Source organism: Parasteatoda tepidariorum, chromosome 10 (assembly GCF_982258835.1).
Source record: "Parasteatoda tepidariorum strain Cologne lab strain chromosome 10, Ptep-v5.0, whole genome shotgun sequence".
NCBI classification, from domain to species: domain Eukaryota; kingdom Metazoa; phylum Arthropoda; class Arachnida; order Araneae; family Theridiidae; genus Parasteatoda; species Parasteatoda tepidariorum.
Window position 1 is genome coordinate 83,581,051 of NC_141764.1, and position 72,089 is coordinate 83,653,139.

At 28.3% G+C, this 72,089-nt stretch overlaps 3 protein-coding genes across 8 annotated transcripts in view; all 3 read left to right on the forward strand.

The window, feature by feature from the left end:
- Nucleotides 1–265, forward strand: part of LOC107442920 (thioredoxin domain-containing protein 9) — a 5,751-nt gene extending 5,486 nt beyond the window's left edge. The window contains exon 2 of the mRNA XM_043040968.3: nt 1–265. This exon is cut by the window's left edge and continues 574 nt beyond it. Coding sequence (XP_042896902.2) covers nt 1–84 — 84 coding nt within the window. The 3' untranslated portion in view covers nt 85–265.
- The window catches only part of Cisd2 (CDGSH iron sulfur domain 2), a 12,440-nt gene extending 5,482 nt beyond the window's left edge, over nt 1–6,958 (forward strand). Inside the window, exons 1-3 of one of the 3 annotated variants that reach the window (XM_016056608.4) lie at nt 2,934–3,192; nt 5,540–5,745; nt 6,701–6,958. In XM_016056608.4, the coding sequence (XP_015912094.1) occupies nt 3,189–3,192; nt 5,540–5,745; nt 6,701–6,790 (300 nt within the window). In that variant the 5' untranslated portion in view covers nt 2,934–3,188 and the 3' untranslated portion in view covers nt 6,791–6,958. Of the gene's footprint in view, nt 1–2,933; nt 3,491–5,539; nt 5,746–6,700 lie in introns of those variants that run through there. The other 2 variants (XM_016056609.5, XM_087153230.1) reach the window with 2 other exon arrangements.
- A 6,212-nt stretch (nt 6,959–13,170) lies between these two features.
- Nucleotides 13,171–58,006, forward strand: Dlg5 (MAGUK family member discs large 5). Of its 4 annotated transcripts, none has more exons than XM_087153231.1 (26): nt 13,171–13,816; nt 16,591–16,739; nt 17,912–17,996; nt 18,088–18,236; nt 20,244–20,408; nt 21,867–22,190; nt 23,389–23,631; nt 24,534–24,858; nt 26,009–26,225; nt 28,062–28,197; nt 30,766–30,887; nt 31,797–31,899; nt 31,986–32,162; nt 33,797–33,983; nt 36,199–38,092; nt 39,176–39,341; nt 41,912–42,014; nt 42,919–43,093; nt 44,865–45,063; nt 45,938–46,040; nt 46,916–47,129; nt 48,890–49,134; nt 51,141–51,370; nt 53,007–53,116; nt 53,205–53,314; nt 56,165–58,006. In XM_087153231.1, the coding sequence occupies exons 1-26, from the start codon at nt 13,531–13,533 to the stop codon at nt 56,266–56,268; spliced, it is 6,321 nt and encodes a 2,106-aa protein (XP_087009357.1). In that variant the 5' UTR covers nt 13,171–13,530; the 3' UTR covers nt 56,269–58,006. The 4 variants fall into 4 exon arrangements, with proteins under 4 accessions (XP_087009357.1, XP_087009358.1, XP_087009360.1 ...); XM_087153232.1 differs by having other exon boundaries at nt 30,781–30,887; XM_087153234.1 differs by lacking the exon at nt 13,171–13,816 and adding an exon at nt 13,951–13,981.
- The last annotated feature ends 14,083 nt before the right edge of the window (nt 58,007–72,089 follow it).

The window sequence follows — 72,089 nt, forward strand, 5'->3', positions numbered from 1 at the left end:
AGTAAAAAGCCTAAGAGTATATTCATGGGAAAGAAGAAAACAATACGTGGTGGTTGTAATGAAAGTGATACAGATAGTGACTAGTATATTAAGGCTTGGAAACTGGATTTATTTAATGCTATGCATTCTATTGATTACAGCAAAAAAAATATTACTTACTATATGCTGTAAATATTTGGGTGAAACATGCTTATTTATAGCCACTGCAAAATTTACATTTAGCTTGTCATTTTGTTATAACCTAAAATAAAGTAAATCTTGTTCATTGTTTGATTGATTATTATTTGATATTTCTTTATCAGATATTTCAAGGGATTTGCCCTTTTTTTATATATATATATATATATACAGGACTTTTATCATTGCAGTTTTTAAAAGAGCATCGTAATAATGTTCTAGAAGTATTCTCAAAAAAGTCAACACATAGTGAATCATTTTTTACATAAGATGAAAAAAAATTCTAGGTATTTGTTAATAGCTTCAGTTTTCAGTCAGTTACACTGAAATAAATTAAGCAGGACAAAGTTATTGTTTTTTTTATTAGCATTGCATGCATGAACTATGAAGTTATTATAATTGTTAGAACAAAAATTCTTAAAAAAAAAAAAAAAAAAAAAAAAACCTTATTTGTTCTGAGTGCGAGAATATTTTGAGAAATTTTGATTAAATATTACAGCATTCTATTGAGAAGCTTTCTATAATTCATTAAAAAATTTCAGTTAGCATAAATAGCGTTATACTGTCAGTTAAGAACAATTCTAACTGTATTTAAGTCCTATTACTAATATAATCTAGCCATAAATTATTATTAATTCTAAAAGTTGAACAGCTGACACTTCTGGTTTGCAGAATTTACTGAGTCAATCTGGAGCACAATCAGAGTCCACTATTATTAAAATTTGGCGAAATCTAACATGTATATTGCATCATCTAAATCTATGGGTATATGAAAATTATGTACAAAACATGTTAAAAAATTACGTCAGTTTAGATTACATTTTTTTATGAAATTATACTTTTAAAATCCCCTTGCAACCTCTAATCAAGTAATAAGTGTTTTTTTTTTTAGGATTTTAAAATTTTCAGTTTTTTTTTTTCCAAAATTTCTGTTATTGAAGAAACTTGAAATTTTTTATAGTCTTCAATTTTCTTTAGCTCATGTCTGCAAATTGGCTGACAAGTTTTAGTAAGGGACTGATACAGATAGTAATTTACTAAGTTAATGACTTAATATGGTATTTGTGTTTTTCCTCTGACCTATTTTTAAATTTGAGAAAAAAATAATTCACAAATGCTGTGACAACCTTTAGCGCTGCTTTGTGGAGAACTCCTCCAGACTAAAAGTCTTGGACTGTCTGCTGCTATGGTTACAAGCGAGGGCACATTTCTAATGGGGTTGGAATGAAGGTGTCGGTTGTTTTACTCTCGCTGATGAGGACGAAACTATTCACCCCATACCCCAAGTGACTTTTCTTCGTAATCATGGTACCCGCCACAATGTGAGACTGATGTCGGGAGGAGTTCTCCTGAAAGCTGCACCCGGCACCGCGTTCTGATAGCAGGTGGTCTCCTTAGAGCATAAATAAAATTAAGTCAATTTATACTGAAATAAACATTTTCTTTTTAATATAAGTATGGTTTTCTTTTTCAATTGCAATGTAGAAATTTTTAATGCAAAAATTACTTATCTCTATCCAAAGAGAAAACGCGCATATGTGAGTCTTCTCTATTTGATGTTCAAACCATTAAAAAGAAAGTTTTATTACATTATATTAACTTGCATAGATAGGATGTTCTGTGAGTAAAAGTAAATAAAGTCGACTAAACACGAAAAATTAGTATTTTATCACTCGGTATATATTTTTAAATCATTTGGGCAATATTCCAACACAGCATGTTTTAAAGTTAAAAACACGATTTAAGAACTACTGTAAAAAATTGTTACTATTCTGTGATATCGGTCAAATTATTTAGAGTTTTTCGAAACTGTTGTTGTTAATTTACGTCGCACTAGAGCTGCACAATGGGCTATTGGCGACGGTCTGGGAAACATCCCGGAGGATGATCCGAAAACATGGCATCACAATTTTGATCCTCTGTGGAGGGGGTGGCACCCCCGCTTCGGTAGCCCGACGACCTGCGCGCGAAGTCGAGTGCTTTACGGTAGCACAGTTTAACGAGGACCAATACCGCACACCCTCGGTCCCTACGCAGACTGATCCAAGTGGTCATCCACCTGCACACTGACAGTAGCCAGTGATGCTTGACTTCGGTGATCTGCTGAGAACCCGAAACGGTTTCAATAATAGTTTTTAAATAGGACAAAAGTAGAAAAATGAAAGGAGCTTGAAACAAACTTAAATACTTCTAAACCGAAATTACAATACACTTCATATTTTGACAAACAGGCTTTGCCTGTGTGGCATTAGAAACAACAGCACAAACAAGCAAATTGGTAACAATGCCTTTTTTTCTTTTATTCAGAATAAAAAGGTTTTTTTACTTTTCATAAATCAGAAAAATACAAAAATTTATTGTAAACCATATTCATGCCTCAATGTCTTAAAAAATAATTTACCGTAACAGTTACTTTGTGAATGTTTATAAAAATTTTGTACGATATTTTTTTTTATACTACAATATTTAGCTGTATCTATTAAATTTAAAAAATTTATTAGATGAAATTTCAATTTAGTGAGTAATAATAATTTTAATATCGTATAACGGGGGGAAATCATAAATGTAAGCATTTCCTCTTCAAAGAATCATATAATTTGCATCGAATACTTTCAGGTTTTCGTATTTATTAAAATGACTTTTCTTTGTTGAAACAAGTTAATAGAACCTCGATAAATGCTGCTAGATGAGGGTACTGCTCAGACACATGACGTCATACTAAATTCTTCTATTGAGAATTTGATTTTTTAGGAGCATTTTCTTTGCAGATAATTTTCGCATGGGCTAGCAGGGGTAACTTCTCCTACACGCATCTAGGGCAATCACTTGCAGTGTAAACGCTCCATTAGTCCGTACAAAAATAAGCATTCGGAAGCATATAATTATTATCTAGTTTTTATTTTTATCTTGTCGGAACATAAACAAAAGAAATATTCAGAACGATTTAATAAATCAAGTTCCAAAGTAATAATATAAAATACGTTTTTCTAGAGTACTGAGCTGTTATCACTATGTGTAAGTGAAAATTGCTTTGTATTTCGTATGAAATTATCGTAACTGTCTTCTCAGATTTATCTTCATCTTAACTTAATATTTTTTATCGAATGTTATCGGGATTATTGTAATTCTAGTGCTTGCTTCTCGTTATTACATAACTAACCGGTTAAAGGATACAAAAAATAAAAACGTCGTTAATTAAGATTAAAGTTCTTGAAAATTTATTGTCTCTACGTTTTAAGTTCTACGCCTAGATTTTTTATATTTCGTACTGTTTTCTTGACTAGAGCTTTATATATTTCTGTTTTTACTACAAGTAAGTACATCTTGCTTATATAAAATTAATTTTTCTGATGTTTAATTTTAATAAAAAGAATTGCTTTTAAAAAATATTTAATTGAAATAAATTTTTTAGTAGCAATATAATTTTTATCTACTTTATATCTGCTAATTTTGATATAAGCATGTTAGATTGAGATTTTACAATAATTGTTTCTAGATGTTTGGGGTCTCACACATTTTAAATTTATGATGATTTTACTGGAGATTAACTCTGTTAATTCTATTACCAGAATGATTCCTAATAATTGTTTTCTTTTTAAATGCTGTTTAAGCTCAAGTAGGCTTCATGTGTGTTTCTGTATAATAGTTCTATAATCTTTATCATTCATATTATATGCTTTTCAACTTTTAATAATCAGTTACATAGGTTCCCAATGTGGGCGCTATTGCCCCTCAGGGTACGTTAAAAAGTATTTAGATATTCTAAGGGATGTGTAAAAACTTGCATACAAAAAATCTTTTAAAAATAAAGTACTTAATATTTACTTATAGTAATAAGGCAGTAATTACTTATAATAATTAATATTTTGTTTGGATTGAAAAAACCAGTGCATATTTATTTCTGCATAAGTAATGTATTATTATAGCAGTGTATTGATTACTCAGCAATTTATTGAGAAAAAGTACCAACCAGTTTTGTAGTGAAAATGGCAATTTGCTTATTGTTCTACTTAAACATTTTTTACAAATTGAAAATATGAGGTGACTTTTCTTTCGGAATTTTTAACAAACAATTTTGATAATTTTTCTTATTGACCATGAACGTAATGTACCAATAATTAAGGATTGTTAAAGATAATAATAATAATACTTCAGAAAGTTATTTTATGCTCAACTTAGAAGTTTGCAGTGATAGAACCAAGTAATTCCATAAATAAATTTTTAAAAAAACTAAATATTGAATTATTGGTTTGTTGAAAAATTCAATAAGTTAATGGCATGATTAGAAGTGTACCATATTGAAAATAGTGAATGTAAAAAGAAGATTTAAATCTTCCCTTTAAAAAATTTCTTAAAGGGGCATTGAAAAAAGTTTATCTTGAAAAGTGGGCGGTGAGTCTTAAAGGGTTAAAAATCAGGGTTGGCAAGTTTTTGACACATGACGGTTTTTACCGGTTTACACCATGGTTTTTACCGTCATGTCAAAAACCCCTCTGTCAAAACTGTCAAAAACCCATAGTTTTGTTAAAACTGTATTTTAATTTGAGTTCAACTGCTTATGATTTAAAATTAATTCATTTTTGGGCAATAAAATTAGAAAAAAAGTTGTTAAAAGATATTTAAGAACAGATTTTTGCATTTTCCCAACATGATTATATCAAATACTATTTGAAGTAAAATATTAGGATACTAAGCAAAATTTTCAGCATTTCCAAGCATCATTTTGTTTGGCATAATACATTACTGAAGAATGTCTAGTCATTCCTGACTTAGAATTTGTTAGTAGTTACAAGTTTTGAAAGTTTTGTTTAGCTTATTTCTAATATTTAAGAAATGCCAAATTTTAAATTCTTCTTTTTAGTTCTTGAATTTATTAATAGTTTCAAGTTTTTTTTTTGTTTACTTCTAACAACTAAGATGTGCAAAATTTTGAATCCTTTGCAAATCAAGCTATAATGATAAAAGTTAAGTATCACTATTTTCAATAAGTATGTTACAATATTTCGGTATGAATGTATATCCTTCTATAAGAATACATGTATATAGTTGCAAAATCAATAGCAATCATTTACAACATTCATTTATAAAGGCAATTAAGTGAAAATAACATATTGTCCACTACATGCCATAAATTAAAGAAAACAGTAGGTTTTTGACGGTTTTTACCGCTGTCATGTCAAAAACCAGTTTTTGATGGCAAAAACCCAACCCTGTTAAGAATCTATGTTATAGATTATAAATACTGCTGAATTAAAGAATTTTATATTCATATATTTTATTTAAAAGTTAATAAGTGAAGACCGACTATGAAACTATTTTACCTAGTTCCTCATCCCCTTCTAACCTCATAATTTTTTTTCAGTGAATGAAAATGTGCAACAAGTTTTGCCATGGGCTGTTAGTGCTGCAGCTTTAGGTTATGCAGTTTATGCTACAATTGCGATTATGAAAAGAAAAGGGAGAGTTAATGATAAAATTGATATGGATTGCAACAAAGTTGTTCATTCTGTTGACATTGAAGATATTGGAAATAAGAAAGTATTCTGTCGCTGTTGGAAGTCTAGCAAAGTATGTTGCTATTTTCCTTACATTATTTGTTGACTCCCTTGTTTTTTTTTTATTAATCAAAATGTTTCATCTGTTTGATTTCTTAAATTTTTAATATTATGAAATAAGTTATTTTTGTGTGGATTGTTTATTTTGTGAACATTTTGGCCTGCCATATTTAATTTATCATTTTTTACAAGTTGTTTACATTCAATTTATTTAATTTCTACATAACAATATCGAATATCGATTAATATAGAATTTTAATATTTAGCTTATCTCCTTTAATCTGCATATTATATAAATGATATAATATGCAGTTAATATAATATAATATGCTGGTTAAGTGTAAACAAAAATAAGATTTTAAAACTGGAACCGGATCAGCAGCACTTCTAGTGTTTTCTTCCGCTTATGTTTATGAGACGATTGTGAACAGCCTTGATATACAAACCAAAGAAGTTTCTCTATTAAGACTAGATTTAAATTTACACTTTATCATTAATCAGATTTTTTGTATTTAATAAATTATAAAAGATTGCAAACCTAAAATCAATTCATGGAAAATAATATTACCATAAAAAAGAGTGTAAGGATTATCAAGTTATAATTATTACTTTCGTTTTTTTTTTTTTTTTTGCTTTCAGCTTAAGTTAAGTGGAGTTATAAATTGATTGGTAGAAAGCATGTCATATTTAAAACAATACAAGCAATATATAATGGTATGATTTTTTAGGTTAGAGATAAAAATAAATTGGAAGTAATTCAGTCATTGTTATAAAGAATTTTGGCCACTAGTACTACCTGTTCTTGATTTATGCAGTTCACCCATTTACTTATTTTTAATGATTCTGAAAATCTACAGGATCTTCATTACTGAAGATCCTGTATAAATTTAATGTTACAAATAAATGTATATTTGTATCTTCCGTACCATTGCTGATGAAATTTATCTTGCATTTTTTCTTTTTTTTAGTTTCCTTATTGTGACGGCAGTCATACTAAACATAATGAAGACACCGGAGACAATCTAGGTCCTCTTATTGTGAAGCAGAGAGAATCCTAATGTCTTTGCTTCTTTTTTTTTTTTTCAATGTTAGTACAATAATTAAATTTTTCACATTTTATTGGTGCTTAAAATTAAGATCTGCACTTATATGTGGTATACATGCCTGTTAATGTTCTGTTGTCAAAAAAAGATTTTTTGTTAGAACAATAAATTTTTGAGCATTTATTTCTATTGTTTTCTATTTACTTTTATCTCACTGTTGTCATGGAGCAATAATGTTAACAAAAATAATTAATAATAATAACTTTTAATGATATTTCTGTTTAGATAACTAGGTGCACTTTAACTAATAACTTATTTCGACTAAATTAACTTATTCAAGTTATTTGTCTTTTCAAATTCGCTATTCAATTCAAATCATAATCATCACATATTTTTCTTTTTTGTTTTCATAAATTTAAACAATGCATTATAAAATTGCTTTTCTATCATTGAAATAACTCAATATCAATATTCTATTTTAGTCTACACCAAATTAAAAAGAACTATGCATAAAAAAATTTATGCAATGTTTTAGCCTATCAATATATAGTATTAAAAAATACTGTAGCAATGAATTAAAATTATGATTTTGGAAAATCAATTATTGTCCAGTATTAAATTCAAAGGAGAAAAAAAATTTACTGTAGCTTTTTTATTAATTAATCACAGTTCATACATTTATTACAATTTAAAATATCTTTAAAATTATGATATATTTTATACCCTAGTAAACTTCATATACCCTAGGAAAATCAAATTATCTTTTTTTAACATTTTATAAAAGAAGGAATTGTTCTAAAATTTAACATCATTTCATTAACTTCAAATAAGTTATGAGAGCCTATAAATAATTAATTTAATTTTAGTAATCAATTTAAGGTAAATTTCCCTCTTCTGACAGAAATGGGTTCATACTTTAATTAAGTTAAAATGAGAATAAAAGCACAAATACCATCACTTAAATAGATATGATAGTTTAGTACTATAATGAAGCACATTCTTCAGTGTTGAAACAGAGAATTCTTTTCATATTGTTTTAGCTCCATTCATATGCAGCACAAAATTGAACTTTGGTTAGGAATTTATACTTGCTCGATGCAGTTTTCTTATTTATTAAGTTAATCATTAATATTTTTTGTTTTCTTTAATTCATTGAGAGGAATTTTAAGATTCTTCAGTGTTTTTAAAGTTATTATAACTTCGAAAATGAAACATTTCAGTTACTTAGTTAAGAAATTCATCTGATTCTCTCTAGGTTAACATAAAAAAATTTCCTTTTTTTCTAAAAAACCTTTATGTACAGTTCGCCAAAAAAGAAAGAAAGAAAAACACCCGAAATAATTTTGATCAAATAATCGGATCTTCACGTTTTAGGACTCAATCTTAATTAATCGAGGGGGTGACCTCAAATAACTAATTAATTAGTGCAGACGATATTTTAAATTACAAAATCAGACACAAAAACGTACTTCCGCTGAATAAACATACCTTTTTTTAAACGGATTCCTGTCCCACAAAATATGGCCCTCATAGTTTGCTCCCCTTAATGTTATTTTTTGTTTATTTATTTTTTGCCATATCTCGAGAACTTTTTAAGCGAATTGAAACATTTTTTGTACGCAATTATAAAATTCGTTTATCCAAAGATAATTCCATGCAAAAAAATAAATGTTAGTAAATAATTATTATTTTATTCAATAATAGTTCAAAAAAATTTGAATTGTGAGGTAGGCAGTTTTTTACATCATTTCAAAGTTCATTTGCATGGAAGGATATAAAATTAGCAAAATCGGTCAAATACTTTCTGAAAAATCGAATTTTAAAGAAGTGTATTTGAAATTCTACCTCTCAGGAACTATGCAATTAATTTTGCTGAAATTTTATATTTTGCCATGCAAATTTACAAACTTTAATGATGTAAAAAATTTTATACTTTATGATGTAAAAAATTTTATACTTCACAGTTCAAAATTTTTTGGACTATTATTAAATAATAATACATTTTTACAAATTTTTCTTTTGCTTGGATAAAACTTTTGCTTGGATTTGCTATCTTTGGATAAAAAAATTTTATAATTGTGTGCAAAAATGTTTCAATTCACTTAAAAAGTTCTCGAGATATGGCGAAGTAAGCAAAAATTAACAATAAGGGGTCCAGACTTTATTCGCTCTCCTCGCCAAACTATGAAGACCATATTTCCCAGATTGCGGCTTCCTATATTTTGGGAGTTGGAATCCATTTAAAAAAGTTATGTTTATTCAAAAAAAAGTTTGTTTTTGTGTCTAATTTCGTAACTTAAAATATCGGCTGCATTAATTAATTAATAAGCATATTTGACTGTCGAACCATTAAGCTCTAGTCCTAGAACGTGAAGTTCCGATTATTAGATCAAAAGTAATTCAGGGTAGTCCGTCCTTCTTTTTTTGCTCACTACTTTACCGAAAAACGCTATTTTCAAATATGGTGAAAGGCTGGGATCTTTATACCATGAAATAAATGGTTAGAAATCCACGCTTTAAAGTCTGAAAAAAATTTAGTAATTATAAACGAGTTGTCTACAAATTACAAAAGTTTAAACTGAGAAGAGTAACCTGGAATGGAGTTGTTCAAAAATAACTGAGAAACAATTTTTTTTTCTGTTACATGAGATTGTTTAACAGTACTTTCGTATCGCTGATTTTAAAACTGACATAGGTTTCTCTCTCCAAGTTACAGTTTTTTTCTAGCGACATTTTTCGTCAAGTTTAAAAACGTTATATGAAACCAGAGGTCGCATAAATGCTGCAATGAACTTCTAGGGGATTTGGGGGTACATCCATGGGTGCCACTCTTCAGTCCTCAGGACTGAAATCTATCTTTAGAGAAAGTCAGTGGTCTAAATTCAGTCCTATCCCGCAGTGAACCGATCGTTAAGACACGATTCCCAGCAGATCACCGAAGTCAAGCATCACTGGCTGCGGTCAGTATGCGGGTGGGAGACCACTTGGATCAGTCTGCGTAGGGACCGAGGGTGTGCGGTATTGGTCCTCGTTAAACTGTGCTACCGTAAAGTGCTCGACTTCGCGTGCAGGTCGTCGGGTTACCGAAGCGGGGGTGCCATCCCCTCTGCAGAGGATCAAAATTGAAATGGCATGTCTTCGGATCATCCTCAGAGATATTTCTCAGAACGTCGTCAATAGCCCATTGTGCAGCTACGTAAATGAACTACAACAACTAAATTCAGTCCTTCAATTAATATATACTATTTTCAATTTGCTTTTTAAATTAATTTTCCAAAATATTTTTTTTCTTCTTAAAAATGTAGCGAATAGTTTTTATTAGAAATAAATAAAAAATATTGCCACTTTTCCATAATTATTCCTGTATTCCCCTCCAGATATTTCGAAATGTTGGCGAAAGTTAAAGTAATATTGTTTTTTTTTAATGGAATTTATAGAGGTAAGATAAAAAAATTAATAATGGGGGACAAAAATCCAAGCTTGATTATGGGGGGGGGGAATAAAAATCCATTGATTATTCTAAAATGATATACTAACTGTTGTATTTGCCTTGTTTATTGTAAAAATAGACTAATAAAATAAAGAAAAATAAATATTTCAAGAAAACATAAACAAGTCATTGATATAATATGCAAATCATTCTCGTGGAAAGCTACATTTTACTAGCTTCATTTCTAAAAAGTTATCTAAACAATTCTAGACCTTGTTAATTAATCGAAAGAGTTCAGTGTTGACTTTTGTCTATAGTGGCACCCTTGGGCACATCATCAGGATAAAAATTGCATAGTATCCCGTGCCCAGAAATGTCAAACGCCACTACTTCCCTATTTCGTGATTTCTTGCATAGTAGCGATGAAATTATAATGGTATTTTACTATCAGAAAAAAATTAAAATTAGTGTTGCATGTTTTTAAACCTATAACGGATTATAGTTACAAAAGTATTAAAAACTAAGTTTAATTTCTTGTTAAATTTGCAATCGATAAGACTTTTTAAGTTGGTTTATATGTCATGAAAAATATAGTTCTTTGCATGTTTCTGCTATAGTTAGAAATAAAAATTATACCCTCTCTTATTACTGTAAAAAATATCATATGTGGCATCTCTTTGATGTGCAGTGCGTCAAAAAGGAAAAAAAATCGACCACCCTGAATAATTTTTAATCTAATGATTGGATCTTTACGTTTCAAGTCGGACTTAATAGTTTGAGGGTGTGTAGGGTAACCTTAAATGTGCTAACAAATTAGGGCTGATGACATTTTAAGTTTCGAAATTATATTTAAAAACGTACTTTCAGAAACGAGAATTTTTTAAAACATTGAAAAATTTTTGCACACGATTATAAAGTTTGCTCATCCAAAAATAATTCTATGCAAAAACTAACTTATAATAAGTATTTATTATTTTTTATCATTTTAATAAAAGAGTCGAAAAAATTTCGAACTGAAAAGTACGCATTTTCTTTAAAGAATGTAATTTTGCATGGCAAAATACAAAATTTGAGCGAAATCGGTCAAATAATTCTTGAAAAAAAAAAAAAAACTTTAAATATATGACTTTTTTTAAATGATTAGAATTCGACAAAGGCTAGATTTGCACGCCAGTGCCTTAAATGGACGTCCACTGAGTGGCGACAAGTGGTTTTTACAGATGAATCACGTTTTATACTTCATTTGACTGATAGACTTCGACGTATACGGCAGGAAACCTCTGAAAGCAAACACACTGTAACACTTGCTGGAAGGGTCCAAGCTAGAGGCGGGAGCATTATGGTCTGGTGAATATTTTCGTAGCATACTCTGGGTGCACTCACACTGGGTAAGGCACGATGTGTCGACACGAGTGCGCATCTGTCCTAGCGGACAATTCCCAGCCTACATATGCATTCTACTAGCGAATTGTACTTTCTGAATGGCATCTACCAGCTGGACAATGCGACGTTACAGCTCGAAGTGTACGTGCGTGATTCGAAGAACACAACGATGAGTTTCTCGTACCTCCCTGGCCCCCAATTTCCCCGAACTTAAACCCACTCGAGAATCTGTGGGATCACTTCCAGCCATGGATCCCCAACCGGAAAACTTAGCGTAGGTGGGTACGGCTCTGGAGTCTGCTTGGTCAACATCCCAGTGAACACCTTCAAGAGCCCAATGGACTCTCTCACAGCACATCTCGCAGTCCACACTGTAAAAGGTGGTTATTTCGACTTTTGACAAGTGATCACGTTAAAGTGACTGGATTGTGTAAATCTTGAATGTATTTTTTATAAAAAATCATTATTTAATCTCAAATCCTAAAATAAATTAAAATTTTATTAAAATAATTACTAATTAAATTTAAGTTTAATTAATTAATTAAAAGTAAATTAACTAAGGTAAATCAAATTTAATTTCGATAATATTATTATTATTATTATTTTATTTTTTTATGATTTGAATTCCGTTCGTCACTGCCTGAATATCACAGAATCGTCGAGACAGAAGGTTGTTATACTCCTTCATGTATTCTGATAATGGGTTGCTGATTTTTTACAAAAATTATAAGGACCGCCAATATTTTTATTAATCTTAAGAGCATTGGAAAAGAAATCTGATGTATTACATTACATTTTTTCACATTACCCTCATTATATTTACGAAAATTAAGTATTTCGCAAATCCGACAAACGCGTGAGGGAAATTGTCAGTTTCTTTTTAGTTTTCAAACTTGAAAATATAATACAATAATAAAAATGTGTTGAAATGCTTTCGTGTTTTCCTTGTTTGTATACAACAACCTTTGTTTGTATACACTATAGTGTCGCATCTTTATTTATTTTCAGACACACTGTATAAAAATATTTGGTAATTTGGTAATATATTTGGCAAAATTATTATAATATGCTAAAGAAATAAAGGTCATTCTAGGTACAGGTTTATAATTGAAAAACCTTTTTCCTCTGAATTTTTTTCAAAAACAAATTGAAAAAAAGGATTTTTTTCAAAAAAAAAAAAAAAAAAAAAAAAAAAAGAAATTTCACAGGACTTTCTCTAAAAAATTACAATGTGTTACATAATCATGTGAAAAATGCTCAATAATCAAAATTCTGACACGTGCTTTGAACGTGTTATTTCTATTTATAACCTGAAATAAGTTTAGTTATATACAAATCTTTTATTAAGTTACATATTTATTTATAGTTCATTTATAAATGAATTGAATGATTGAAAAATGGAGGGCTGTGTATCCTTTCTGTGTTGTCATTCTGTCTATGTCAGAATTACAATTTCTCATTGAAATATTTATCATCTAATCAGATGGTTTAATATGGTATACTTGTGAACATGCACTTTTTGTATTTAGAAGGAAAGACCAAGGTTATAGTGCCCGTTTTTTGACTTTGTCATTACTGACGCAGGTTCGGTTCCTGCTGATGAATTTATTTATATAAGCTATCAGTCTACACCGATCACAATGCTGAATATAATTTGCCAATTGTCTCCGTCCCCAGCAACATATGGATCAGGAAAAGAGAATTCAGAAATGACTGTTCGTGTTAAATTTTTGACAGAATCTGTTGAGTGGAAAAAATTATGTATTTGATTTGACATCTTCTCCCAAACTCGCAGTCAAAGTTGCAGTTATGTTCTGTACGTCATTGAACTCTGATTTGTGACTAATTCAAGATGGCGCTTGTTTGTAGAGGATATGGGGGATGGATGGTGTCTAAGTACTATTTGTTGATTTTATATACTTTTCATTAGTACTTAAATGGAATGGACGAAGAGCACAAAGAACTTCTGAAATTTCATAGAACTAGGTTCTTACAATGTGTAGATATAGATCGTTTGATACCTCTACTTCAAACCAACGGAGTGTTGACTAATGATGACGTGACCGACCTAAAGAAATATAATAATTCCGGGGCGAAGGCAGAAAAACTTTTAGATTTACTGCCTTCTAAAGGCTCCCAAGCTTTCCAGGCATTTTGTTTGGCACTTGAAACAACATACCCTCATTTATTAACCGTTATGTTTCTTGGTGGTAACAAGAAAATGAGTGGTTGGTATATTTGCTTTCAGTTTCGTTTGTTTATTTTCTTGTCAATGTTTACATTTCTGTTAAAGATCATGCCTACGGTTTGTGAAGATATGCTCATTACGTTTGTCGATTAAATCAAGTTATAAGCTGGATATCTCATTTTTTATGATATGTACTCGTGTGTAGGTACTTTGATTTGATATGGAGTTTAAATTTCTATATGGGGCATGTACCTAGCTACATGTTTTCTTAGCAGTAACGAATTGCTACTTTCAATGATATTTCGATAAAAATCTATTATATCTCAAGCTTAACCTCAAATCTAAATCTGTTTATTATAAAAATTATGATCTTTAATGCTTTTTGCTCGCTATTTTATATGATTTTTTTTCCTATCAAACGTTTGACTACACACTTTGTTCAGATTTCCTTTCAAAGTTAATAAATTCAGTATTTTTCCATAAAATATTTGCTTAAAGTAAATATTCTCTGAAAGGTATATTATTCCATAGGTATCCATGCAGTAATTCTGCATGTTTTATATATATATTGCTTTATTTTTCTAAACAATCTATATTTATTTATAATAAGAGATCAAATTAATTAATGTAAATAGTGTACTGTATATTGAAAAAGCTAAGATTTTCTGGGAATTGTCATTGTTAGAGTCTTAAGTTAATATTGAGTCAGAATCTGTTGAGACTCTTTATGGGATATTTTATATCATTTAGAGTGTTTTTATTTTATATTTTGTTTATTTCTCAATAAACCATTTGATGACATCATTTTCATTGGTCTGTGAAGAAACTTAAAGGCTCAATGGAGATTTGGGTCACAGTGCTCACTGTGACTTGTTGTCCTGTTCCTTTTCAATTGAATGAATACTTAAAATTCAAATAAGCAAATATCTCCTATGTATTTTGTTTCTACATTATCAGACAAATCTAAAGTTTTAAATAGTGGTATATATATTTTTATATTTTATTTATTTTGTACATATCCATTATATTTTGTTTCATTTTCAGCTTTAAGGAACATAATTTTTTTTGTGATGTTATAATTTGTATCTTAATATATTTTTAATGTTTACTCTTTTATTATATAATGTCAATATATTTGTGTACTAATTTAGTGGTTACTAATTTGCACTGTTTAAATATCCAACTTTCTTTATTATCATTAATACATTCATATTCTTTGCTGCATAGTATTAGTAAATAAATACTGATGAATAAGTTGTAATTAATGCTATTAGTGTAAAAGTCTTAGTTTTGTGTTAATGAGTACTATTAGTCTTTTTTAACTACCCATTATTTTATCAAGTTGCATTTGACTATTTTGGAGAATTTCTACTATTTTGTCTCTTCTATTAAACTCAAGGTAAATTAAGATGTCTAATCATCTCTATACAGTGAATGATTTCTGAAATCAACCAATTTTTAAAAGTTGAAAAGTATTAACATCTCAAGACAGTGTTTTCACTACAGCCTGAAAATCTCGCCTATTTTTTTCTTATCTCGCAATAAGAAATGATTAGCACGAGAAGTTCGCACACTATATTAATCAATTTCAAAATGCACGAATTTTGGACAAAATTTTGTCTTTTGCCATTTTGAGTAAAATCTGTTTCACTTTTCTTCCTTGATCTTTCATTATTTTGAACATCAGTCCTTGTTATCTAGCTTCCCTATTTATCAGTATTGTTCAGAACCGGTGTGAACTGCAGAGCACCCCCCCCCCTCGAACTACGGAACCCCTTTCGGAACACATTTCTCTGCAACCACGTGTTCACTGTAGGTAAGGTTTCTTCATGTAAGACGTTTACATTTTTTGTGCATGAATAACTTGTCAAATGATGGACAAATACTTTGTTAAGGCGACATCTTCTACTCCGTAACGGAAAAATGAAAATGAAACCAATGTCTGTAGAAACGGTCAAAACGAAACAAATACGGATATTTTTCAGCCAAATATGAAAAAGTAGATATAGAACTTTTTCCATATGATGATGCAGCAAAAATATTCAATTAGAAGATGTGAAAAATTTATTATAATTAAAGAAATAATTTTTTCCAAGTCTATTCGTGTTTTTTTAATTTTTGGAAATCTCACTTAACTTTTTGAAATCTCACCCTGTTTTCGAGAAAAGGTGAGAAATTCTCTCCCATTTTTTTTCCGTAATGAATACACTGCAAGGCATTGCTCTTCGCATATTGGTCGACAAATGAGTTTAACTTTATCCAAATAATTATGTCTAATTTGTTCATTGGGATTTTTTTTTAAAAAGAAAATTTATGAACATTTGCCACATTTTTTTTACGTGAAGAATTTCTGAATGTTTTTAAAAATATTTGCTGTGCTGTATATCTATTCACATAAAATTTTAATGGTTAACCATTTCTTAAGTGATTATTTGGGGAAAGATTTCTGTATTTATACTTGTACAAAAATCCTTTGGAATAGCATTTGTATGCAAGAAACTAAAAAGAGAACCAGATAATAAATTTAATTTTGAGGATATTTGATCATTTGGCGTAAACAGTTATTTATGTGAAAATGCCTCTGATTACAGTCTCCCAAATTTGAATTGATTTATACTAATTCTCTTACTCAGATTTTTGCTATTGAACATCTTGTAAATATAAAATTAAAAGTAATTATTTCAGCCAGCTGAACACTTATTCACTTTAAAAAGAGGGAAGAAATACTGGCTAAAATCTAAGTATATTTGGTACTTCCTTAATAAATGTATAATTTTAAGTGCATAAGTATTTCATTTTTAATAATGATTTTAGGTTTAGGTGATGATGTAATTAGAAACAGCCCATCTTCAGCTCCTCAGTCCTTATGCTCTCATCAAGATATCGATTTATCGCAAAATATCAAAACAGATATCCACCTTGTTAATAGTGAAAGAGATGGATGGCGCCGTAGTCATTCTAAAGTATGTATTCTATTTCATTTTACATGCTGTATGTGTCTTATAATAATATGTGTTTTATAATAAAAATTAAAATGTTGTGCAAGTTATTTTTCTATGACTGTCTAATAAATAGTATTTTGCTAATGATTGCCGTAATCTTGTTTCTTCATCAATTCATTCTGGCATTGTTCCAAACTAAAAGTAGAGTCAGCTGGCAAGAGTTTATTCAAGTGAAATTTGGTCCATTAACAAACATTTCTCTAATTGTTTAAAAAAAAAAGAAGATTGTTCCAAACTAAAAGTAGAGTCAGCTGGCAAGAGTTTATTCAAGTGAAATTTGGTCCATTAACAAACATTTCTCTAATTGTTTAAAAAAAAAAGAAGATTTTTCTGAAAACGTTTTATTTTAAAAGCACATGCTTCAAAATGTCTTTCGTTATATGCTAATATTTTTCAATGTCTTCATATAATTATTTCAAAAAAATAAAAAAATAATAATTTTATAAAAATATTATAGTTGGTAAAAAAAAAAAACAATTTTAAACCCATTTTAGAATTATTTTTTTTTAAATATATAACCGTCGTTGAAGAGCCAACCCAATTTTGAGTTTACACTATCAATATCTTGAACGTAACCCAGAACACTAAGAAACTCCAGGATCAAGCATTGGAACCTAGCCTTTGTGGAGTTCTTTTTGATGAAACTAACCCACACTTCGTTACATGGAAAAGAAAACCACCCACAGTTTGCCCAATGGTAAGGGGATTGAGGATGCCACTGTGGATTATTTTACGTCAACACTGTGCAGCTAGGCCATGAAATTTTTTTTTATTCAACAGCCACTGCTGCGATTAGAACCAAGTCACCACATTAGGAGATGAACGTTCTACCCCCAGAACCACCATGGCTCCCAATTTTAAATAAATGTATTTTAAATTTTTTTTAGTGATCAGCTATTTTCACCTTTTATGTAAAGCTGTCTTTTATGTGAAGCCACATTCAGCCATAAATTACACACCTCTTTAATTTAATAATGAATTCTCACTTCTTTTTTGATAATTTCTTCCCAAGATCATACATTGTATGAAACATTTGTATTGCCTCAAAAATGTAATCATACATATAACAACAAATTTATTGCATTTTGTAAATGTAAACGATTTTGTATTAAAAATAGTTAATTTTCTTACAGGGGGATCGTGATAACTCTTACCGAAGACTAACAACTAGTGGTGACAGCATGATTTCATCACTCAGTACCCTGAGTAAAAATACAGGTATTTTACTTTTTCAAAACATTTATTCTGTTTCAATGAATTTATCTATGCAATATTAACATTCTTGTGCATGTACTTGTTTATTTTGTAGGTGTTAGTACCAGCGATCATTCTTTAAACTCTAGAGACTATGACAGTTTACACCAAGTCAATGATACACATCGATACACCACAAATGAATTTATTCACAAGCAAGAAATATCCCTGAGAGACACTGATTTCTATCATCCAAAGCCAAAGGTATAACAGTGATATTCAATACTCTCATTATTTTACCAACTTTGATTAAAATTATGCTAAAAATTAACCCATATCCAACTCATAAATTTTTAAACTTATAAATGTTAAACAGGGTGCGTAGCGTTTTTAAAAAGTGCTTAAAGGTGCTTATTTTCGTTTGTTAAAAGCCCTTAAAGGTGCTTTTTTCCATGGGTGTTTTTAAAAAGTGCTTAATTTTCCCTTTTTCGAAATGTGATATTTTTCTTTACCTTGTTGATTTTCGCCACAAATTATGCAAAAAGACATTGTCCTATTCAACGTCTTCACAATTAATTCACCCCCAATCTATTTCGGCAAACCGCCGGTCTGTAGTCTTATGAAAACACCATTTGTTTTATATGTTTAATGAAATACTTGCAGGTCCGCTCTTGCGTATACTGAGCTGGATTCAGTGGTAAGGATTTTCGACTCTCATGTGCAACCCTGCTGCATTTTGCAAGAGATTCTCAATTTCAGACGTCATTTTCCACCCTCTGTAATAGAATCGAAAAATCTCTCAAATTTTTGCTAATTACGGGGACCAACTAAACATTGTCAATTTTTTTTCTCTATTAGTGATAGAAAATTTCATTTCACTTGTTAATTTCATCGTTTGGGACACACCATCGTCTTCGTCACTGTAAATAAAACCAGATAAAACTATCAATTGTCAAAAATTTGCCAACCCTGTCTAATTATGATATTTTTCAAAGCACTTAAAAATATTTTTTTGGTGCTTAAAAGGTTCTTATTTTTTGTTGAAAAATTTGGCTACACACCCTGTTAAAGTAAAGCTAATCGGATTATTTAGTTTTGATTGGCAACATAATTTTGAACAATACTGTTGTGTTCAAAAAGAGTTCAGTGTGTAAAAAAGAGTTTGCCCTGTTCAAAATTTATTTAAGTAATGTTTTTGACTGTATCTTTAGTTTTAGTGAGAGCCAATATAAAATAAACATGCAGGTTATATCTATACTGTCCTGTAGTAAATGATATTAAGTAATTTAATAACTTTATCTAAATGGTTTTTCAGCTTTAAAAATGCTCCAACCTTTTCCAGTTATTGAATTTTTTAAAATGTAAAATGAATGTTTGCTGAAAGTCTGCGATTGATTAACAGTTTCAGTATGAGTTTATTGTCCAATATTCTTGTTGCTTTTAAAGAGCACATTGTTTTGCAATTTTATTCTTACTTTATTTACTTTGGTGTGTCTCTGATCAGTCTATACCATAATAAATATTAACTGAATAGCAAGCTTCATTATTAAATCATGCTTAATAACAATAGTAAATTTAAAAAAAAAAGAAATCTGTTTGTCTAGATCTGCCTGTTTTGGTATGTGTATATGTCAGATTTAAATCAATTATATCAAGTCTAAGTTTAATTTTTTTTATTATTTCAAGTATTTAACTATCATAGAACATTCTGTTAACCTATAATCTATTTTATTTGTGTTTAATCTCCTCAGATTTGTAAAAAATAAAAAATTTTATTTTAGTTTCATAGCTGTAAAGTTTTTTCCTCAAAATATTTGTTGCGAATTATAATTTTAATATAATAATATTTTGTTATAATTTTGCTAATATTAAATTATTAGTGCCCCACTAGATAATTACTCTTATTGCAAAAACAATAAAACTATTAAAATCTTATTTGCATGTCAAAACTTTAATTCAAGTTGTCCATTTCTGTTTTAGATATAATAGGATGAATGTGTTATAAATGTATGGAAATTGAAATATTAAGAAATTCAGAAACTTTTACATTGTATCAATCAAGAATTTTTTTTTTCCTTTTCCTCACCAATTAATTATTTGCTTTCATTTAGGCTTCTACATTAAAAATGTTTTCTGTTTTAGATATAATAAGATGAATGTGTTATAAATATATGGAAATTGAAATATTAAGAAATTCAGAAACTTTTACATTGTATCATTCAAGAATTTTTTTTTCTTTTCCTCACCAATAAATTATTTGCTTTAATTTAGGCTTCTACATTAAAAATGGAAGATCAGCGTCATGAAACTATTATTTTAAAGAAGCAGTATAATGAACTATTAGCAGATAAACACCGATTGGAGCAAGAAATTGAAAGGTTAAAGAGATTTAGGGAAGAAGATCGTAAAGAAGTTAATGAACTGCAAAGACAGCAGGTAATACTTTATTTTCTTTAATAAATTCAGGTTTTTTTCACTCCATATATAAAATAGCTAAAATTTAAATGAATTTAAATAAAATACAGATTTATTTCTAGTTTATTTTTATTTTTTTGTCCGATAAGTAGCTTAATGTTGATGAGAAAAATATATTTTTCCTTTTATGTCTAATTTTGCTAATGAAGTAACAAGGTGAATTTAGGCTTTACTGAATAAAAGCAGAAAGACTGAGAAAACTTAAACCAATCCTCTGGATGATTATTTGATTATAGTTTGTTATCTTGCAAACTTAAGGTAGAAACACTGACCCATTCTTTCTTATTTTACACAGTATGCTTAGTTAAGACTGGGCCAAAGGCCCCTGCTTCAAAAAGCAAAAAGTTTCATTTCAGATTTAGTGGAATTTTTGAATACCCTTTTTTCAAAATTGTAATTTTTATATAGATGTATTGTATCTTCATGTATCTTATTTCATCAGTGATAACGATATATAAATTTTTTTTATTTTGGATTTATTATTTTTATTGGAAACTATCCGATTTTATTGTGCCACATATTGGTCTTTTGTAAAAAGTTTGAATTTTATAGTGTTATGTAATGATTAAGAATCATTTAATGTTTAAATATAAATTTATATTTTAAATAAACTTAATTTCAGTCCAAATATTTTTTGAACAAAATATAATTGAAGAAAAAGCGCATATAATTACTATTATTATTTAATTATGCTTCCCCAAAATCATCATTATAGTACTAAATTCTAAGCGCATTTTCCCCCTAATACATACATATATATAATTCTTCGTTGCTAACAAAATTTCTAATTATTACATTGAGAATCAATTTTTGAAAGACATGGTGGGTCCTGTTGCTTCAGTTGCAGTTAAACTTTTTGTTTCACATTGTAAATTTTAGTTCTGATCTTTTTCTTTTGAATGCACATTGAAGTACAAAATCAACAAATAATTTGTATCAATTATAATTCCATGTTTTCCTCATAAAATTAGGTGTTTTGAACCTAGTTCTACATTGATGATTTGGAATTAAACATTAGTTTAGCCACCTGCAGTGATTTTGCTTAAAATCAAATTGATACAGATTGCATAAAATATCCAGCATAGTAAAAACATTTATTTGTGTAGTTAATGATTACTGTTACATAAAAAAAAGAAGAAAAAAAAACAATGCATTAAGCTCTCTATAAATTTTAGGTTCATTAAAAGAAAAGGCATCAACTTTTACATTAATTCAATTATGTGGAATTTTTACTTTTCTGAAAAGATTAGGGTTGGCAAATAGTGTTGTATTAATTTCCTATTTTTGATGTCATTAAATTAAAACAGTTCTAATTTTGTTTCGGGTAAGTGCTGGTTTTTAACGTAGCATTTTTGGGGAAAATTGACTGTTCTCCATTTAGCAGTTGAGATTGTCTCATTGAATTTATATATTTGCCAGGAATTGTTGACAGAGAATGGAGGGGATGCTGCTCATCAGTTGTACTTAAATGCTGTGAGAAAGTGTGAAGCTATGAAGGAGGAGTATGATAGTCTTCACAAAAGATATGCTGATCTTATGGCATCACATAGTGCCACAATATCCAAGTTGGAGGTTACTCAAGAAGAGTTGAGTTGCTGGAGGAAACGTTACGAAGATCTAGTTCATGAGCGTAATGCTGCTTTGCATGAAAGGAATGGCCTGCAACAGCAATGCACTGCTGCCATCAGACAGTGGGACAATGCTTTGCGAGAAAGAAATGAAGCTAGGGAACAGCTTGCAAAGGTGATTATCAAATTGCTTACGTTTTCATTTATTATTAATGAAAGATAAATGTTTATTTTTTTGTTATGTTATCCTTTCTATCATGGAATTGTCCTGTAAATTATTATATATCATATTAAATTTGAGACTTTTCACTCCATGAAGCAGCGTTTAAGAAAAGTATTATTAGTTCATGTTATAAATTTTCTGTACTTTAAATAATCTTAATTCATTTTCTAGCACATTCATTCATCTTTTTTTATTTCATGTCCTTTTCCTCTTTTTTTTTTTTCTCAATTGGATGCTTGTTTAGTTTAATTTTTATCTTTAGTCTTTATTCATAAAGTTACATAACTTTTGTGTATTTACGAAAATATATGCTTAATGATGCTCTTTAAGAATTTGATAAATAGTTGCATTGAACTGATCATTGTTTTATTCATTCTAAGACAAATATTGGTATTTAACCTGCTTTGATATTCATTTTTAATTACTGCTTTGAAGAAATTGTAGATGTATTTTTGATAGTACAGTAGGGAACCGATTATCCGGAACGGTCGGGACCATCGCTATTCCGGATAACTGATTTTTCCGGTTTTCTGAATAAAAAAAACAACTGAATAATTAAAAAAAACAAAAAGCCGTTTTTTTTATTGTTAAACCCAACTAAAAAAAAAAATTGGAAATAATCTTAAAAATAAGAAAAAAACGATGAAGTAATACACTAATGATTATTTCCAAAATGATGGTAAGGTAAACATCTTTAAAAAAAGAAAGAAAAATCGTGAAATCTTATGAGGAAAAAAAAAATTTAAAAATTGGGAGAAAATTTATCGAATTTCGTTCCGGTTTTTTGGTTTTCCGGTTTTCTGATTTCCGGATAACGGGTTCTGTACTGTACAATAGTCTTTTTCCATAATTCTTGATTCTCCATGATTTTTTTTTTCTTATTTGAAAATATAGTTTTATATATCTGAGTCCCTTTCTTTATTTTATTCATTTTAAAGACGTTAAAAATGTCATTATTTTTTAGATATGCTTTAAATGTTATGTTCCTAAATAAAGATCAAACATATTTATTATCTATTGAATACTAAATAATATAAAATGTAAGAAAAAAAATTGTTTTTTATAACTCAAAGAGGAAAATGAGGAGTAATTTTACATGTTTAAGCACATTTTGAATAAACTTTGTAATTCTTGAATGTACATTTTATAGGTGCAACAACAACGTGATGAAGCTATGAAAGAAATTAATCAAGCCATGGCCGTGAGGATCAAAGCTACGAAAGATCTGGCCAGACTGACAGAAGAAAGAAATGCTGCTGTGCAAGAATATTCCCTCATCATGTCTGAACGTGATACAGTGCATAAAGAAATGGAAAGATTGCAAGAAGAACTTACAGAAGCTCAAAAACGAGCAAAGAGTTCTGAGGGAACTAATAAAGCTACTACTGAAGAAGTAAGATATTTTTTTCCTGAATTATATTAGGGGGACTGGAAAGTAATGTCATTTCGGCGCATTAAATATTCCCTAGTCTTAAAAATCAATTATTTTTTTTTTCAATTCATTTTTCGATCCAGCATTGAAAGGTTGTTGCTAATGAAGGTGAATACATTATTGATTAAAAATAAAATCTTGATAGCAAAAAATTAAATACACCGAAACTACATTACTTTCCTGTCCCTCTAATACTATTCAAAGAATCATTTTACTTCTACAATCTTTTAAAATTTATAATTTTTTATTTCAATACATTTGATGTATTGAAATAAATTCAAGGTCTATATCTAATATTTCTCAATTACTATGTTAATTGATAGGTATGAAATTAATGCATTTTAATACCTTTATTTCTCTTCAATACCTAGAACTTTAGTTTCCTTTTTTTTGTGAATATTGAATTTTAAAATTTTATTATCATTAAATTCATAATTATTTTAAGGTATACTTTTGCATTGTAAATTATTAACATTTATAATTTAAAAAAATCACTTTTTGAAAGAAAAGAAATGTTTATCGCATAGTTGTTAACTTTAGATTTGTAAGTGGCAATCCAATCGTCATATAAAAAAATTCTAAAGATGTTTGATTTTTTTTAATTTTGCATTCTGCATATTAAAACATTTTTATTTAATGATCTACTGGTCAGTTCAGTTTTGTTTCAGTATAAGAGCTTGACTTAGTTTGTTTTAATGAGAGCCTAACAGATTGATTCAAAAATAAGTGTTAATGCAGGGAAAAAAAAAGGCATAAACAAAATTTTTATTTTAAATATAAGAATTTAGACTGTATATGATGATTTTGTTTTGCATGATATAAAATATCTTGAAAAAGCTAAAAAAAAAAAATTTCAAATTTAGGTTGAAACATTAAGGCGTGAAATATCATCTGCCCTCCAAGATCGCGATAGGGCTCTTAAAGAGTGTAATGATTTGAGAGAAAAGTACGGAGATTATGTTACTGGTCGAGAAGAAAGTCCTCGGAATAAAGATCGAAGAAAGTGTGAGCCTCATTGGGATTCTGTGGGAAGAGATATTTCTCGCAAAGAACGCGACAACCAGTGGGAGAACACTCATGATAATATGATCAAAACTCATGGCCAATGGCTAGATGATTTGGATCAAGCAAATTCAGAAATCGAGAGTTTAAGACATCAAGTGGAGAAGCTGAACACTGAATTGAATGGTTTGTATTCCTTTCATAAATTTAAATTACCAAAGTTAGTTTATTTTATTGGAAGTTCATTTATCAGGAGCTTGTAAACAGACCAGTGAAAATATGTACTGGTTAATAATATTTTACAGTTACTGGACCTTCGGATCAGCTACTAAATTTTCTTAATTTCTATCCCTAAGAGTGTAAATTTTTAAAATCTTTTTTTTTTTTTTAGCCTCATTTTGTGTGCAAATGAAAATAATTACAGATAATAATTTAAGTATGAAAATATATAAAGTCTGACAACATTATTATTTTAAACTTTTTTTTTCTAACGCATTTCTTAATGGATAATTTTAGATTGATTCAAAAATTGGTAAAAATTTAAGGCTGATTCAAAAATTGGTAAAAATTTAAGGCTGATTCAAAAATTGGTAAAAATTTAAGGCTGATTCAAAAATTGGTAAAAATTTAAAGCTGATTCCAAAAATTGGTAAAAATTTATGGCTGATTCAAAAATTGGTGAAAATTTAAAGCAAATTTTGAGCAGATTAGATTAGTTTCTACATTTCAAAAAATAAAAATTTGAATTTAAAAAAATCTATATTTTTAACATGTTAAACTTAAATTGAAAATTTCTAATATTTTTTAGTGTCCACTTTTTCATTATTTGAAAACTTTTATTAGCTGACCATTTATTAAATATATTAAATCAATGATGTGGCTTATTCATTTAATTTTAAGCATATTATATTGAAAGTAACTAGTATTTAAAGATAAATTTTCTTATCCAAACTAATTAAATTCATAAGTTTTTATTTTCTTTACTTTACTTATTTTGTATTTTTATCTTTAAAAGTGAAAACCAAATAAAAGGTAATACATTCTGGTATTTGAAGTACTAAGAAATAAGGAAACAACGATTTCAAGAGACATGAAAGTGACCCAATTGCATATTATTTGACATTAAATCCCTAATTAAAGCTTACATAATTAATTTAGTAGCTTAAAAAGGCAATATTTTCATTTACGTATTTTATTGTCAAATGTCATTTTATCAAATTAATCTATTTTTACAATTTCTACTTTTCTATTATCAGTTAAATTTAATTTCAATTTGTAGCTAAGAAATTACATTTTAATAATAAAATTTTTTAAAAATAAATATTACTTTTTACAGAGGCCCAGCAAGAAGCAGAAGTTTGCAAAAGACGTAGAGATTGGGCTTTTAGTGAAAGAGATAAGATAGTTCTTGAAAGAGAAAGTATCCGATCTTTGTGTGATAAATTAAGAAAAGAGAGAGACCGAGCAGTCAGTGATCTTGCCGAAGCGTTAAGGGATTCAGATGATGTTAAAAAACAAAAGAATGAAGCTTCAAAAGAACTAAAAGAATTGAGGTATTTATTTATTATATCTAGTTCCATAAAAGGTCCTTTTTTTTTTTTAATTCCTACCTTTGTTTTAGCCTTATGAGTTTAACATAAATTTTTTGGAATTTTTTTTTCAATTTTAATTATTATTTTTTTAAATGGGTAGTTTTCTGCAAATAGGCTTAAAATTATGTAAATGAAGTGTATTTCAGTTTTTCTATAGAAAGTTATTTGTTTAATGAATGTATAGTTTGAAGTATTATTTGAAATAAATATTTTTTATAAATTTTTAAAACTAGGAAATCTGCTTCCTCACCTGCAACTCTTACCACCTACAAATACATAAAACATTTCTCACAAAAATATTATACTTGTTAACTCTTTTATTTTTTAAAATAAACACTTATAGTGTTTTTAAATATTATGTTGATTCTTTGGTTTTTAAATGTGTTATTTATTTAGCAAAAAAGTTTGAAACTCATAATAAATATCATTTCCTCACTCATAGGGATTCAGAATGTTTAATATGAATAGTATCATTATTTGGCTAGATACAGTACATATGTTCTGATATATTTGCAAAACAAATTTCATTAAATTCTGAGAAGTTCTTAGGTTTATTAAAACAAACTGAATAAATAAATTAGATAAGTGTTAAAATGAAGCTCTCATTTCCTCCCTTATCACTTTAGACCTTATTGTAAGAGAAAATGACTTTTGTAATTTATGAAGTTAATTTTATTTCTAAAAATTTTTTACTATGTGTTCTAATTTTCTCTTATGATAAATAATTGTTTAAGAATATATATTCTCATTTTTTATACTGGTATAAGCTTTAAAAGCAAATGTTATCTCCTCATTCCTCCACCGTGAGAAAATGACATTTTTGTGAGGGATTGATTCTTATGCTTTTAAAGACTAGTTTTTTTAAAAAAAAAAAATTTTTTTTTCACTTTATTATTTTTTAAACCAGTTAAAGACAGACATATATTTAAATATATTCATTAATATTATTTTAAACACATTTATTAATAAAATTATTATTCCCACAAATGTTATCTTTTCTTCACTTTAATAAAAACATATAATAATTTCAGTATTTCTTTTAAATATGAAGCATCACTGCTCTGTTTTCCTTGTCTTGTACCTTTTCCTGTATCTTATTTAGAAAAACTAGACATTTCTGACAAAAAATTTTTTATTATTATTGTTACTACCTGAAAATAGCATATTTGTAGAGAATGAACCAAATAGTAATGCAAAATTATTATCAAATTTTAATTCTTGAATTTACTTTTTTGTAGTTTTTATGAAAACTAATGCTAATGATGTTTTAAACTAGGCTGTTTCACATTTGGAAATTTTATGTACTGTATAATTTTGCTTATATTATGTAATATATTTGCATATATTTTTGTAACGTTTCGGCACTTCTGTATGGCATGCACCCATTTTATATCGTAATTCTGATATTCTTGTACTTGTAATTTATGCGAAGGTTTTTGCCCGGATTTCGAATAATAAACTGAATTGACTGGCAAAGAAAGGGAATAATGTATGTATTTTGTTTATTACAAAGTGCATAACAAAAGATGAATATGACAAATGTTTCTGGTTGGCCAATTATGGAAATTTTAACTTTTTTTTAATGAAAAACATTTTGGTACATGGGGAAGACTATTTTTGTTTTGTTCTTTTCATAATCTATCATTTTTATGTCTGACATATCTGTAATTTATTTTTGTAATAAAGAGGCACATTATATAACAGAATATGCATTTTATTATTTGTTGTAAATTGATTAATCCTGAATTTTAATATTTTCACAAGCCACTTAATGGAGAGTGAAATCTTTATTTGCAGAGAGAAGATAGAAGCACAGTTGGAGAAAGAATCCAGAATGAAACAACTTAATTCAGTTGGGAACAATCATAGTCGAGACTCTGCAATTGATGCAGATATGCAAGAGTGGGATACAGAGACTGTTGAAGTAGCAATTGTAAGTTTAAATAATGTTTATTTTTTATTTATTTGAAGGTTGTTGTGACAAAGTGTTTTATTTAATGAAATTAATTACAACTAATTAATTAAATATGTTACTTTTGTTTTTGTTTTTGTTTGAAATTAAGCAAAGAAATTTAGTTAAAATTTGTTTCTGGTAATATGACACAAAAACTAATTGATATTTTTTTAATAGGATTGTTAAAAAATATGTTTACTTCTTTGAAACTATTCAATCAAGATTAACTTATTTTTAAACCTGATTCATTATAAATTGATTGCTAAATTGGTGGATTTTTTTTACTATAATTAATGCACAAAAATTGCATTTTCTACTTTAATTTTTATGCATATATGATACGAAAGAGTTATTATCCTGCTATTAAAACTATATTTTGTCTATGATTCCTATTTACTTAAGCTATTACAGTACTAAGTCCCATCCCATTTCCGGATGTCCATTTACATTGGAAACGGTAACTCTCTATTCTCTGGACAATTTGTAACATTCAAAATAAATGAAGCTATTTTGTTTATGTTTACACTTGTAGATCTGTTAAAGAAAAAGTGTATGAAATTGGTTGTAGGAAATAGACATAATTATTATGATCGATATATCATATTTTTTTTTTTTTATCCAACAAAATATTTTTATGTTTGTTTACCTTAAAGACCTATCACCCAGAAAAATGTATTTTCCGAACTTGTCGTAGTCCCATTGATTACGAATATGGAACTTTCCACTGTTTAATTATTTTTAGCAATTATTTGTTGTACCAAGACCCTTTCCTAACTACTCCTGCCTAATTATTTTACATTTTTTTGTTCACATTTGTTTCTCTATTCAGATCTTATAAGTCTGAGTTCTATGTAGAAGATAGTTAATTTATTGTAGAAGATAGTTAAAATTATTCTTTTTATTATTATTTAGAGAAGTTAATTGTATTTTACCATCCGTAAATTTTTCATTTATATTCTATTTATTGTGTGGTTTTGTATTGCTATTTTTTATGTTTTATTAAAATAACTCTTTCATTCTCAGAATTTGTAAGTAAAAGATTATTTAGCACATTAGGTATGTCAGTAAAGCTAGTATAACTTTCCAACTAATATAATAGTTCACACACAGGATGGATTTTAAATGTTATGTGTTTAACATTGTAGTAAGGTGAATAATAGAGTTGCATCATCTTATTGAATTTATGAGCTGAGACATTCATTAATGCCATGCTGAGCCAAACGTGTTATATAGTATAGAGTTTTTTGTGACTGTAAAAGTGGGGTTCTATTTTTGCTATAGACCATAACTTAGCTCTAGCAAATTTGCATGTTGCATAATCTATTAGAACCTCTGCTGGTGTTTTTTCCTAATTCTTTTAAATACACTGTTACTCATTACCTAAACATTTTTTAATAACAGACATAGGTCTTTTAATGCATGGAAATGGAAAGAGAAGCAAAATTTTAAATCTACAAATAATGAACTATCGCAAGATTATACAGACTTGAGCTTCTTTTACTGATTAGAGTGATGAAAATTAAATAGATTTAACTATTGATCAATTGCTATTTTTATACTATTTTTTCAAGTTATATTTAATTTGATATTTTTGTTATCTTATTAATTAATTTATAGTGTAAAAATTTTCCTTGTATTACTATTCTAAAATTGTTTAGCTACTAAGGTAAATGTTAACCTAACTGTTAGAGCCCTCAAACGATTTTTATTATACAAAATAAATATGTTATTAATGGAGTCAGTTTTTATTGTGTGCTATGCATAGCATTTGGGATAGTTTTAAATACATGTATTCTTTGTAAGGGACAGGCAGAAGTCTAAAGCTGCACACAAGTAATTTTTAAAGAGTTAATTTTTTATACATTAATTTTTTGTTTCTTAAAATATTCATTGGTATGAATTTTCATGGATAATTTGCAAATACTGTAGAACTTTAATAAAAAATCATTGTTTCTGTTTTCTTAAATTATTTCTATTTTCTTAAACTTAAATTTTTATTTGATTCTTATACATTGTATTCCTCTGTACCATATTTTTAAAAATTTCACAGATTTATATAATTGTATATGAAATTTGCTATTGAAATGCATAGATTTAAATGTGTATATAATTTTTATTATTAACATATTTGTATCTCAAAATTATATATTTTTGTATAGAAGACTTAATTATTCTTAATCTTACACAATTAAGTTGATAATCACTTCTAATTTTAGTGTGCTATTGCAGATTTAATGGCAACTTGCTGCTACATGCTTTCAACCATATATGTGCTATTAGCTTTACTGGGATTTCTTTTGAGAAGGGAAAAAAATCTAGGATTTTACTTCATGCATTTGTTTTCCGACTTTTATTTTCCTCATATCTCTTCTCTTTTTCTATATTTTTCTAAAAATAATTTTTTTTAGTGCATGGCATGTATATAAAAGCTATACTTTTTGCTGTTTTAAGCAGATGTAGCCCTATAAAAGCAGTTTTCAGTTTTTCCTGAATAATTTGTAGAGTGTAGCATGTAAAGATATATTTCAAAATAAAAAATGATTTTAGAACTTTTCTTCGGAGGATGACCTTGGACTTGAGCTTGGAGGAGGAAAAGGAGAAGGCCAGAATGACAATCACCTCTACATCAGAAGCATAACCAAGGGAAGCAGAGCTGAAGGAAAATTAAAGTATGACTATTGCCGTGTCTCTTTCTTTCATTCAAAGTTTTATTTAAAACTTATTCTTCAACTGCTTATATCCCACCACTTATTTAATACCTGAAAATTGAGTACAAAAACGCTCTCAGTTACCTGTTACATGACAACTTCCAGCAGTCTTTAAATGAAATTTTCAAAGCAAGTACTATATATTTTATACATTCAAGCACCACTTTGTTGTTTACAATTGACATTTTTTAATATTTTGCCTCTACTTCAACAAATTGCTTATGAAATCAAAACATAAATCAGAAAAATAAGACTTATTTTATATTATAAAATGTAAAAAAAAAAAAAAAATTCTTATTTTATCTCACTCGTGTTTTATAAAAATAAGACTTACGATTTATCTGTAACTACTATGCTTTTGTAGTCGAAATTAGTCTTACGGTTGAGTGATAAACATTACAGTTTTTGAGAATTTCCATAATACTCTGTTTAAAATGATTTTTTCTCCCTTAACTCGAAAGAGATATAAAATTTTGCTGTTTGCAACTAGTCAACAATATTTTTTTATACTCCGTAAACAATTTTTAAAGCTTTAAATTAAAAAACAAAAAAGCTTTAATTAAAAACAGGAAATTTAAAAATAAAAAAAACTAAAAAATATAATCTGCCCTCTTCCACCAAAGAGCTGTTTTGAAACTTAATCTTCTCTTCTTACAGAGAAGTAAAAGAACATAAATTCAAATCTGAAATGCTGTGATTTAAAATTTTTAATGGTTTGAATTCAGGTTAATAAAAAAGGCAATAAGGGCTTAAAAATTAAGTTAGTGTTATAAATTATTACCTATAAAAACTGTTTCTTGTAACGATTTATGTTTTTTGTCATTGTTTTTTTTTTTAATAAGTTTTTAAATTTATTATTATTATTTTTAGAATTAATGACTGCATCATGAAAATTAACAATGTTGATGTTTCCAACATGGACAGAAAAAATGCAATTGAAGCCATCAGAAACTGTAGTGGTAATGCTTTATTGGTAAGAACTATGTCTCAATTATTTTCGTAATATATTTAGTCCTATTGATACTATAAAAGATTGGTAATTAAAAAATATTTCTTTAGGTTATTAAAAGGCGGAGGTTAACCAATAGCCGTGGAGTGAGTAATGTGATATTAGGCGTGCATGGTGGTAAACATCATGGGCTTGCTATTGAAAATGGAATTTATATTAGCCGTATCACACCAGGTTCAGTTGCTGCTCGAGAAGGATCGATTGCTGTTGGAGACAGATTATTATCGGTCTGTTAATATCAATAATTTGTTATTATTGAAATAACATATGAATATAACATACCTATGATTACATATGAATATAATATTCTTTGATATAATTTTTTTGGAGTAACTAGCAATTTTTGTTGAATATCAAGAACAAAAGATGTATTAATATGAAGTGTCTTGGGTAAATATTATTTCGAGGTGTGCTTTTATTCTAGTATGACACAAAATATTAAATTACTTTTTTAAAATTTAAAGTCATAGTTATGTAAGCAATTTTTATTTATTTAAATGGATTATAATTATTTCTTAATAAAAATATAGATTACATGGCTCCTAGTTGTCCTGATTTCCCTGATAAAATTTTTTTTGTCCTGATCTTCCTAATTTTTCTACAAGTTCAGAACATCCTGTTCTCTATGAATACAAATGTAGATTTGAATATGATTGATTTAAAGAACAGGGAGATTAGTGTTTTCAATCTAAAGTCTTGTTTTAAAGTCTTATTTTAATAAATAATTAGTTTAAATCACAAAATTTTGATAATTCAAATTTAGGATACGTCCACTAATTATGTACAGAGTTTCAAGTTTATAGCATTTTGCAGGATTCAGTGTTTCAAATTTTTTACGGAATTCAATAGTATTACGAAGAAGAAGAAAAAAATCTCAAGTAACAATTTTACATTATCAAACTTTTATGATGATAAATTCAGGGGTCATTCACTTATTACTTTAAAAATTACCAGTTCCAATCAAATATACAATATCATGATTTTTAAATCGTGAATTGAGGGATCTTACACTAAGTTACTTTAGTACAAAAATCATGAGTAACATTTTTTTTTTAGATCTTTAAATACCTACTTAAAAATTATTTGATTAAGGAAGTTTTGAACTCAATTACAAACTTATATTAAATATTGATTTGAGTAAGTTTTAACTAATTGTACTGTTTTTAAAATTCTGTTTATTTCTCAACTGTAATGAATTGTTTTTGCTGAAACTGTAATGAATTTTCTAGTGTTCTATTAATAAAAATATCCTTGAAACTGTTCTAAACAAGATAATTCTAAAATTAAAAATAGTATATTTTATTATTCTTTTGCAATAAAATTTTTATTTATTATACTCGAGTAGAGAAAATTATCCCTTTTTTTTGTTACGAAAAAATTTTTAATTTATTATAATTTTCATTCTTTTAAAAGATATTTTGTTGATGAGAATGTGAAATTGAATCTTTCTAAATTAGAAATTTTTTTTTTAAATCTTTATATGCTAACTTTTTATATTCCTTTTTCATATATAATTTAATTGAAAATGAAATTTTAATTCATTTATTTGATTTTTAGTTTTTTTTTTTTTCATTTTAAGTTTTTAATTTAAAATTTAATAATCTAACTGAAATGTAAAATTTTTATAGTATTCAATGCTTGATATCCCTTTATTTATGTATTCAATTAAGCCAAAAATTCTGATTTTTCATAAAATTTTTTAAAATAATGTTTTATGCTTTACTATCATTAATAAATAAACAGGAATATTTTACATATGCCTGAATGTCGAGAATTTTTGACATAACCTTCTTCATAGTGAAATTTTCTTTTGATTTTTAAAATGATTATACTAAACACAAGCTTTTACGTCCAATATTAGGTCAATGGAAAATCTGTAGAAAGTGTCAAAACTGTAGGAGACATGCTAGACTTGGCTAATTCAACATTAACCCTCCAAGTTGCTAAATGTATACCATGCCCAAACTCTCCTCCAAGTTCTGTATCAAGCTATCAAAACTCTGATATTTTAAGTGATAAAAAGAAAGGATCTACTTCAAATAGCTTTGGTTTGTATTGATTTTTTTCTCATTTAAAGTTTATTGTTACGTATTTTTTGTTGAATGTATGTTAAATTTTTTAGAATTTTGTTCAGTAAGAAATTTTAGCTTCCTTTTTAGCATCAGCTCAGTATTTTATTTTTCATCATAAATCCAACATTTTATTGTTATTAAATTTTAATTAAAACGTGATTGTGCTGTATGTACAATTTTGGATTGTCGTTTTCAAGCTGCTCTAAGTAATATTTAAAATATATCTTTTCTAAAATATTATAAGGTGTTTGTGCAAGAAGGAATGGGTTTCTGTATACTTTAATTATTTATTAGATTTGGGGTTGCTAATTTCTAGAATTTCTGTATCTCATGGAAGCACTGAATGGATTTCTGTATAATATGATTTTAGTAGGGTTCTGTTTAGATAATCTGCATATGCGCATCGATGCTTTAATTTTCTTAAACAAAGTTTTAAAATAAAAACAAAATGTTCATGCTTTAATTACTTCTACTTTTTTTAAAAAATAAAAAAGGTTTATCTGAATATTTTATTTTTATAAAGGTAATAAATCTACAATTTGAAGGTAAATTTTTGACCAGATTCTTAAAGTATGAAAAAAATCTGTATTTCATAGTTTATCTAAAATTTTTCTATAATTTTAAAAACCAAAGCTTTTTATGCATTTGTTGCTTTTAGTTTCATTTTTAGTTATACTTTTAAATTTATATGATTTTTATTTTTATTTAAAATTTATAAACCTATTATTTTAAAATAGATCTATAAACAGAACCCATTTTATACTGTTCTGTAATGAAATAATATTAAAATTTTGAAGACAACAGCTGAAACTAATCATTATTTAAGTAATCCAAAATTTAGAAAAAACAAACAAACATAGCATCCAATTTTATTATCAGGAGAGTTTTGTACTCATACAATGATTTTTTCTGTTCTTCTTGATTGCATTTGATGTATTGAATATCTTCATTTATTTTTATGTACTATAGTAGATTTAGTTTTACTTATTATTTTTTTGTTATTAGAAAAAGCTTTCTCAGAAATTCACCATCCATTTAAAATTAATTATTAATACAGTCAGAGCTCGATATAAGGTCACCCTAAGGGACATCGCAAAAGTGACCTCATAAGCGGGGTGACCTTTTAGCCGATTCATTAGCAGTTCGTAACTAAGCATGTAAATAGTACACATTATGATTTTTTAAAAATGGCAACGAACTAACAAAAACGATTCGCCATAAATTAAATATCTAGTCAATAAATTTTAATAGAATTAGTAAAGAATAAAAAAAAAGCTAGATTTTTAAAATTTTTTTAAATTTAAAATAAAGCTGTTTACAAATTTCCTTAAAGTGTACATACATACATTACATCTTACCTTATTTAAAATAATCATTTATGCAGGTCTGTCTCGTTTTTGGTTTTATTTTTCGAACAATGTTTTCTAGATTTTGTAACTTCTAAAAATGTTCCTCGGCTCCCTCATGGTTTGTAAAAAAATTTCGTATGACATTTATTGCATTGAAGGCATCCACTTGGGTTACAGCTACAGTCTCAGCATCACTGTCATTGTCCACACTGTCACATCTTGTGAAACAATTTCAGAAATTGTAGCTTGTTCGTAGGTTGCAACATTTTCCTAGAACTCGAGAGGGGTAATTGCCTTGTAAGGAAGTTAAATAGGCTTTTGTTAGAAAAGAGCTCCCCTCGCCTCAGATAAAAATGACCTTATAAGCGATAACGATTTTTGAAACTTGACCATATATCCGATAATCTGTAACAAAGAATTCCTATTCACTGAGCTGGGACTTTGGAAAAGTGACCTTATATGCGGATGACCTTATATCGAGGTCTGACTGTATTATGGTTAAAAACATGTAACTGATGCTAATTGATACTGGTGTCTGTGAGATATTAACAGATTATTTGAATGGGGAAAGTCATAAAAACTGAACTTTTTTCCTTGCATATAAAGCCATTTATATGAGCTCTCTTCTAATGGATTATTCATTTAGTGTTAAATTTTTTTAATTTAAACGATTTACTATTAATTTCTTTTCCATATATCCTATAAAGTCATTAAGAGTTTTAGTTGTAGAACCCTATTCTCATTGTACGTTAAATAATTCATAATAGATTTTGAATTTTTTAGTTAGGATTTAAATTGTTTATTTTCCTACAAATGAAATTTATGTTGCTTTTTAATTTTAGGAAGAGACAGTATACCATCCTCACCTGAAAAAGAAGCCCTTCAAATATCACCAAAAAAGCCTACTCTATATGAGCACGAGGGTTCGAAATCTCTGAAATCAAACACTGTGCAATCAGATCATTCAAGGAAATCACCTGATTCATCACCTTTATCTCCAATCACAAGGCGACGAAAAGCTGCATCCGATGATAGGACAAGATATCCTTCCTCTCAGCCTACTTTACTTGATCGAGCTTACAATAAGATATTCGGTGAAAAGCGCACATCAAAGGATAAGAAAAACTCACCTACTACTCAGTCTCCTTTATTAGGTCATGATGAGGAAGATCCAATTGCTGAATTAGATTCAGTTCTTGAAGTTCATAGTAGAATGTTAAATAAGGGCTCCAAAGAAAGAAAACCAGATAAAAATGGTGGCACTTGGCCAAAATATAAGGGACCTTTAATTCAGTATAACGAAGTTGGAACTGTTTCTAGATGTCCTAATCGAAAGAAATCTGAAAGAAAGTCACTTGCAGCAGTTAACAAGCAGTTCAGCCTTTATGATCCTTCCATGCAATGCAATTCAAAACAATCATCAGAATCTCATCCAAATCATCTGTTAGATGATTGCAGTGACAATGAAAATAGTGGTCTCTCTGTATCTATGCAAAGTGATAGAATTTCTGTCTTTGTGGATTGCCAGCATGGCCACCAGACTTCAAATTTTTCAAAAAAATCAAGTATTCCTATAATTTCACCAAGTGCTTGCACAACTCAGACTTCTAGCTCAGGGTCTTCATATGCTTCACCAGAGATTACCAGTCCCCATAAAACAATATCTGGACAGAGCAATGAACAACTTACAGATATCAGACCACCATCATATAATGGAAATTCCAGCGCTAGTTCATTATTGGACTACTCTGTTGTTTCGGCATATCCCAATAAAGATGTTTTAGAGTTTTATAAAAACAGAAATCGATCTCGGCCACGATCTGCTTTATTTGGTGTCTCTGATTCAGATTGCTTAAGTTCTCTAGAATCAAATGCATCTAGCCAGTGTAGTAAAAACATGTTGAGCTTGGGTGTAGATAGAACTTCTTTTAGTCATTCAGATGGTATACCATTATCATTTTCTTCACCCGATAGGCCTCTGAGTGCTCATTCCGCACATATGTATCCCGTAACAGTTCCTACGAGCCTCACTGCTTCTGTCATTAGTCCAAGCTTACTTCGTAGTAGTACTCCTTTTTACACTTTAAATACAGGACAACGTGGTATTACTCACTCTCATCACACTCATAATCACACCACTAGCACTCATGGTAATGCACTCGTAGTATCTCCTTTGCCTTCTGCTGCTAGGTATTCATCCCCGCCTGGTCTTTCAGTCTACACTTCAAGAAGTGGAGATTCACTGTTAAGTGTATCTGTAACAGAGTCCATGCTCGTCGATCGCTCATTTCATACACATCCAGACAGTGGACGATACTCTCTCAAAGACAGTGGTCGCCACAGCTTCTCTCCGTCTCCTTCACCATGTCCTTCTCATTATAGCTATTCAAATCCATCCCCAACACAAAGTATTGATCTACATTACCACCACAGTTCATCCTGCCAAACTCCAAAAAGAGTTGTTCCAGCTCATGCTCATGTCCACACTGTTTACAGAGACGATTCTTACAGTCCATCTGTTGCAGATGGGTTATTAACCTGCCATAAAAGAAATCAGCGCATTCGAATTCCATCAAATCCAAGTGTAACGTCTAAGTCCTCAGCTGGTAAAGTTTCCAGTAGCTCAATTGAGAAAGCCTCATCTGTATCAGAACGTAGCAGTCCTTTACCTCCGTTTACAGTTGAGTGGCTTAATCCTGACGGATCGCAAGCCTCAGTAGAGTACAGGGGAAGAACGTAAGCTCTATTTTTAATAATATCTCAGCTTTATTGAATGTTCATTTGCTAAAGATTTGAATTATTAAGTTCTTTAATATTTTTAAGTAATTGGGAATAAAATGCTATACAGAGTAAATCATTCCACCAATAGCCTGCTGTGGGCCAGGGGGATCATGGTGGATAAGGTTCCACTAATTCGAGACCAGCGGCATAATTGTGGCCAGCTCTGCACACAGGCAGCCTTTAATTCCCAGACAAGCTGGTACTCATTGACTTGAAGTTGGGTGGTCTTCAAGCCGCCACTGGGAATCGAACCCCAAAATAATGCCCCAGTGCCTTAACCACTGAGCCATCTTGGCTACAATAATTTATAGCTAGTCTTAATTAAATTTTAAATATGCATTGGTAGTATTCTCTTTAAAAAAATTTTCTTCTGATAATTCTGTAATTTTTATGTTTTATTCCAAATTGAAAATTTTATCAATTTCTACGATTGTAATGAAAATTTCAAATATTACAGATTTTTATTACATTAATAAAATCCTATTTTTATAGTTTTACTTACGTTTAATATTTGATACTACTTAATCAAATTCCTATTATATTAGGGACACTACCATATATTTAATTGTCAATAAACTTATTAATTTAGAAATCTCTGTAATTTTCATTTTTAAAATACTTGTGGGCAATCATTTATGACTTTTTTAAATATTAATTTTTTCTTATATGTACTTTACATTTATTTATTATTTGCTAGTGTAACTAATGGATAACTATTAATTTTGAGTTTTGTAGCGAAGAATAAATGTAACTTGTGCAAAATTGCTTGCTAATCCCAGAGTGCAGATATAAGATAGTATTTCTAGGTATCCCTAGGAGCTGTTTTAGAATTTTTTTTTTTAAGAAAACATAATTTGATGAAAATGATTCAATTTTCTTATTGTTTTTAAGCCTTGATCTCACATATAATATTTGTATTGGCAAATGTTAATTTTAAAGTACTTGAATCAATTATAGTGTTAAAAAACTTATGTAATTTTATGTTAGTATAAAATATAATGCAATCAGCTTTAGAGAAATTCTAATTTTATTTTCCAGGCCTAAACCTGGCGACACTCGTAGTATCTGCATTGAGAAAAGTACTGAACCTTTGGGTATTCAGATTAGTTGTGGTGAAGACAAAGCTGGGATTTTTGTATCATCTGTGACCAAGAACAGCTTAGCTGATCAAGCAGGCCTTCAAATTGGTGATCATCTTTTAGAGGTTAGTCGCAAAGTTTGTTAGTAATTTAAACTTACCTGTAGTCTACTACATCTCTACATTTTGAATACGAAGTTTATTTTTTAATCTTTATATTTTTACTTATTTGAGTGTATTATTTTTTTATATCTATAATTTGTTAGATAATCTGTATGAACACTGTATACTAATAAGTGGTAGGACATCTGTGCATATCGGAGCAGAGTTAGAATTATTGTCCGTTGGTGTTTCAGCTTTTTAGTCTATGACCCTTGGTCCGATTGGTAGTAAGCTCACACCTACTGCACTATTTTGGATGATCGTGTATGACTCAGGGTTCGTTGATTTAAATCAGCTTGATTTAAATCAAGATTTAAATCATGATTTAAATCAAATGATTTTTTTAAAAAAATCATTGATTTAAATCAACTAATTTTTTTTATCTATATATATTGATTTCAAAAGTTAAAAAATATTGTCTTACATTTTTGATACTTTTATTATTTTCTTTTCTTAGTATTAAAGTTAAATTTAAATAAATTGCTGCATTAATTAATTTTAGTTAACGAAATGACTTTCTTGGTGTGTGTTAAATTCCAACACATTTGAAATTACATTTTTACAAATTTTTTGATTCTTGAAATTGAAAGTACAGATTAAAGTAAACATTTAATGCTGTCTTAATATAGACTTGCATAGCTGTAGAAAATAATTAATAAGCATGAATTTTTTTCAAAAAATAATACAAATAATGTTAATTAAAATTCTACCTTTTGAATGAAAAAGCGTGAATTAAAATCTACATCATATTTTATTGGTGGAAAATGTATATTTCTGAAGCTTGAGGTTATATTAAAAAGAAATTACCCTAATATGCCAAAAACAGAAAAAGAAAAAAAAAGGGCTGATGAATACAGATGTTTTTTTCCTAATATAGTGTCATTCGTCCTTTTCAAACTCTTTCAAAGTCTATTTGATGCAGTAGGGTTATTAACTGGTATTTTTTTCTCATAATATACTTACAGTATCTTTGACATTATCTGATTTTCTATTAAGAAATTTTGTGAAAAAAAATTCCAATGAGTACATAGATTTTCTAATTTTTCTTTTAGCTTAACTTATCTATTTTGATATAGAATTAAAAATGAACATATTAATTTACAAATATATAGATTAAATATTTATTTATTTTTTGATGAATGACTGCATTTATAAACACAGTCTGCAACACTTATTTTGTCATTTTAAAAATCAAGAGGAAAAAAAAGAATTCACAATTTTAAATTAAAGTTATGGTTTGCTAACTGAAACTTTGTTTTAATAGTTAAAGTACAGGGGTCTTACAAATTTACTACCGTTTAACGGTACCTTTACAAATTAAACTTTAGGAAAAATGATAGAATAATCACACAAAATACTTTTTCTTAAAATTTTATTTTTGTGTCTCGTAAGAAACAATAAATACATATTTTTACTATATTTGTATTGATTTTTTAATATAATTTTTAATTTTCACAAAAGAGGTACCTCTCAGAAAAACCCAGACAGACCCCTGAAGTATTCTTTAAATTTTCTATTTCATCTAGTCCTTAAATTTTAATCATGCATTTGTCTCAAAATGCATTCAAAGCCATGTATTATAATGAAAAATTATTTTAGTTAGAGCTTCTAAAACATTGTTACAATATAGTTTTAATATTAAGTTAATTTGATTAAACATTTATAATTTTTTTTAAATCATAAATTAAAGTTCTTACAGTGTATTTCAATAAAAAAAAATCTGATTTAAATAAAAAAAATCTGAATCTTTTGATTTTTTTAAAAAAAATCAAAAAAATCACGAACCCTGGTATGACTACATTGTGGGAATTTTACTTTTTGAACTCGCATATGTGGGGGCGGCAACCTTAATTGTAATTTTGTGGGGTTTATCAGGAAATAGTAAGATTAAAATAGAGTTAACTCAAGATATTGGCCTGCCCAAATTTGCACTTTATGGAGAACCTTTGATTTCCAAACTAAAGGATTTAAAATATTTATTGGTAGTTAGTGACTGTTTTTCACTCCTTTCCAAATTGAACCAGAGTTTTTCCATGGGGTTGAATGCAAGCCAGTTCATTCAGCCAAGCCCATTGCTACCAGTCTATGGTGGACATTACAAAAAGGCAGCTAGTATTGTCCTTTTGAAAGTTGTGTAAATTCAAACTGCAAATCTGGTTCATCTTGGTGTACTGTTAGTCAAAATATTGTACTGGGCATCAAACTTACTGTAAGTTCCATCTCCATTCCAAAAGAAACACACAAATCCAGTCAAATAATTCAGAATTAAAATTCTCTTAAGTTTATATTTTCAAAATTCTGTGCAAATTAGTTCATATTTGTTTTAAAATGTCATGTTTGAAATCATAAAATACTTTAAATTGTCTTTTTAATTTATAGATTTAAAAAAAAATAATGTTTTTCTTTAAAAAGTTTCTAATAGAACACAAACTTTCTAGATCATGTTGAATATTGATATATGTATCTCAATTTTATTAAGTTAAATAGCTATTAATTTTAGAAAAATACTATTAATGTGGTAATTTTTTTTCCAGGTTTGTGGCATTAATATGCGCAGTGCAACATATGGGCTTGCTGCAAATGTTCTTCGACAGTGTATGGATAGTATAACTATGTTAGTGCAATACAACCCAGAAAGTAAGTATCTTAAGTGCAGATTAATAAAATAATAAATCTTTTTGACATTATTGTTTGAGTTTTAAATTTTTCATATCACCGAAAATAATGCTTTCTCATATGATAACCAGTTAGAGACCAAAATCATGAACAGCGAAACTGATTAATGAAACCTAAAAGTTAGTTAGCTTCCAAAGTAACACTTAACATGCAAATCTTAAAATGTAACTTATAAACCTTAAATCTCTGCACGTTTTTTTAAATTTTTGAAAAAAAGAAGTGTTGATAGATAAGCAGTAGCAAAGATGGGCCAGGGAGAACAGGGAAAACGTGGAATTGTCAGAGAATTTTATTCTAACTCCAAGAAGCAGGACAAAGTTGCAATTTTTTATAAAAAACATGAAACTTCCTCTATCATACCTGGAAAATAACTAGTCCTAGAATTGTCAGTAACAGTAATAATTCTAACATCTACTACAATTATTTTTAAAAATTCCACTTCTTAGTAAAATTTTTCCTTTCTTATTCTAATGTATGTTTTTGCTCACAAAATCTAATATTTGGCATTACAAATAAAATAAAATAAGGAATCAAAGTTTTCTAATGAAAAAATGCATGGTATAGATAAAATCTGATACAGATTTTCATTGAAATTTATCTGATATACCTGAAAAAGTCAGGGAATTTTTTTTTCCGAAGTTAAGTGGGAACCCTGAATAGTTATTTAATTTTTTTCTGAATGATGTAGCCAGTGAATGTGTCAACTGTGAATTTTAATGGCGAAAAGTTTAGCAAATTTTGCCATGTAACACTCCTATTTATTTGTAACTTGTTTTAAAAATACCTGTTTATAATCGATGCATTCATGTTTTAAAGAAATATGAAATTCATGAGAAATATTTACGAACTTCTTTTTTATTGTAAGAATACAAAGAAGTGGTGCCTGAAAACGAATATTCTAGTGATGCTATATCTCCTTGTGAAACTCCTGTTCTACATCACAAGCTAAGTCATTCTAAATCCATTGATGTATCCAATGAAGACGTACCCAGCACACCTAGTTCTGCTGCCTCAACTTTAACAAAGAAGAAAGCTCATAGGTAATGGTGATTTTTGAAAGTTTGACCTAATTAATTGCAATGCATTTTTGTGATTTGAACTGTTTTATGACCCCTTCTCAAAAGTTAAATTTCTAAGAATAGTCCCTTCACCAAAACCAAATTTTTAAAAGGGATTCTTTTCAAAAAAGAATAAGAATCAAATTCACAAAAAAAAATTTTGAAATTTTAAAAAACTACCCTTTTTTTCTACAAAATTTTATTTTATCAGAATGATACTTTAATAAAAAATTTCCATGTCTAATTCTCCAAACTTTATAACAAGCTTGGACATGACTGCAGACGCCTGGTGGCTGAGTGATAGCGCTTCACGCTCACCTGCTGCAGGTCCTGGTTTCGATCCTTGGGCCAGGCAAGGTTGACTCAGTCTTTCATCCCTTTAGTGGGTCGATAAATGAGTACGAAGCATGCTTGGGAACTGAACACTGGGGTTCGGCGTTCGGCTGACCACCTAACCAGAACATTTGCTTCTGCATCCCAGAGCCCAAGGTCAAGAAAACTGAATGAACACTGTAGGCCTTGGCCCTCTATGGGCTGTCGTGCCACTGAGTTTAATTTAGTTTAGGACATGACGGCAAACTAATTTTGTTATCTCTTAGGGATTAAAATCACCACGGGGCTGTCTATTACTAATGTCGATTTAAGACAAGTGGTAGTAAAATTACCTAACATTTTGCAATCTGGTTAAAAAAATTTACTTTTATTAAATTACAAGAAAATAATTGTTTAGTTTTTTTAAAGAAAATATTTGTATTTAAAATTTGACTATATTGCTCATGGGCTGCAATAGTGGCACAACTGAAAAAACATGCATTTTGAACTAAGAACAGGTGTAAATAGGAAAATACACATTCTTTTCAGCAGCAATACTCAACAACTCATAATTTAACTTGAATGTCATCTTCCTTTAAGCAAACTAAAGCATTTCTTATGCATTTTCCTTAGCAAGGAAATCTTTAAACCCACTTATCTCAAAACATGATTTTTTGAGTTGTGCTGCCCTTGAGCAATGTGATAATTATTTGGTGGTAGGGTCGATGAAGTGAAACTTAAGTACTGTTTTTTTTTAATGAGCTATTTCGAAAAATAAGAAATGCTATTTTTTTTTTTAAATTCTGACTTGTTATGAAAATTTCTCTTTTAATTAACTGTAAAACATAGTGTCTACTAAATTTGAATATTTCACTTGATAAAAAGATATTAGTAATATTTCTATTTTTCTGAAAACTGGGTACCAAAAAATTAAACTTGGATTAACCTCTACATTCTAGTAACCTCAATTAGTTTTTTAAGTCATATTTATTGCTTAAGACAATTTTATTTGTGGTTGTGGTAACCAATAGCATGCATATATTTGATGTAACTATGTTAGATCAACTATGTTTAAATTATTGTTACAGTATAAAAACACAAAATATTACAAATAGAATTAATAAATTTTTGTCTACTGGAAATGAAATTTTTGTATTAAACTAATATTTTGGGAGACTTAAATTTTAACAGCATGGATGATCACCCAGTTCATGACCTCTAGTCATGAGAGGAGGTAGTCCTCTAGGCTTACTTCTTTTATATTGAATATTTTACAATTTTTGAAAAACTGAAAACATGTGAAAATAAAGTTATAACCTTTAAAAGGAAATAACCTAATTTCTTTAATATATTAGCTACTGTTGTGGCGACAGAGTTATTTTTATAGTTTTAAGGTTTATATAATATTTTCATAATAAAATTTAATGTGTTTCTTTTCAAGCTTAAGCTCTGGTAACAGAATGAAGAATTCAAAAACATCCATTACTGAACCTAGACTTGTGATTCTTAAAAAATCAACATCTAATTTGGGAATTAGTCTGTTAGGTGGTAATGCTGTAGGTATCTTCATTCATGCTGTGCAAGAAGATTCTCCAGCCCAAGGTCCCAATGGTTTACGTACTGGAGATCAAATTCTAGAGGTAATATTTTTTTAATCTTTTCACAGCAATAATATTCATCTAGCATATTTTTTATTTTATGTAATGTTATCTACATTAAAGTAACATTTAAAAACAAAATGATTTTTTTTATATGCTTTCTTGCCTGTACAGTAGGATTAAGCGATGCAAGAAATTTTATTTTGTGATATCTTGTCAGTTATAGACATCACAATAAAACATATGTTCAAATATTATTTCTTTTGAATCAAAACTGCACAATCAGAAATCTTAAATCAATCCAAAATAAATATATCTGTGGCAAAAGAAAATGTTAATTTAAAAAAAATGCTAACACCAATAACTTTACTTAATTTTTTCATTTAAAATAATGACGTTGGATTGTCTTAAGACCAATTTCTAAAAGTAAAAAAACAAATGCAAGCTTTGTTTTAATCTTTTTTTTAAAAAAAACTACTTAAGATTTATTTGTTTGAAAATAGTAATAAAATTCTATCAAAATATTTTGCTTGCATCTATTGTACAGAATTGTTTAAAATTTTAAAAAAGAAATATGGGTAAAAGCAAATGAAATTAATTGTATACTAAAGTAAAACAAAGTTTTAAATTATTTATTGAAGAAGAAATGCATATATATATAAATTCAATGTGCGACCAATAAAGTGAAAAAAGTTTCCTTTTGTAAATTTTCTTTATGAGCCAGAAAAGAGATTTTAAAGTAGATCTATTTTTCTATTATCTTAAAATAAAGCTGACCTTAAATATTAAGTTTTTCGGTTATAAATTTATGTGTATTTGTGTATAGTATCTATTCACTTGGCTTAATGAGAATAGTACTCCATAGTAAATGTCCATGCTTTTTCATGTATGCATGCTTATTTTTATTTATTTTTAGTATAATGGAATTGATTTACGACATGCAACTGCAGAAGAAGCAGCATATGAACTTGCTAAGCCAGCAGATACTGTAAAAATATTAGCTCTCCATAATTATGAAAGTATGTCTGTTTCTCTTTGTTTTAATTTTTTTATATGACTTTACAAGCTAATATTTTTTTTCCATCTTAATTTTTTCGCTTTTGATTTGAAGATTGGCTTAATCTATTTTTTGGAAATTTGTTAAAATGTATTGTACCTTAGCACAAATTTTTAAAAATGAGTTCATGACTATTTCAAGATTTTTTCTATTGCCAAAAATAAAAAAAATTTATGTTAACAGACAAGTTTTTCTATACTCGTATGGTTGTGGTTAGTATGGTTATGAAGATAATTTACTTAAAAGAGATGTCTGAATTTAGTTGTTTTGAATGGCAATGACAATAAAATGTAAAATTAAGATTTAAAATGTGATTAATGAATCTTAAAAGCAGTTCAACAAAACAAACTGATTAATGTATTTAGGTTTTGTGCTCTTTCTGTCTTGCACCTTATTGTCATTTCCTTGATGCTTACCTTTTTGAAACAGGTTCACTGCTGTTTACATGCTAGATTATTTTTAGATTGAAAGAATTTTTGTTATAGCAAGATAGTACCTTATTTTATGGCTGTTATATTTTTAAAAACTGCAAAAGATTTAATTGGGAAAGAAAGTTAAATTAATTTTTAAAAATAAAACATTGTTCTTGTAAGAAGTTTAATAAAGACAATAATAAGTTTAATGAAGTTAAGAAGTTTAATAAAGACAATAAAAATACAATGGTTTCAAATAATATGTGTAAATTGAAAAGTTTTTTTTTTAAAAGTATGTAAAATATCAATATTTTTTAAAAAAATTGAAAAATATTAATTTAAAGAAATAGTGAATTATTTTGTTCATGTTTCTTTAAATTTTTTTATTTCTGTTATTTAATCATTTAAAATTTTTTATATTTAGGATATCAAGAAATCCAAGATCAGCCTGGAGACTCATTTTACATCAGGTCAACGTTTGACCGATTAAGCATTAATGGATCATTGGCATTCCAAAAAGATGATATCCTGTACGTTGATAATACAATGTACAATGGTGTACCTGGCCTGTGGCAAGCTTGGCTTGTGGATGAGGAGGGAGAAAAAATAAAATGTGGTTTCATACCTAGCAAATATAAGTAAGATAATTGTTAGAAGAACCTCCAAATTATTTGTTGCTTATTTTAAGCTGAAATGACCTATTTGAAACTGATTGATATTTTCATTATTTTTATGTAAATGTATTTATTTGTTCACGATCATGAAGTTACTTTGTTGTTTTCATTATAGTTTTTTTTTCTTAACTTTTTTTCATAGCTTTGCTTTTGAAATGAACTTTTTAGATTTAATTTTTCATAAACGGAACTTCTAATACAGTTTTACAATTATTTAAAGAATTTAGAACTTATCAAAAAATTTATTATATTCAAAAACACTTCAAGAACAAATAGTAAAATTAATTCTAAATAATAATGTAAACTGCATAAAAGTACAGTAGAGAACCGATCATCCGGAACGATCGGGACCATTGCGATTCCGAATAATTGATTTTTCCGTTTTTCTGAATCGCTTCAAAATGCTGTTTTTTTTTAATGTTTATAAAACGAAACTAAAAAATTATTTTGAAATAGTTTTAGAAATAATAAATAATAATACACTTAAGTTTAAATAAGAAGAGAAATTATGAAATGAAAATTATATACAGGCTTATATATGTTATTAATGTTATTATTAACATTAATAACATATATAAGCTATTTGTGCTTATGTGAGATTCGTCTACAAACGACTTTTGATGTGTCCTCTAAATCAGTTCTTTCCTCAACTCGATATGCCGTACGCTCTAAATAACAAAATGGGCTCAAAATCTTATAGGGAAAAAAAAAATGTTTTTAATGGAAGAAAATTAAATTCCGGTTCCGAATTTCTTTCCGGTTATCTGGTTTTACGGTTTTCTGATTTCCGGATAAGAGGTTCTGCACTGAATTAACTTAAAGTACTTAAATATTTTATCTGATCATAAACTTTTGGGTACATCAATTAAAGGTATTGAGGCATTGGTTATGCATAAATAGTTTAGGTAAATTAGTTTTAGCATTTATTTTCTTTGTTAATGTTTAGTATTTAAGTTAAGTTGAATTATGTATAATATTTTATCAATTTATGTATAATATTTTATAGCAACATAAACAAGTATATCAATATTATAATACACATTTATGATTTAAAAAAATAGTTTTAGCTTACCTGTTAAAAAAGTTTTACCATTAACATGTTGACTGCCACTTGCGTTTACAGTGAAATCTCCTTCAGGCCACGAGTACTGCTGTACGAAGCTTATTCTAAGTACTCCCACCTATATTTTAACAATGCGAGTTTGGTGGTTACGATAATAATATCCCTCTCCGTTTGTTTCCATGGTATTATGTCTGGTTATTTGTGTCCGTTGCTTCACATCTGTTTCTCATCTTGCCACTTGACACAATCAGTTTGAATCTTTGCCAAGTGAAGAGGAGTATAACTTAAAATCTTTACCTTAATTCGTTGAAATTTCGAAAAGGAAAATGGAAAACTTTTTTCTTAGTAAGTCGAGTAGCAGTGAACAAGAAAGCTTTTACGAGGCTCATAATAATTTTCTTAAGTCATTTTTGTATTATTTTATAACATTTCAATAGTTTTGTTACTTCCTGTGAAATATCCTTTTAAATACATATGAATATCCTTCGCAAGTTGTCAAGTAAGCGTCACCCCGGTACCGGTGACACTACCCAATCAGAAATTGCTGTCATCCGAATATGGGTGACGCGGCAGTCAACTTGTTAAGGGACTTTCAAATGACACATTTTTAAGTGGGCATTATGATTTTTAGAAAAAATAAAATTATTTTCAATATTTATAGGGCAGAGGAAGAATTAATGATGAAAAGAAGTTTAGGTGACTTGGATGGTACTGATGGTGGAAGAAGAGGTTCAACTGCTGCTAGACGAAGTTTCTTTCGAAGGAAACGTCACCATCGTAGCAATTCAAGGGATAGCAAAGAACTTGCCTCTTTCTCAGATGTATCTATCAACAGTTGCAGTGACTCTGGTATCTTAGGGGAAGAATTAGTACCACTAACTTACCAAAGGGTGGAAAAACAACACTGTAAGTTTTGTGATTTACTCATTCATTTTCAGCTTTTTAAAAAAATATTTATACATGGTGCGCAGCGTATTTAAAAAGTGCATAAAGGTGCTTATTTTCGTTATTTAAAAGCCCTTAAAGGTGCTTTTGTCTTTGGGTGTTTTTAAAAAGTACTTCATTTTTCCTTTTGGAAAATTATATATTTTTTCTTTACCATGTCGATTTTCGCCACGTATTATGCAAAAGCATGCTTTTCACATTGTTTTATTCAGCGTTTTCACAATTCATTAAACTACAATTCATTTCGGCGTACCGTCGGTCAATAGTTTCTGAAAGCGCCAATCATTTTGCAGGTTTGATGAAATACTTTTGAATCCGTATGTGCGTCTACTGAGCTGGGTTCGATAAGATTATTGCACTCTCATGTGCAACTCTGTTGCATTTTGCAAGATATTCTCAATTTCAGACTTCATTTTCCACCCTCTGTTATTGAACTGAAAAATCCTGATCATTTTATAATGGCTAATATGATCAAGAAAAGAGGTCTTTGTCAGAAAATAGTTGTTTTATCATGATCATGTAAAGTCTTTGAAAATTATTTTGAATTTTGTTATAGTGCTTAAAAATATTTTTGGAGCGTTTAAAAAATACTTAAAAGGTGCTTATTTTTTGTTGAAAGATTTGGCTACACACCCTGTTTATAGATTTAATTTTTTTATGAAAACAAAAAGTTACACTTCTTTTTTTGTTGTTGCGTGTATTTGATTTTCTCAAATATCTTTTATATTACATCGGCAAAAGCATTTGTCATCGAAAAATTTAATGATAATATACAGCTCATTCTGTAATTTATAACTCTAGTTTTTGAGCTGAAATCAGTTAAGAAAAAAATCACCAGTTTTCCAAAAGGGCTATTTTAGATTCTTATTAAATATAAATGCTAACTATCCTTCACTTAGTTCCATGGGGTGAGTTGCAATTTCATAAAATATGTATCACCTAATTTTCTTTTAGCTTATTATGGTTCAATAGTTTGTGATCAAAAAGAAGCTGCAGTAGAATATTGATTATTTGAAGCAATTAAGTACAAATCTGTTGCAGATAATCAAAATCTTTTGATTTTAGACATTCATTATTCCATTAATCTACTTCATTAATAGTCTATAAATCTTAAAATTCAAGAGAACATGTACTTCATAATAAATTTTCTTTCAGTAGAAGTGATAGTCACATGATAGAGCAACATTTTTAAATTAAAGTGAAGTGATAATGTAAAATTAATATAACAATGCAATTATTAATATAATACGTACTGTTTTTAAAAAGTGCTTAAAGGTGCCTATTTTTGACTTACGTTTTCTAAAAGCCCTTAAAGGTGCTTTTTTTATTCGGGATTTGTAAAAAGTGCTTAATTTACCATCTTTTTAAAAAAGAGATTTTTTCTTTGCCATGTCGATTGTCTTTCTAAATTACAGAAAATGCATGATTTTCACAATTTTATATGCAATATTTATGAGAAACTAGTCATTCTATCATGATTATGTAAAGTTTTTGGATTTGATTGATTTTATGTTTATAAATTAAGAACTTTAAATGATAGGAAAAAAAATTTTTTTTTACTACACAGATCCTAATTATGAATTTTTTTTTTTGGAAAGTGATTAAAAGTATTTTTTGAATGCTTAAAAAGTACTTAAAATGTACTTATATTTTGTTGAAAAATCTGGCTACACACCCTGTAATATACTCATTTTCAATACCAAAGAGAAAATAATAGTATATTTTTCCCCCCCAAAATTAAAAAGAGTTAATTTTTATGTGAAGCAAATTATTATTTTGCAAAGAACATTAGTTATGGTAACAAAATCCGATATCTCTTTTTTTAATACTACTGTGGTTTTATTTTTTTCAAAGAACAAGTTTCGATCTTATTTTGCATGGCTAAATTAAGTTATCAAAGTCTGGTATGAATTATGACTGTGTATGAGTTTAACTGACTTATTAACTTGCTTTTTCATTTAATTTAGATTTGTCATTACGTCCAGTTATTATTGTGGGGCCTTTGATGGAAGCTGTTGTCGATCAGCTTGAGCAAGATTTTCCTCATGTTTTCCAACGCTGCATTCCAGAGAAAATGAAGGGCTCTCTGTCTATGATGGAAAGGGGACTTCAAGAACTCAAATTTGTGGATTTCAGGAGACGAGGCAACCATTTTGAGTGTACAACTGTGGCAGCTATAAAACAACTCTGTGATAAAGTATGAAAATATTACTTGTTTTCCCTGAAAATAAATAAATCACTATGTTTTAAATAGAACCAATTTTGATGCACGCAAAACAAAATTCAGAAGAGCAAATGTCTTTTATTTATTTTTGTGGTGCAGATTTTAGGTCTATATGTATATATATGTATATACATATGCAGTGAAACCTCTACGGAAGCCCATCTTTATGTAGCAACCTCCTCTATTTATAGCCACTTTTGAAAGGAACGCAAATTTTTCCATAGACTTAGTGTTGAAGAAAATCTTTAGGAGAGACCATTAAAACCTCTCCCAGCGAGCGAATGAACCTTTGCACCAAATGCAGGAAAAGTCAAATAAGGAAATATCAAAACAAAAAATATTAACAGAACTAAAATATGTATTCAAAACATTTGTGTGAGACTTTCAGTTTGAGAGCTCTTTTATACGATCTCTGAAAGAGAACCACAACTTCACGTTGCAGGCAGTGATGACGATGCTATTGAGGATTTATTTTTGGAGTTAGAAAATTATTAAATTAGAAAAAAACATATTTGAAAAAGAACTAAGCATTTCAAGGAAGCAAGCCGTTGTTCATCTTTCAAAGCTAACTAATTTTTGATATGGAATTAAATGCAAGCTTAAAAGAAAACATAATTATTTATTTTATGAAAATGGTTCTATCATTCATATTATAACCGTCATTGAACAGCCGATCAAAATTTTGAGTTGACGTGTTCATCTCCGTAGCCGTGTAATTTTGAACCCAATCCAGAAGACAAGGGAACTCCTGGATCAAGCATTTAGAGAAATTTGCCTTAGTGAAGTATTTTTTTTTTTGATGGAACTAGCCCACATTTGTGTTACATGGCTAGGAAAAGCACCCAGGGTTAGCCTGGCATCAAGGGGACTCTTATCCATGATTCGTCTACTACTGAGGATATTTTAGTCCACTGCCTTTACCTCTCAATGAGGTGAAAGCTACCACGGCTCAACATTCATAATTGATAAATTTATTTTCACAAAATTATATCATCATATATTATATTAATAGATAATATATCAATAGGTTCACATAATTTTATTTTATTAAAACTGAATTTTATTAATTATATTGTTTTCATGACTCCAACACAAGAAGCATTTCCGCACCAAGTAAATGACTTTGACTAAAATTAAAACCTTTTGCGAAAAATTATGTACCTTTGATAACTTTTGCTGGTCAATGGAGATTACCCTTAAGAACGACCATTTTACTGTGGAGCAAGGAGTGGTCACCCCCTGAGAGGTATCACTGTATATTTTTATATATATATATATTAATATGTTATAAAACTTTAAAGAAAATAACAAAAATCACTGACTGAAAATTTGTTTTATTTTAAAATCTTGATAAAAAATTTTGTATCTTAACTAAAGGAACAAAACAAGACTACAGTTCCTATAATCTCATGAAATTTAGTCATTTTAAGATATTTAATGTTTATGAATTTTAATTTTTTTAAATAATTCTGAGGTTCAAATAATATTTTGGATTGCTTATACATATACAAGATTTTTTTAGTTTCATCAAAGTGCATGGAAGTATTTTAACTAATTCATTGAGAAAAAATAATTCCTTTAATATGACTTTTTATTTTTCATATTTTAGAAATGTCATGCCCTCTTGGATTGTAGTCTTTCAGCTGTAGAGCGTTTAAACCAGAGCATGATTTATCCAATAGTCATTTTTTTAAAATACAAATCTACTAAGCAAATCAGGTTAGTAAATATTTCTTCTCATTTTAATGTCTATTGTTTAAATCTTTAAATGATTATGTTGAAATATTTTGTTTTATGATCACTTTAGAGAAGCTAAAGATTCAAGATATTTAACTGAAAAGGTTACGACAAAAGCAGCTAAAGAGATGTTTGAACATGCACTAAAAATTGAGAGTGAATACAAGCAACTGATAAATGGTAAAATCATTCATTTCTTGAGTTTTCTATTTATATATTTTTCTTAATGTTTATTCTAAGAAATAATGAATTTAAAATAAAAACAGATAAAATTACTTCATGTTTTATTTTACTTCTTTTATTTTATTCTTTAAGTACTGGGTTGTTAATTCAATTGGAAATACATTCTGACTTCTATTTAACAAACTTCCATTTTGTGAATTCCTTTATTTTGGGATTTTTTTCCGAGGTACCAAGAACATTTTAGGAACTTTCTTCGTAAATCAACTTTCAAATAGCGAAGTGAATTTTCTATTTAACGAACTTTTCTTTGAGATCCACTTTCCCTATTTTCCAAAAATATTTCAGAACATTTCAAACTTGTTAATACATTTTATGTAAGAAATTGATTTTCAAAGCCACTTATAGAGAAAGCAGTAAAATCCCTTTCCCTTTTTGTTTGCATTTCAAATGAAAACCTCTGGTGAAATTAACAGATTTTATCAGTGGCATTTAAACTTAAGAACGCATGAGGTAATATATGTTTAAAATAACTTTTATAAAAAATGCAGCTATAATTTTATACATAAATTCAGCTTTTTGTTAGTTGTAAATCTATAAAGTATGTAGTGTAACGCTGGATAATGTTTTGCTCTACTCTTGCTTTACATGCAAATTTCCTTTATAATAAAAAGTAGATACAGTAAGAAACCGATTATCCGGTACGATCGGGACCATCGCTATTCCGGATAACTGATTTTTCCGGTTTTCTGAATCGCTACAAGAAGCCGTTTTTTTTGTTGTTAAACCCAACTAAAAAAAATAAAAATATTGGGAAATAATCTTAAAAATAAGAAAAAACGATGAAGTAATACACTAATGATTATTTCCAAAATGATGGTAAGGTAAACATCTTTCAAAAAAGAAAGAAAAATCCTAAAATCTTATGAGGAAAAAAAAATTGTTTTAAAAATTGCGGGATAATTTATTGATTTTCGTTCCGGTTTTTTGGTTTTCCGGTTTTCTGATTTCTGGATAACGGATCCTGTACTGTACTAGTTTACAAGATAAAGGTGTATCAATTGCTGTTTTAATTATGTCTAGGATTTATGAATTTAAAACCTGTTTTATGTTTAAGTATTTTAAAGGGTGATTTTCTATTAAATGAATTTTCCATATAACAAACTTATTATTGTGATTTAGCGACTTCCTTAAATAGAGGTCCGACTGTAATTCAATTCAGGGTTGACAAAATTCATGTTTTTTTTTCGTATTTTTTATTATTAACTAGTCAAATAAAATGTGCTCAAAGTATTTAATATTATTTGAAAACATTAATGCATCTAAATAATTTGTATTTCTAAATAATGTTTGAAAAATTATTATTTAATTATTACAAACTAATCTCTGAATAAATAAAATTGTTATTTTTGTTTAAGCTAAATATCCAAAAATTTTAAAAAGACTGGGAAGCACTTTGTCAGTTAGATATCCAATGAAGATTAAATTAGTTTGGATCTGAAAACATTAAAGAAAAAATCTATTGCAAGTTTCTCTGAGCAGAACAATCCTTTTTTCAATATTGGTAAACACTAACTGCAATTTAATGTTTTAAAAGCTCTTAAAGCATTCAAATTAACATAAAAAACAATGGGTATAACTGAAATATGTTTATTATTTGCAGATTATTTTATATGCAGCTGATAGAAAAATCATAATTTAACAGATTAACATTATTTTGTTCACTTTTAGTCTTTTAATTTTATTTATTTATTAAATCTATTTTGAAATATAATAAATTACCCTTTTATTATTTCTTTGGATATAACCTTCCTTATCAGTGAAATCAGGCATTTAAAAGAATCACATAATAAAAAATATATTTATAAAAGTATTTTCAACTTAATGATATATTTTTTAAAGAAATCAGTTGGGTTTTTATCAATGATTTTCTTAAAAAAAATCACAGTTAATTTAAATCATTGATTTTTTTAAAAAATAAATCAAGTGATTTAAACCATGCCAACCCTTATCTGAACAATTTTGCTAATTTTAATGGTAATAAATGGTCATTACAGTGATCAATCTTTTGGAGCATATCTATAGGGGATTTTAAAAAGTGCTTATTTTTGTTTTTTAAAAGCCCTTAAAGGTGCTTCTTCTATTGGGTATTTTTAAAAATTAATTTCCCCTTTTCGAAATTGTGATTTTTTTTCTTCTTCTTTACCATGTCGATTTTCGCCACATATTATGTAACAGTGTAGTTTTCGCATTGTTCTATTCAGCCTTTTCACAATCCATTCAAACACAATGCATTTTGGCATACCGTCAGTCCATAGCTTATGAAGGCATCAACCATTTTACAAGTTTGACGAAATACTTGCCGGTCCGCACGTGCGTATACTGAGCTGTGCTGGGTGAGATTCTTGCAATCTCATGTGCAACTCTGCTGCATTTTGCAGGATATTCTCAATTTCAGGCCTCATTTCCCCTCCCTCTGAAATCGAACCTAAAAATCTCTCAATCTTTTTAAGAGGGATAATATAATTAAGAAAATTGTTCTTTGTTAGAAACTAGTTATTTTATCATGATCATGTAATTCTTTGAAAATTATTTGGCATTTTTTTATTGTATGTAGTGCTTAAAAATATTTTTAGTGCTTTTTTAAGCACTAAAAAAAGTACTTGTCTTGTAAAAGAAACTTAGGTACTTGAAAGGTGCTTACTTTTTGTTGAAAGATTTGGCTACGCACCCAGTAATAATTAATTTGTTTTGATTGTGATTAATTGTTTAATGCCTAATAATTCATTAAATATTATGTATTTGCTGCATTATTATTTTTGCTATAAAAATTTATTTCATAACTTTTAGGTGTAATTCCTGGTTCAAATCTGGCTTATATGTGCACTCAGGTAAAAGCTTGTGTTGAGGAAGAGCAAAGCAAAGCCTTATGGGTGCCAAGTGGTTCATTATAATTAATTATCAAGTAGTCATTTGAATGATTTTATAAAAAAAAAAAATTATGTCAATAGATAAAATACTTTGTACATTTTTTGTGAAAACAAACTGGAAATCTTTATAAAATGCTCATTTGTGCATGTTTGCAAAGTCAAAATGGATAAGTTATGTTACTGAAAGCTGTAATATAACATATGTACAGATATAGAATCGGGCTATTTTACAAATTTAATAAATTTTGGAGGGTACTTTTTAATTGTGTGATTTTAACGTACTATCGCATGAATATCATTGTATTTTAGGATCCCCATACTGTTAATCTTGAGCTATTAAAACTCGTCAGACGTTTTGAGATTCACTATAGAGAGGGACTTTAGCTTATTAACTTTATTAGTTATAAGTATAGAATATATTTCATCAGTTTGCTTTAAATATATTTCTAGCTAACACTTAATCTTATTTTGATGTATCATTTTCTATTAATATGATAACTATTACAGTTTCTTTTTGGCATCCTAAAATGTGCAATTATTAATGATATTATACGATTAATAATATTAAGAAATTTTGAGATTGTTTTAATTCTATAATTGATTTCAAGTGAGCATACTAGTTGATTAGTTATGGGTATTATTTTACCCATGTATTTTAAGATTTGAAATTTAGTTAATTTTTTATCTATGAAATTAATTATTAACTTTACTGTAAATGACCATGCAATAAATTGTTTCTTTAGATACAACACTCTTAATCGTTTGCAATCAAGTACTCTTCATTGCGTAACTTACCAATAGTTTTAAGTTAGTGGATCTGGCACCAGTTGATATAATTACAAAAATTTGTGTGATATAATATATTAAAATTTTTTATTGTATGCAAAATGTTATGAACAGAAAATAATAAGTTCATTAGAACCGCGATTATTCGTATTCCCCAAAATCTGAGGTTAATCAAATAATTTCGATCATCAGACAGTTGGACAACCTTTTTAAATCAATTTTTAATATTAATCTACAAAATAAAATTATGAATGACTATTTATTTTTTTAAAATTTATTTTTTCCCCTTTTAATCTCATTAATAAACCAAATAAAAGTTTAATTTAATAAGTCATCTAGAAGTAATTAAATCATTTGAAACCCTTAAAAAATTGTAAAAATTCTTGAGAAATAAAATTTAATTCAGAGCAAAAGTTTAATCATGAGAAATTTTGGAACTGTTCATAATTCATCCTTATTTTTTTTTTTTAATCAAATGTTTGCAAGATCCTTGCTAATTTTGTTCAAACATGCTATTTACTTCTTGAAATAGTTAACAACTGCTACTTATTGAGTCGAGAAATTTGAGCAAAAAGGAACTAGAAATTGCAATATTTAAATGCAAAAAGGAAAAAAATCTTTCTTTTAAACTTATTGTGAGTCCAGTTGGTTCGCTTAAAGATTATTTTTGAAATTTCTAGTCAATTGAATTTGGATTTTATTTTATTTTCAAGCTATTTTCGATTGAGTCAGAAATGTTTGAATAATGCTCTTTAATTCTAAGCTAAAAGAAATGGTTCATTTTCTAGTTTATCTCAATTTTTATTCTTTCTTTTTTTTAAATTTTAATTCTTTAAAATTGCAACTTTTGCTGGAAAAGTTAAGAAAAAAATCTTTGCATTTTAGTTTGAAAATTGAGTGGAAACACTATAGTATGTATAGCTCTAGAACGGATAGATTGTCAGATATCCAAAGTGTACTATGATCGGAACTCCTACAGTCGGAGTTCTACTGATTATCAGTTATAATTATATAATTGACTTTAAAAATAATTTTATGTAATTTTTACATTATTAAATTCCTAATATTTTTAAATATTAAAAATTGTTGAGATATGTATTGAAACCCACCATAAGCTACTATTTTAGATTTTATTTTGACAAAGACAATTTTGTATACTCACTTGAATTACATATTTCTAAATTTAAGAGTTATTTTTATGTTTATTTATAATCAACTGAATTTTATCTTCGTTTCAAAACTTAGTTTTACTATTTGTTTTTGTAATGTACACAGATAATGTAAAAAGAAACACCAAACAATTAATTCAAAATCTATGAACACTTGCTGCTGTAGGTTTTGATGAGCTTTATTTAAATAAATCAGTATTAAATTAAAAATCATGTATTGTACCTGAACAAAATTTATTTGGTATGGTCGAATGCTTTGATAATTTTCTCACTCTGATGAAACCTGCTGACTGTTTTGTGAATACCCAAATTTTATATATTATTGCTGATTTCTTTTGTGCATTATGTGATATCACTGTTTCTGTTTGTCCACAACTACTTTGTATTATATTCAAATATTTATGTGATTTTGTTTTTATCAGATGTTTTTAGATATGTTAGTTTAATTTTCACCTGTATAGTTCTATATAAGTTTGATTGCATAAGGGTAGATATTGAGTTTTTAATGAGAATTAAATTTTCTTAAAAACAGGGTTTGAAAAAGTTAGTCATGTATAAATTTCAAATTTTATTAACTTTTTAAAAGCTTATTTTATTGTATCATTAATCTGTATTTTTAAGGAAAGGTTAATGTTGCTAAGTTGCTTTGTAGAAAAATGCAAATACTAAACAATTTACTATCAGGCATTTCTTTCAAATTAAGTTTTTTTAATCCTATTTAAAAGGAATAGATTAATTAAGCTGTATTCTCTTTGCAGTGATAATCTAAATTGTGTCTTTAAATACAATTTTTGTCCTCCAAAATTCAAAGTTTCCCAATTTTTTAAAAAAAAAAAAAAATTTTTTTTTTGCTTTTATGGACATTATTTTTAGAGTTATTAGAATTTCTTAGTTATAAACATAAAACAGATATTTCGCTCTGTATTACCATCTGTCATTATTTGTAATGTTTAAGTAAGAAAATTAAGTTAATAATCTTATCACTATAGTAATGCAATGACTACAATTTAAACACAAATGTATTATATATATATACTTTTATAAATTTCATTTAAATGTGTCAGTATTAGATTACATTCAATATACATATTAAGTATTCCAACTGTGTGTGGAAAAAATTCAAAGTCTTTTTGTTTGTTTCCTGTTCTATGTATTCAAGTTTTTTTTAAATAATATTCAAACAATTTTTTTTCTACAGCAAGTTATGATATAAGTATACATTGAAAGAAAATCAATTTATAAGACAAACTAACATAAAATTTATAAAATTTTTTCATCAAAAATATAAACTAGTTTGACATGAAATTTTATTCTCTTTATTATGGCCTCATTTATTCATTGTTATTTATTTTTTCGATATTAGGTAAAAAAAGTTTTAATAATAATTTTTATTAATGGTACTTACCTTTTTTTTGTATTTCTCATCCTGCCAATTTAAAATAAACTGCTCATATTTTACTTCTAAGCACAGAATTAACTGACTTAAATACAAAGTAATATACCTGTTAAATTTTCCGTCCCATATTAACTTTAACATTGGTATTTAAAATTGATAAATCTCATAATAAGATTGTTAAATTTCTGTCTGTTCTGCTTATTACTTTTTAAATAATGCCGGTTGGCGAGTAAGGCCGAATGAAGTAAGCACGGTTTTCATTTTGAACCGATGTGCAATCTTGCATATATACTTCTCAAGGTAAGGAACCTCCTTTACCTTCCAAATGGCATGTGTTGGAAAATCTTTCGGGATCTTACCTCCAGAGTGATTCATGGGCTTCTTGTGTACATTAGGCTGTAGGAAGGTAGATTCTTAATCTGCGTTTAAAAAGGTGTGGATTTGAAATAGCAAGATGTAAACCATGCTTGTGTTTGGTCTAAAATATTAGGATCTAAAGCAACTAAACATTTAATTTTAATTATCTTGAGAGTTCAGCATTGCAATAAAATGATTTAAGTTAAAAAACAAGACTGTAATTGACTTTAAATAAAATGACTGTAATTTATCATGTAAAATTATATATAAAGCGAATGCATTCATTCCTGTTGTGAATATTGTTGGGATTTTAACAGTTAAAAGTATTGTTAACCAGATTGAATAGATTGTCATGCCATGGTGCTACTGTTAACAATTTAATGTCCTAAAATGAATCTTGTTGTTAATTCTCTGGTGTGATAAATAAATATATATATATTCTTCTGGAAGAAAAAAAAATCCTTGTTGTCATTGACAATTCACATGAATTTTAAACAATTCTTAATCTAGCATTCACCTTATGAGTGAATTATAAACATATTTTCACTCTTTAATAAAAATAGTTTTCTTTTTAATTGATTTCTTTAGCATGATAAAATTAAATTTTTGTGTATTGTTTACTTATACTCAACCTATATATTTCTTAATGACAAAAGAAATATAATTGATGCTCAATGTAATGAACCCTGCCTCTCAAAGAAATGCGAATGTTTATTTTTACTACTATATATATATTATAATTTTTTCCTACTTTATTTGGGTAATAGCAAGTTTAAAATTTGTCTCTTGTTTGCCAGCGCTCTAACTACAAATTTGTTTAACTATGTAATGCATTGACTTAGAAGTGTAAATTCTCTTTATGTATTAGGCTCTTTTCCTTTAATGTGTATTCTTTTAAAGTAATGACATTTAAAGTATTAGTTTTTTAATGGGTAAATATATAAGATAATCTTGTTATTAATCGTAAAATTTTATCTGAATTTTATAATTAAATGTAAAAAAATTAACCTCAGATGAAAAATTAACCTCTTTTTCCATTTTCTTTCCGAAGATGTTTTTTTTTTTTTTCATTTTATATAATTAATCAAAAGAGTGAAAATATGTAGTTATGAAAGAGCTTCATGTGTATAAAGTAATGAACTTGATCTCGTATAAGATTGGATTCTTTATTAACTAATAAATATTTACATGAAGGATATACTTTCACAAGGTTCCTTAATAATGGTACTGAGAAAAGCATTAACGCTTTCTGCAATAAAATAATAATCAAAAATAACTAATTAAAATTTATTATTAAATATATCTATATTACATTAAACTTGTAAATATTTTTAAAAAAAATGTTATGGATGGATGTAAGAAATGATGTGTTGATTTTTACTGTATTTAGTCTAGTTTGTTGCTAATTAAATAGATAAAGCTGTTTAAATCATGCAGATTTGTTTTTTAAGTAGTCTTTTTAACTCTAAATTTGTATTATGAGGTTACCCATGATTACATTAGCTTGGGAAAAAAACAAACTTTTTTACAATCAGTAGAATTGTCATTAAAATTATATTAAAGATAACTTCACCGAATGTTCATTGGTGTTATCATAAGTTATGTACACAGTCGTCGCTCATTATAACGACTTTCTGTTGTCCAAATAAAAATAGGTTATTTCATGTGAAGTTGCTAAATTGCAAGTGCACTAAGGTATCATTAATATTTACTATTAACCTTTTGCTACGTGAAATGATCTATTGCCAAAGAAAGCATTTAGTTTTGAAATGTTTAATACTTAAGAAATAATTTCTTGGGCAAAATCAACTAAATTGTGTACTCTATATTGGTAGAAATTGTTCTGTTAAGCATTTCTTGAATAAAATTACATTGATGAAAAAGCGTATGGTGATTATATTATTATGTGAGGGTCGCTATAATAGGAAGTCTTATTAAAGAGCTTAGACTGTGCATACATTTTCGAAATTTTCTTATTAAAAAGTGTTTGTTTTATAATTTTTATTTCTTCCATCTGCTTTAATGTAACAATTTACATTTTCTAAATTAATTGTCAAACTTTTTTTAAAAGTTACTTAGCAATATGTGATTTAGGGATTTCCTCTTATAATAGTAGTGATTGTTTTCTAAAATAATAAGTCCTCACTTCCATTAGAATTGTTTAATAATTATATTTGAAATTTGCATCTGTTACTATTGGCTATGAATATCCATTTTTAACTGTAATTTTAAACATATTGGGTTTCTACATTATGAATTACATTTTATTAAAAGCTTTTGAATTTTGAATCGTTCTTGTTGCTTTTCAAATTGAGATTAAGTTTAAAGAAATACAGCACCAAACTGTTGAAATTGCTTTTTGAAGAATATTATAATTATGGTGCTAGGATAATTGCAAACTGCTTTGAAATTGTAAAAAAAATAAAAATGTTTAAAGAAAAATGAATAAAGATAAACAATTTATAGAATGCAGGATAACATCGTTATGCTTTCTAACAAGCTTGAGAGAGCTACTCCAAAACAGACACTTTTGCAACTGTTTTTAATTCTTAAGTTTTAAGACTTTTGAATTCTAGTTTACAATATTTGACCTCATTTTGTGTTGCATTTAGTGCTATTCAATTGTGAGTAGGTGTTGTTGTTGTTGATTAGAGATGCTAAGTATTTAATTGCACTTGATGCTGCTTTTATAGGTAATTTTTGAAAGAAGAGCTTTTTTACACTGCTCAATTATACTCGATGAACGAAATACTGCTGTAGCATAAGTTTGCATGTGGTAAGAAAATCTATTGTACATAATTCGAAGGAAAAATATTTCAATTTATTAAACATATATTGACTTTTTATCAGATTTTATTTGTTCTGTCAACTTTATTTTTTTCTCACTCTTTTTTTAAAAAAAAAATCACCTTTAAAAGTTTTATTCCTTTATGTGGTCCTTTATATTTGTTAAATTGTATGAAATGTTATTTATACTTTGCTATTTGCAGCTGTTCTTGTAATGTTTAGAAGAGCAAGCATATTTATGTGATACTTTTATTTTGCAATGCAAGAAACTTGACCGTTTCAATTGAATTTTGGAATGACATTTCTGTTTTCTCAGTATTGATTTTTAATATATTTAATATGTTGGTTATGGTTGACATATTTTAGTAATTTAAATACTTCAGTCAATTAGAAAATGCAGCTTTATTGTTTCCAAAAATCATTTTGGATTTTAGTTTGTAAAGTAAAATTATGTGAAATAAAGATTACATGATTACATTGTTACTGAAAAATTACTTCCTTTGCATCTTTTTCTCTTTTTCTTTTCTTTAATCACTTAGTAACATTCAATGTTTAAAGGGTTTAGTGGCAGAACATGTTAAAAGACAAGTGTTGTAGATTTTTTGATCATTTACTAAACATAATAATCATAAACTTTTAACATAGCAGAAAGGAAAAAATTTAAGACTCATTTTTTTTCTCCCTTTTATTTAATATATATACTATATATATTTTAAGGTGGACTGCTTGTAATAAAACCGTTTAAGCTACTCTTTGGCTTCTAAAATATTCTTTGGCTTCTAAGCGACGTTACAGAGTTACACAACAATTTAATATAAACCACGAGGAGGTGACTGAGGGGATAGTGCGTTCACCTCTCAATGAGGTGAAGCAGGTTCAAATCCCAGTGGTGGCTAGCTGATACGAATTCTTCTCCCCGCTCGCACCGACCACAGTAATCCCCTTGCTATTGGGCTAACTGTGGGAGAGAGGTTTTTCCTCTTCATGAAACTTAAATGTGGGTTAGCTTTATCTGAAATTCCTTCACGAAGACTAGTTTGTTTTAATGCTTGATCCAAACTTTCCATTGTCTTCTGTGTTGGGTTCAAAATTACAAGGCTACAGAGTTGAACATTGATAGTCGTAAAGTCAGAATTCGGTTGGCTGTCCAACGCCGGATATAAAATAAAAAGTATATACACTACAAATAAATGCTGGTAAAGCCCTTGAAATTGAGAAAAATAAGTACCGTATATCCCTGTGTATAAGTAGATTTTTGAAAACCCCACAATTTTACGAAAATCAGAGGGTCGACTTATACACCAGTAATAAATTTCGACATTTGTTGATCGTGAAATATCGAAGAAATATTAGAATGAGACAGATATGAAAAATTCTGTATTTTATCTCTTTCGAAAACTATTTTTAATGTGGTATATACAACTAATTTTGCATTTTCTTATTAAAGTTTGTTTTAAAATTGCGTTCAGAAAAACATTAACACGAAAATTTAATGAAATTCAAGAGTATTTCAAAAATTGGTAACGCAATGAAAACTTAAAATATGGCATAAGGCTACGAATTGAAAGATTCCAAAACATCATCTGTGCTGGATTCAATAAAGTTAGCAGTGTCACACTCTGCAATGGATTCATCTTCGTCTGGTGAGTCCCACGAAATTCATCTTCAATCCCTTCAAAAAGTTTGAAATTCCACTCTTTTAAAAGGATTCCTTATTGAAGGGGTCGCCTCATTGCATGATTTTTTGAGGGCAAATGTATTATACCTAAAGAAGAACAATGTGAGATATTTTTAACTTTAGAAAATTGTTTAGGCTTAATTTTTTTCTTCTTAATTTTAGAAATTTTCATAATTGTTTTTTTTTTTCAGCATCCGACATAGTACTGGAAATTCATTATCTTGTAATCAAAAATAGGGAGTTAATTATACACCGGATCGACTTAGAGACCGGAATATGCGGTAAATAAAACCCAAGGTATGTCAAAATCATATTCCTTTATAGTTCCAAACAAAATAAGTAAAAAACGTATTTAACTTTTTACTAATTTATGGTTATGAAATACAACACGAAACACCACTGTCGTTTGCCTTTGTTAAAGGTAAAATCTTACTTCCAAACTATAATTTTTCAAATTTACAGTTTTTTAGATCTAAGAGAAACATTCATTATTGATGTTTCTTTAATTTGCAAAATTAATTAATGATTAATTTTTGAATGTGAATAAAAAAGTTCTTTTTTCGTAGTACTTTTTTTTATATTTTGGTACAAATATAATTCCGATGATCTAACAGATTTTTTTTAGTAAACTATTTGACTGTTTTTTATGTTTACAAAATACCTAAATATATTGTTTTTGCTAGTATTTAAAACTACAGAAAAAAAAAATCCATATAAAAGAAACACCGCGACCCATCTATGTCAAAGTTTAGAAAATAATTTAATAACTATTTTTATTTCTTCAGACGTAATAATTATAATTATTTAACGAGCTTCTTGGAAAAAAATATTTTTTTTATTTTTACATCAAGGAAATCGGAGATATTACGATATCCCGCAGATACAATAATGTGCCGCCAGCGGGATGAGAATTTTATTTCGTCATCGTCTTTAATCCAATTATTAATCTCTACGTTGTGATTTTTATTTCTACGATTAAAGTTAATTTTTTGTTAGTGCGGAAATTAGGAATGCGGTAAAATGATTGTGGCATGATAGCTGTCACACCCATCAGGAGGCCTAATGCCTCCAAGACATGGAAGTTCAAGGTTATCGACTCTGGTAAAAAGGGTCTTTGGCCTTGCCCGTTCTATGAGGCCAATTAGGAATTACACTTCTTAAAAATTAATGTTATTCCAGAAATTCCTGGAAATTTTATCGAAGTTTTTTTTTCTTTAAATTGAAATCTGAATCTGATGATTCAATAAGACGATGATTCTTTTTTTGATTTAAAAAGAAAATTAGTGTATGAGTGATGTGTGATTTTTTCCTGCAGGGGCAGGAAATTGTGTCAGTAAGGCAGAATGAATTTTATTTTAAGTCTCAGCGTGGTTTGTTGTAATATGAGTTGTCTTTGAAATGAAAATATTTGAATTTGGCGGGTTTTAAAAATGCAAATTTTTTTTAAAAATTTGTAAATTGAGTATTTATAAGTTCTAATTTTAATAACATTTTATTTTATCGGGCCATAACCAATTTGTGGTTACATAACAACTTTATAGATTTTTAAATCTGAATCCAACCCAAAGGACAACGGAACTTTCGGATTAAGCATTGGAATAAAATTGCCGTTGGGAGGACTTTTTTAATCACTAACTTGTGTTTGCGTTACACGGAGAGCAAAATCATGAATACTTCTCAGAGCTAGCTCAATGTCAATTAAGTTCTAACCCACAGTTCATCTACTCCGTGGAATATCTTATGTTTGAACTGCACTAATTGCAGAACGAATTAATGCATCGGCGCTGGCTTGTCTATTATAAAATATTTTCCAGTCTTATTTGGAACAACATTTTCAAGTCTCCAAATAGTTCACCCTTGAATCCGTGGAACTTTATAAATAAAAAACTCTCATCTCGTCATCTTGAGTTTCACTGCCCAACCCAAAAGACAGGGCAACTCAGCAATCAAGCACAGAGACATTGGAAACAATTTATGAATCTTAAATATTTCGACCCAGTTAATGATGCAATTAAAATGCTGTTTAGAAGTTACTGTTTTAAAATTCAAATACTACACTGCTTTATTTTCCACTAAATTTTTGATATTGCAACGCAAATTAATCTCAATTTATGTAATTAAAATTTCATTAACATTCTACTAGTAATATCGCTTTATCATGGTAACAAGTCTAATTTACATTCTTTATGAAACTTGTGAAGATCACGCATATTTGTAGTCTCGTAACATTATCTAAGTCGTTGAGGAGGTGTAAGTCCCCCTCAATAAATAGAAATCTCTAAATATTCTCAATATTTCTGACAAATGAAAAAAAATTTCCGGAGCCATTATTGGTTTAAATTCATTGAAGGTAAAAACAAGTAGGAAATAAAAAATAAAAAAAAACTAATATTTTTGCAGATAGTATAAGAAATTTTTTTTTATGTTAAAGAACTATTGCGATTGTGTATTTTAATTTCACCCACCCCCTCAAAAATTGTTTGAGTGCATTTTTTTCAAACAGAAATGTTTTAACAAAATTAACTAAATGTTTTTTTTAAAAAAAACTACGTTTTTTAAGTTTACTTAAAAGCTGAAAAGAATTTTATTTTTGTTTAATCTGAAACGTAGAGTTTATGGATTGGGATTTTTGGTGATGATAGAAACTTATTATATAAACGACACCTGACGTTTTTCGTTTTAGATTTGACAAAAATAAAATTAGTTTCTACTTTTCAAATTGAACATCGTAGTTTAAGTTTTATTTTACGTTCTTTTTTTTTTCTTTTTAAATTTTTGTGTTTGCGGGTTTTGTATATTTTGGAATGTTATCGAAATCTCGATGAATCATAGATTTTGCTTGTAGCATTTAGGAATCGACTGGAATTTGTATAATACTCGGACACTGTGCTCGTGTGGTAACTTGAGCAATCTAGCTAATTGGAAAAAAAACTCGCAATTTTGATGGTTGATAAATCCTGTTCGGCGATACAATATCAAAAAGTTTTCATTTTGCTTTGAAGCATACAGAAAACGATTGTAACCTCAGTTTGCGCAGAGCTGATGAAAATTTTACTCTAGTTAGTAAGAATGTAGTCAAAAATTTAATTGATACTAGACTCTATTTGTAGTTGCAGGAAACAATTAAAACTTGCATTGCATTCAGTGAAAAATACATCAAGTGATATCAACAAAATTTCAAAAATTATCTCGTAGAAACAGTCGTCCAGTTAATGCTTAATATTTTACGCTTTGACCTAATTTTGGGGTGCCACAGTTGCCAATAACCACATCACATGTTTATTAATATCTTTTGAACCGGAAATATATTGTTCTTGATCTTCAAAGCAGATGATAATTTTCTGCTAAGAGCAGACGATAATTGCAATATGAAGATAATAATAACAAAAATTGTGCTGCCATTTATTTTCTAAGCATGCTAATTCATACCTGCATAAAAATAAAAAACAAACCTAACCGAAGGAAAAAGTAATTTGAAGTCGTTGATGAAATTGGCCCTAGGCTATTTATCACTTAAGGGTATTTTACAAAGTTCCTTCCTTCTCTAATGTCAAGGTGAGGGTTGAATGCCCTGTATCGTCCGTCTTCAACTATGACGTCATGGCTGATTACTCTTTCGGTTGGTTGAGAATATACCGTTACGCTTAGTGATTAGCGGTTACGTTTAAAATGCAAGTTTTGTTTTAAAGGATTTGAGATAAAAAGAAATATTCGGGGAATTCATAGAGGAGAATAAAATAAATGACAATACTGAGAAAGTTCTCAGCGTTTTTCTTAAAAAAAAATTTTTCACGGTTCACGTAATTAATGATGAAACAATAAGAAGATGGGTGTCAAAATACGTTTTTAAAAGAATTACGATAAAAGAAAATTGTATTATCAAAAGTAACTGAATGATTGGGAGCTTTTATAATTAATAATAATATTTTGGGTACAGTTCGGTGTAAAAATAATCTTTATTGACTTATTACGTTTCGTTGCCACCTTATCAGTGTAGTGAGTTTGCTCTTCGTCTACCTTGACTTGGACTCGGGTTCGATTCCCCGCTATAAAGGATGGGAATCTAATCGAACTCCATTTTCCCAGATCTACTTAAGTTTGGAATCCCCGATATAATGTTATATCCCTGGCGGTTGCCGGTTTATGAGCAAGAAAAGTCCACGAGCGGCTGCGCGGTGAGAGACCGCGATGAAGAAGATTATGACCATCAGCTCTCCAATCTAAATAGTGGTAGAGTAGTGTGCGCATGCTCCAGTATCGTCATCAAATCATCAATTGTCACTGAAGGATGAATCTTAAGCAGCCGCCAATAGCCCATTAATGTAACTTTACCGTGATGCTAAAAACCAAAATAATTCAGTCAGCTAATTAAATGTGCAAGAATGGCATAGTGGTTAAGGAACTAAGATTTCCTTGACCAGGGATCTATCCTTGGTGGTAGCTTGAATCCCCACTCAGCTTGCTTGGAAAGTTTAGGCAATCGGTGAGCTATGGTGACTACATTGTCACCATCATAACGTTTGTCTCGAAATTGTGTGGCCTTAACTTCCTTTAGCCAACAATCTGGTTGATACTTTTTACCGCAATATTATATCTATGTTACAAGTATTTCATATACAGATATCTTAGTTTCATATGTTGAATTCACGGAATATATAAGATTTTCCAGTTTAAGGGCAACACAAATAACCTTCCTGGTCGAGCGGTATCTCCCGGTCAAATCGTGGAGGTGACGGGTTCGAATCCCGCCGTAACCCTGGTTGTACTCTACGTGATGTCCTTCTCTGAATTTTTCTATCTGTTCTTCGACTTGACAAAAATGTCTTGCAGTGGACTGATCGTTACAGCAGAGCAAGCATCAAGCCGAAATCAAGCATCACTGGCTGCGGTCAGATACGCAGATTTAGAAGCATTATTAAAATTTTCTTTAATTATGATTCATTTTCTTTACTCTTGATAAATATCTAAGAATACTATTATTTGACATTGATAATAATATAATTTGCTGATTGCGCTCCTGATTATTTCTATTTTTTAGAAAAGAAAATTATTCATTATATACATTTATGACTTAAAATTAATGGCGTTAAGACTTTTCTAAATCAGAGAATAATTTTGTAAAGTTAGATATTTCCACTTGAGACTTGTGTTCGACTATTTCTATGTATTTTTAAAAAGAATATTATACATTATTTACGTTCATGTCTAAAAATTTATCGCGATGAATGACTTGCCTAAATCGAACAATAATTTAGTAAATTTAGATATTTCCTCTTGAAACTTGTATTCGACTATTTCTATGTATTTTTAAAAAGAATATTATACATTATATACGTTCATGTCTAAAAATTTATCGAGATGAATGACTTGTCTAAATCGAACAATAATTTAGTAAATTTAGATATTTCCTCTTGAAACTTGTATTCGACTATTTCTATGTATTTTTAAAAAGAATATTATACATTATTTACGTTCATGTCTAAAAATTTATCGCGATGAATGACTTGCCTAAATTGAACAATAATTTAGTAAATTTAGATATTTCCTCTTGAAACTTGTATTCGACTATTTCTACGTATTTTTAAAAAGAATATTATACATTATATACGTTCATGTCTAAAAATTTATCGCGATGAATGACTTTTCTAAATCGAACAATAATTTAGTAAATTTAGATATTTCCTCTTGAAACTTGTATTCGACTATTTCTATGTATTTTTAAAAGGAATATTATACATTATTTACGTTCATGTTTAAAAATTTATCGCGATGAATGACTAGTCTAAATCGAACAATAATTTAGTGAATTTAGATATTTCCTTTCGAAACTTGTATTTGATAAGGTTTTTTTTTCTTTTCTTAAAAAAAAAGAATATTATACATAAATTTCTGTTTATGCGTCAAAATTAATCACGATGAATGACTTTTCTAAAACGGACAACGGATTTCTAAACGTATTTAGTAAATTAGATATTCCACTCAAAACATGCTGTGTAATATCTCAAAAAATTTGTAAATTGATTTCTTTTTTTTTCTTTTGCATACTTATGGTTAACAAAGTTATGCCGAGCATTTCAAGAACTCGTTTTTGAATCAAAAGATAAGACTTCGATATTTATTCAAAACATGTTTCAATATTCAATTTTTTCTTTTTCTTTCTGACTCTGAAAAAGAATCTGCTATGTTATCTTCCTGTATTATTATTTTTTTTATTTTATTGAAAGCCAGATTGAGACATATTAAGCAGGCGCCCTAACTAAAACTCGTTTAATTAAACATGGACACCTCATATCTTTCTCAAAATTGTTTGAACGCCTATTAATTAATTTTTTTGTTTGACGAAAAGAAAAACTATAATGCTAGCCGATTATAAATTCTTGACAACTTCCAAGTTGTTCGACAGCTTTGGAAAAGGTCACCTATTATAAAAGATGGAATTTCTTCACGCGTGGATAATGAAAAATCCACTTTCCTTATTTTTTTTAATGTATAACTATACAATGAATGTTTTAAAAAACAGTATTTTCAACCAGTGATTCAGCATTTTCAATCGTTTTAAATAAGTGTTTGTCAGTATTAAAATATTTTTTTTCTGATTTTAAAAATTTGTTCTTTTTTGTAAATACCGGTAGTAATCATTTGAATAATATAATGTGCTTTTGTTTAAAATTGACACATTAAAACGAAAGTCGTAATTTAATTAATTAATTGTATGACTACATTGTGAATGCCTGCAAAAAAGAATGTTACTTATTAAAAAATCTCCAGACATTTAAAAGTAGTACAGAAGTCAAATTTGATGTTCAAGAAAGGATAAGGTGTACTTTGTGCTATGTAGACTAAAGCAAAAAAAAACAGCGTGAATAAAGCATACATGAAAGTAAATAAATGGACATACTATAGTTTCAGTTCTATAATTAAGAACCTTCCTCAGTGTCTCTAAGCACCAAACGATGGTAGAGAAAGTAAAGCGATAGACACTTGCAAAATAGTTTCACCAATAGGGACAAAGGAAAATCGGTGCTTTTTTAGTAAAATTTCCGCATTTTGGGAATATTGTTGGTATTATTGGGGGGGGGGGGGCGGTACGAACGGAAGTTACCTTTACGTAATATAAACCTAGTTTTCTTGAAAAGAGAAAAACTGGAATCGCTTCAAATTAGCTGGAGACAGTGCCATTCTGGATTTTGATTACTTAAAATTTTTTAAAATGGCTTTAAAATACAGTCAAACTCCGCTATAGTTAACACGGTTTATAGCGAACTCCCGGATATAGTGAACGAAATGTTCGGTCCCGTGCCTTGCTATACACGTATAATGTTATTTTTTGTGGATATAGTGAACCAAAAAGGGAGGAAGTTGGATATAATGAACTTTTTTCTGTTTTCGACAGATTTTTTTCCTTCAGTTTATGTAATAATTTTGAAATTTCTACTTCAAAATAAATACATATACCGATTTTTAAAACCATCTATAGAGGGGAATGTAGCAATAAGCAATTTTTCTTGTCTGCTTCTTTCATCTCACTTTCCTATCCCTAAACAAACCAAGCAGATGTTTCCAACCCAGGCAGATGATGCACCGGTAATGTGTCAGTGAGATCAATTACATTTTTTTGTCATAGCGAATGAGTAATTATTCATTATTGGTCAAAGGTTTGGACACTAATATG

Coding starts and splice junctions, on each gene's coding strand:
- Dlg5 (XM_087153231.1), top strand. CDS start 13,531: ATGGACGAAGAGCACAAAGAACTTCTGAAATTTCATAGAACTAGGTTC. Junction 32,163..33,796: donor TTGGAGACAGATTATTATCG/GTCTGTTAATAT, acceptor GTCCAATATTAG/GTCAATGGAAAATCTGTAGA. Junction 38,093..39,175: donor GTAGAGTACAGGGGAAGAAC/GTAAGCTCTATT, acceptor TTTATTTTCCAG/GCCTAAACCTGGCGACACTC.